Genomic DNA, 72,089 nt, shown 5'->3' on the forward strand with positions numbered 1-72,089 from the left:
GCTTTGCAGAGCTTCATGTCATTGAAATGTAACCAGTATCAACTTCCTTTGAGTTTCACAGCAGTAGGAGTGACCACCTCTACTAGGCTTGGTCTCTCAAAGCGAGGCTTAGTCCAAGTGCGCACAAAACTTTTTACAAGCACTTGGTTCCATGGGTACAAACTAGGTTGCTTTAGCAAGTCGATAGGAACAATTGTTTGGCTGTCTTCATCAATATTCTATGACCCTTGATTTTTTACCTGCAGAGAAATAAAAGAAACCATAGCAGTCATATGTGCTAAATAATTATGCATCTCATATACTAATGTCTTTGCTAAACTATGCTAAACTATGGGCATCACTTTATATTTGAGTGGGAGGAGCCAGGGGTACTTTCATGCGGTGTCAAGTCACAAACTCATGAGCAGTCAGGTGGTGACCTGAGCCAGGCTAATTTCTCAGGGCAAACAAAGCAAGGGGTCGGCAATGTAGCCATCCCTTCTTTAAGGTTATTTTGATTTTGGTGATAATTTCTTTAATAAGTCTATCTAGCCCCTCACAGATACCATTCGCCTGTGGATGATACACAGACGAAAACATGTGATCTATGCCTAATAGAAAAGTTATGTTTGAACAATTAATTTACAAAATATGGCCCATTATTAGACCTCAGGCCTTCACACACACCCCATCTAGGAAACACCTCACGTATGTCAAACTTTGCAGCACTTGCAGTATCCGGGAGCATACATGGACCTGCCTCAATCCATCTAGAAAAGGGACATCCTACCACTAACATCTATAGCCATTGCATACTTGCAACATATGCAGATAATCTATATTGAGATGCTGAAAAGGACCATTGGGTCTGAGTATTGCTCCTCTCACTGTTCACAGGGTATGCCCTGCTGTGAACTTCTGGCAAACCATGCAGTTCACAATAAACTGTGCAACGTGTTCCAATACATTTGGTGAAAACCAGTCTTCTTCAATCATAGCAGCAAGATTCTTTCTGGTTATATGTGCAAGATAGTGAAGCTGATTCAGCCCAACCTTCTATAATGCTAGAGGCAGGATTGGCTTTCCAATGCTATCCTGTCTCCATAGAGCTTCAGTGGGGGATAAAGAACATCCCTGTCTCTTCCATAAGTTCTGTTCTTCCTGTGGTACTCGACCTTGCAACTCAATTACCTGTACAATGGATAACATATTAAAACATTCCTTCATCAAAATGCAGCATTCTGACATTTGCTTAACATCTTCTACTTCAAAATTTGAAATATTTGGAAAATATGCTGCTCTTATGGCTTCTAGGTCTGCAGCTTCATTACCATGAGAAATGCTGTCTGCCCTTTTAGTATGGGCTGCTCATTTCAACACTGCGATAGTCAACAGGGTCTTTTGCGCCTTAATAAGCTTGTCCCCAAGAGGCACATGTTGCACTGGTGTGCCGCCTGTGCGAATGAAGACCCTCCTTTTACAACTTGACAACCCTGCGTGAAATGATGACATCACCTCCTCATCCTCATATCGCTGAAGTGCAGCGATAAACACCACTAATTCTGCAGCCTGTGCTGAGCAGTGTGAAGGCAATCATGCACTTGTCACTACTTCAAATCCACCATCACAGTTTAACTTCACTACTGCCGATACCGTATGTCTTTCTCCTGTTTTTTGATACATTTTTGAAGAGCCTTCAATTAATAGAATTTCCCCTCCTCCCAGAGCATTTTCTCTAACCTGAGGAATATTGTCCTAAAACTGAGTATATGTTGTGCAGTCATGTACATAGTCGTCCTTCCCTACTGGTTCGGCTATAAATGTCATGCCATTCACTATTCTACATCTAACAATGTTGATAGCTGAATTCGAAATAATCACTTTGTAGCCTGATGCTCTTTGTGTAGTCAATGTACTTTTGCATTTTTCCAAAATAGCAAATATGGAATGCTCGACAAATAACATCATTGAACACCCCATTGTAATGCTTGCAGCTTTTTCAATCGCGAAAGCAGCAGCTGCTAACGCTTGTTCGTAAGGGTAATCTCCTTTCATAACTGGGTCTACTTTTCCACTGTAGCAGGCTCATGGTTCATGTGCATGTCCTAATGTAATTTTCCTTGTGAGCACTGCTGTCATTACTTCATTTGAATGTGAGAATAAGTAAAATTCCTCATTGTAGTCTGGAATTCCTAACGCAAGTGCTGTACAGATCGTCCTTTTTAATTCTTTGAATCCTTCAGTCATCTCACCTGTCCATGTTATTTTTCTTGTACCTATCTGTGCTTCCTTAAGTCCCTTTAGAAGGGGTTGAATATGTGTATTGTAATACAAAACCCAGGCCCTGCAACAATTACATTGGCCTGAAAATTGTTCCCTCACTGTCTGAGGTGTTGAGGTTTTCATGATCGCTTCCGCTCTCTCAGGTGTCACCTTTCTCCCCTCTTGAGAGATTAATTGTCTTATGTACAGGACATCTTCCCGGAAATATTGTAGCTCCTCTTTGCCTACCTTGTATCCTTTTACTGTTAGACTGTCATTAATTGAACTGAATCCTTTCTGTATCTTTTCTCTGTCTCACTACACAATAATATGTCATCTACGCACTGAATCATTGTGCTCTCAAGTTGTACATTACCTAGGTTCATCTGAAGAATTATTAAAGATTGATGGGGACTCACAGTACCCATGAGGTAATCTTGTATGTTTCCAGTGCTTGTTTCAATACAAAAATGAAGTCAAATCTTGTGAATCTTCATGAAGGGTAATTGAAACGAAAGCGTTTTTTTAAAATCTATGACTCTAAAGTATTTGGCTTTAGATGGGATGTCACATAATATTGTAGCTGAATTCGGAACCAGCAGAAATGTTGCTTCAACAATATTGTTTAGAGGGCGTAGACCGTGGATTCATCTCCACAACCCCTGTTGCTTTCTTCACTGGGTACACAGCCGTTTTATATGGAGATTCTGATGATGCCAATATTCCCTGTTGTATTAAAGCAGAATGGTCTCAAATATGCCTTCATCTGCTTCTCTGGACATGGGATACTGTTTTGCGCAAGGCAAATTTGCTCCTGGTTTGAGTTTTATTTGAACTGCTCCTGTTCCACTTAATAGACCCACGTCATATGGGCTACTGGTCCATAAGATGCTTGGCACCTTTTATACATCTTCCTTAAAAGAAATGGTGGTTTCTTTTTCACCAATGCCATACTCTGTGGTATCTCTGTATTCTCAACTTTAATCCAATAAGTGAGACTTATGAAAAATACAAATTCATCATCTGAATAATAATCTCTGAACAATTGCTCATCTGTCAGGTCTGTTAGTCTGTATCCTCACCAATAACTATTACTGCTCTCCATCCTCTCCCATCATCATCTGTCCCATGAACAAGCACCCTTTCCTCTCTTACCAATGCTGCTTTTAGTTCTAAGGTGATAACCTGCCCTTCTTCATCATCCATAGGTATTTATGGTCTAAACAAACATGTGTCGGGTATTCTCAACAATTTACCTACCAGTCTAGGAAGCCATGTCAACAAAATATTTACTCCATACAAAAATACCTCTGGGTCTAAAGGAACCCATCATAATGCTTTTCGGACTGTAAATGCTAATATGAATTCTCTTACATTTATGTAGTGTATGCCTGGGATGGAACACACTATCCCTTTGTCAGCGAAAGATATCGTCATGTTTAGTTTTGTCATCAAGTCACGTCCTAATATGTTAACTGGTGTCTGCTGAGAATACAACAGTGGCAAAGACACAACACATCATGTTTTCCTATGGAAAGTGGTAATTCATCAGTAAAAGGAACCAAACTCGTAGCCCCAGAGAACCCTGTCCATTCATGGCAATCCCACACATTGGGTACTTTCCCTCTTGAACACAGGAATGAGTTTCTTTTGTGTCTACTAGGAATTCAAAGTCTTGCCTCCTATCATTACCCTGAACCTGTTTTCCTCTTGTGGGTCTGGTGTCACAGATAGTACTGAACACATCAAGTAGCTCTGCGGACTCTCCTATTGTGGGTATAAATTCATCCGTATACCTGTAAAAGGATTTCCTCCCACTGCGGTCACACTCCCTAGCCTAGGTGTGGGTACTTGTGGGTCTTCTGTATTTGCTTTCCACTGTGGCATGGGTGCTTGTTGCAACAGAGCATACTGTGTTTGTTGAGTCTGTACTTGTTGTGTTTGCATAGGCGCTTGCTTTGATTGCCCTTGTGGCGATTGTGTTTGCAGTGGGATCTGCTGCGTTTGCGGCACACGTGTATGATACTGCATGCGATTTTGGGCATAATACTCCTGCAGTTCTATATTGCACTGTGGAGAACAGCCCATCTCCCCTTTAAGAGCTTGCCAGTTCTGCTGCATGCCCCTTCTACTTTTATAAATATAATTGGTTATGTATAACTCACTTACTATCAAAGAGGTTTCTAAGCACAGACCCAGGATTCAAACCTGTGCTGCTCTACGTTATCTTGCTTCCATGACAAGCATGTTGACACTGAGTGATACTGCATGTGCAGGCTATATGTCCTGTCCTCACACAGCTGCAACATTGCTGCAGTTGCCCTCCATTAAATCCTCCTCCCCTTGAGGGTTTTGAAATCCACCTTGTCCTCTAAGTCCATTCCCTCTTCCTTGTCACCAGATATTATTCCCAACTTGATCTGTAGGGTACCCTGCATTGCTTGCCTGCACTGGCTGTAACTCTTGTGTGGTCTTCGCCTTCACCACTTGTCAATACTGCTCCTTCTATGGTGAATTTTGACAACTTTTTCTGAGCCAATTTTGCTTCCTCCTGATTTCTAATCTCAGCATTTTTGTTATTCTTCTCTTGTAATAATTGACAATGATGTACAATAGTGAACTGTATTTCTGGTCATTGCTTCACTTCTAGTCCTACCTGTTTCTTTATCTGCCATTAAACTGGCTTGGGCAGTCCCTGACATAGAATATAATAAAATAATGCTACTGTTTTATCTCATGGTTCTCTCGTCTCACGATGCCAACGTTCTTGAATTTCCTGAATAAAAGCAACCAGATTTTTAACCTCACCCATTTTCCTTGTTATGGTCGCACCCATATCTGATATATTAGGATAAGCGCCCTCCATATGTCTACTCACCAATTTTTGAATGGCGCTCCATCATGTGTCATGTTCTGAGCTGTCACAATTGCATATCCCGCTCATCTCCAAATGTCATCAGCTCTCTCCCATGGTATAGCTACTAGTCGGCCTTTGACATCACCCACTGCTAACGTCATTACCGTTGTCATTCTTTCTAACTCATAAATTCATTTTCCCGCACCTGCCGTCAAACTAGGTAACTTGCATTTAAAATTTTCTTTATCCATTTTTGGTCACAGTATATACTGTGGTCATCCTCTCCCTTCTCTAATAATGGAAATTGTGTGAATCCTGGTCCACAATCATATTCACCTACGCTCCTTGTCTTCCAGGTGGGGCTAGTTTCACCCATTCGTCTTCATCCTGCCAGTGACCTTAACCTACTTACATAAGATTGGAATATATCCCCTGCACTATGCCACTGGTCATTCAGAATATGGTGTAGGTTCTGGTGTTTTTTCTTTTGGGTGCTCTAAGTCTGACCACTTTACTCCTCTTCCTACTTCTATAACTGTAAAAGAAAACATGCACCTTCTCTCTGTGCTCTCTCATTTTCTTCCCTGTCTTCGTCTGACATCTGTTGTCGCTTTGTTCATCATCAAGATCTAATCTGCTTAAGGACAGCGTTCTATGCTTGGCCATCATTACATCCTCCAATCGATCTCCTGTTTCTGTCTGTGGGGATCCTACAATGCTCCTTCTGGTCTTGTAACAATCTTTCTCTCTCATTTGCCTATATAGATCCCCAATCCTTCTCCATATGCCTTCTGCCTCATTCTCATCAGCCCATGTCTGCATTATTGGTATCCCCTGCAGCTCCCTATGAGGTTGTTGTGACCCTCTCTCTTCTTCCAATCGTTGTTTTGCCTCAATTGGTATTATATATCGATTGACAATGTGGTCTACTTCATCATCCCTTTGTCCCCTACTCCTTCTCATTTCTTTTCTCCTTCTTCTCATCTCCCTTTTCACTTCTTCCTTCTCGCCTTCTTTGCAACCTGCGTTCTTTCAATTTCTGTTTTTCTATTTCTTCACGTTTCTTCTCCTCTATTCTCGATTTCTCTTTTATCTGTTCTTCATACCTTCTTTGTTCTTCCTTTCACTTCTTCTCTTTTTCCTTCTCCTCTTTATATACCATTTCTTGTTCCTCTTCTTCTTTTGCTGTTCCTCTCTTTCTTTGACTTTGCCAATACATTTTCTGTCTAATTTGAGTAATACCGGTCCTCCCATCCACTTGTCCTGTACTATTGTCACTGCACTAGCTCTGTCTTTCTCTCCTTTTTGTCTCTTAGCTTCTTCCTCTATCTCTATCTGCTTGTCCCTTCTTTCATCATGCTCTTTATGTTCATCACCTGTGGACATATATTTACGCGCTTTAATTTTTCTCTCTTCTATGTTATCATCATTACTATAAGCGGGGGGCGCGTATGTTGAATTAACATACCCCGCCACTGCCTTTAACTCCTTTAGGGGATAAACCTGTGCTTATCTTCAATTGTGCTGTCATTTTTAGGAGGAGAAAAGAGTAGCCAAAGGCGTTAGGTCCTCCTCCTTATGCTGATTAAGCATCCACTACTTCTCAGGTCTTCTCTCTCGCTCGGATACATCTTTCATAGTTAATGTAGGTAATATAGCACACTTAAATAATCCATCATCTACACCTGTCATACAGCGCGGACCTCCCAAAAGGACAATGGTATTTGGGGCTAATGCTGCCTTACCTACAGACTTGACCATTTTTCAGCCGGCTGAGCTTCCAGTTCCATATGGGGGTCCCCTTAAGATTTCACTACTGAATACAAGATCCTTAGATAGGCATGCCATAAACGTCAGAGTCATAATTGACTGGAATTTTGATATTATGTGTATAAATGAAACATGGCTGTGAGACTCTAGTGGGCCTAATATACATTTAGCCACTCCCCCGAGCTATATGTTTTCTGGTCAAAACAGAGATGTTGGCAAAGGCGTAGGAGTTGCTATTCTGTCCCATGACAATCTACATCTTTTTCAGTCACAAGTCAGCTGAAATGACTGCAAAATTATACTACTGAAAATCGCTCCCACCCCGAACAACTGTATGGACATCCTTCTACTGTACCGCCCCCCCAATGACATGCCACTGTTCACAGATGATCATCTGCAAATACTATTTTCTCTTAATAAACCCAATAATTCCACACTTTTAATGGGTGATTTTAAATTGATGGTTTGGTAATCCCCTAGATGTGGAAGCTATTAACCTTTCGCAATGACTCGCATTCACATGTTTTGAAATACATAGTAAGAACCAAACACATAATCTTGGTAACACTTTGGACTGGGTTGTTAGTAAAAATCTCTACTTAAGTCCTTTAGAAATTAGTCCTTGTATTTGGTCCGACCACTTCTCTATCTCTTTCCAGCTGACACATCCTCCTTATATTAGAAATAAGAAAAATATGCTGAGGACAGTCAGCAGTGGGAACTACAATAAAATTGTCCACACTGACCTACTTGATTGCCTCACTAATCTTATGAATTCTGCATCAGACATGGATTCTCCTGACTCCCTGGTACATGAATATGACAAAACTATAAATGAGCTTCTGGATCAAGTTTCCCCAATTAAATTCAAACGATGTAGAGAAAAAGACAACAATCACAAATGGTATACCCAGCCCTGACTCAACGGAAACAGGAAGAACGTAAGGCAGAAAGAGTGTGGGAAAAAGACCATAAACTATTGAATAAAGATAGATGGAAATCCCTAGAGAAACTATATCAGGCAGAAATACTGTTGGCTAAGGAAAAACTACTTTGATTGTCAGATATCTAGTGCAGAAAACAACTCTAGGAAGCTCTTTTAGATACTTTGCGATCTTGAACAGCCTGCTGCTTCAGCACTCCCTCTTACTCCATCTAACCCGAATTGTAAAGACATCCAGAGAGCATTTCTTGACAAAATGGATAAAGCCCTCACTAATATTACCATCAACAAGGGCTGCCTTTCCCAGGAGTCACATATTAAGACCCCACAGTCATCTTGCACCTTTAACTTAACCCACCCGGAAAGACCAATTTTTGCCCTATTCAAGAGGGTGAGTTGATGGGAATGTTAAACTATAAAGCCCTCCTCTTGTGTGAAACCCTTCCTACAAAAAACTGTCCTTGCCAATCGATAACTTTTTACCTCATTCTTAATGCGTCTCACAAACGCATCATTTAGAGAATGTAAGGTCGCTGATGCCCTGAAGAAAGTTGCAGTGACCCCCAAAATAAAAAAAAGAGGGTTAGACCCTAAGGACTACTCTAATCTAAGACGCATCTCGAATGTTCCTTTTTTATTGAAGGTAATTGACAAAGTGGCCACCGCGAAATTCCAGGCCCATCTGCAGGCTGCCAATATATTACAGCCTAAGCAATCTGGCTTCAGAGCACACCACGGCACGCAGAGCGCCCTGATCGACCTACAGACGGAAATGCTTCTCCTGTTAGACAAGAGCAAGGCGGGGCTGCAGATGTTGCTTGACCTCTCAGCTGCCTTCGATCTGGTGGACCACATTATGCTCATAAATAGGTTGAAGACTATTGGTCACTGCTCCAATGAAGCTGCCACCTGGATTAATCCTTTCCTGGACAACAAGATGTCCTAAATTGTGTGGGGTTCGGCTAGCCCACCAGCTGAAATTCTGAGATAGAGGGTTCCCCAGGGCGCTTGCCTCTCGCCATCCTTGTTCAACCTTTTCTGTCAACGCTTATGTGCTCTGTTAGATCATTTGGGAGCAAGCTTTACAAATTATGCTGACGATAATATATGAGCAAGATGCAGAGAGGGTTGCTGGAATATACAATGCCATTCAGAAATGGATGGCCAACAATGGTATGTGCCATAATGCAGCCAACACTGAGCTCTTGCTCTTTGGCTCGCCTCGAGCATGAGGGAAGTTTGGTAAGTGCTACTCTAGCTTCATTATACATAATCATGCTATCCCGACTGTTGCTAAAGTTAAAACAATAGTAGTAATCTTTGAAGCATCTATGAGCTCAGATGCCTATATTCAAAATGTAATTAATAAATCCCAATACCATCTTAGACTCTTGCGGTTGATAAAACCCTATGGGCCTCATTACAACTCCAGCAGTAGCCCTGCCGGTAAAACGGGAATGGGGATGACGGAAGCACCGGCAACATCAATAACGGTGCTGGTGCTTCCCGGAAAGTCTGTGGTGGGTGCCGTCCCGTCCACCAGATCAGACCTGGCTGGTGGGATGGCAGCCGCCTCCAGACTCAGAGTGTGCCGGTCCGGTAACAACTGTGCTGGTAGATTTACTGGCACCGTTATTACCAGACCGGCATGCTCGTGAAGAGGCCCAATGTCTTGGAAGCCAACTGCACTATCCTGGTGAGAGCACTGATCATGCCTAGGAAAGACTATTGCAGTGCTTTACATGTTGGCACCAGAAAAGGGGGTCCTGGGACGGCTGCAGGCACTTCAAAACAATGCTGTTCGTATTGTAAAAAATGTGCGCAGAAAAGAACCAATCTCAGCACACCAAAAAGCCTTCACTCGCTCCTAGTTGAAGCAAGGACCTGCTTCAAAGCATTTACCATTGTACATAAGTGTCATTACAGACAGGGTCCAGTTTACCTAAAAAATCACAAAAAAGTCCATACCTCAAAGAGATCTAATAGATCTAGTGAGGGCATTCGCATGATAGTCGCTAGAAGCTATTGAACTAGAGGTTTGGGAAGATCCTTCCTTGCTCTGGCTACCCAAGCATGGAACAACCTTCCTAGAGAGCTATGGCAGATCCTGACCTTCTCAGCCTCAGAAAACGTCAAAAACCATGTTATTTGAATAATCAGTTTGTTCCGTCCGCTTCTTCTAGTTCTCCCTTCCTTCTAACTCATGCGCCCTGATGCCTGCGGGCTCCGGCACATTACAAACTAATAAATAAATAAATAGTTCTAAAACAGCTAACCTTTTCTGTAACCTCTTCCCTGAGTATGCATCATGTAAATATGTTGTCATGTGTTGCAATACTGTTCTCTATAGTGAAACTTCTCAAGGCCAAGGCATGAACATTTTGTCAGCCAAGACTTTTACCCACTCAGCATGGTACATCCTAATCTTAGGTGTGTAGGAAGCACGATCAATCACCGCCCATTTCCCAAAACAATTCTTCAAAGTATTTTCAGGCCTACACAATAATATTATGTAACTTATTTATTTATGGTTCCTTTAATTCTTACTATCCTGTTTTTATTATTGACAATATAAGAATCTTATTTTATTCTGGTTTTTCAACTCCTGTCCTCTGATTAATTGATTGATTGGTGCCAATCGCTTGTCTTTTAGAATCTAATAACCAATCTAATGTATTACTATGATTTTTATAGTTTGAGGAAATGGTAGTACCCATATGTCACTTGCTGCTTACCTTGGGTTTTCATTTTAGCAATGTATTGCAAGACTTTCATGTTTCCCAAATGTATTTTCCACCTTGTACCTCATATGGCTGTATATTCACTGCACGTATGCTAGCTGTTTATTACTGTCAAGTGCTTGCATGTTCCCCAACAATGCCTGATCACTATATTTTGTACCTTCATAATCCCTATAGTCGATTGTTTCTGGCACACTGGACGTTGCTCACTTGGGGACTCCACTCCCAGGCAACCAGCCTACAGCCAGTAACAAAGGGATCACATTCATCCCAAAGGCCTGGCCAACTCTCCTGTCGGAAAACCTGTTCAGTAGCTTCCTTGAGCCAGACACCAGCCCCAGAGTAATCTGCCACTTCGGATGAATCTTTACTCCCCTTCCATGAGACCCTCCTCCACTACCCAGTGACAGTTGGCCTGCCCTCTGCATGTCACCAATCTAGCTCTTGCTGGGAACCTACATTCCACACCGAACAATTAGCGTGCCCTTTGGCCCCAACTTCCCTGCACTGTATAATTTCATCTCCCCACACCCTGCAATTAAAACATCCCCTCTGGGCTCAAACTCCCAGCTCCTTTGACCTGGGAATCACACAGAATACCTGAAAGTGTATGTCCCACTCTGTATCCCAGCTCCCCTGGAAATGACCCTGGCAACACATGCCCAAACAAGTACTTGCCTGGTGAGGAAGGCTGGCAAGGAGCGGAGCGACGCAACATATCCTGGCAATGGCCAAACAAACACTTACCTGGGTAAGAAGCTGGCCCTGCAGTGGGTGGAGAAACAGCCTGTAGAGAAAAGACTGGGGACGCACTCTTCTCTCATTGGTTGCAGGTGGTTTTGTGCTGATGGGGGGAGGACACATGTATCCTTTCTTTCCTCTGCATCCTTCTTCCCTGTCTGTCTGTCTCTCTCGCTCTGTGTGTGTGTGTGTGTGTATTTGTGTGTGTCTGTATGTGTGTGTCTGTGTGTGTGTGTCTCTTGGTGGGTATGTCTGTGCGTGTGTGTGTCTGTGTGTGTCTGTGTCTGTTTCTCTCTCTCTCTCTTTCTCTCTCTGTCTGTGTGTGTGTGTGTGTGTGTCTCTGTGTGTGTATAGGTGTGTGTCTCTCTTTTTCTCTTTCTCCTTCTCTCTTTCTCCCTCATGTTCCCCTGTGTGTGCTCTCTCACTGTGTGCCACCTTTCTCATTGGGCGCCTCTCTCTCTCTGACTTCCTTTCTCTTTTGTCCTCCTTCTCTCAGCCCTCTTACTCTATCAACCCCCTCCTCCCACTTCCTCTCCAACCCTTCCCTTAAGGTCCCTGCTCCCCTCTGCATCCAAGGGTACTCCCTGGGCCCACAGGTTCCATGTCAGTGGGTGTGTCTAGCTTGTGTGCCTGTCATCTATGCCCTGCCTTGTGCCTGCATCCAAGTGTAGGCCATCGCCTGTGTCTAGTGTGTCCAATTTGCCCTGCTGGCAATGAGTTTACTCCTCTTCCTTTAATAAATCTGTTCCTGGTTTCTACAACAACTTTGGTGCCTTCATTGTGTTCCAACACTTCAGTGCAGCCTGCCTGTTATTGCCAGAGGGGGGACCCAATCTGTCTGCGTACACAACGCACCCCCACTGGGCCTGTTGTCTCCTTGGTCCAGAACTGTGGCCCTGTCTGGGGTCTCCCTCATGGCCTCTCCCATTTTGGCCTGCATCCCACTTCCACAGTTTTCTGGTGCCTGTGACTCAGATCCAGAACCAGGTCTAGGTTCCTGATCACCCGAATAGCACCTTAATGTCTGCAACTTCTCTTAGTAAACTCACCCTCTTCTGCAGCCTTCACTCCTCTGTCCATTTTCCCTCTGTCCATTTTCCCTCTGTCCATTTTTCCTCTATTTGAATCTATAGACCAGTCCCAGAGAAGAGGAGTTCCTGCCCTGAATGCTGCCTGCTGTACCTGTGCATGGCTGCTGGATCCAATAATAAGGTTAAGAACTGAAGTATCAGTCACTCACACTGACATTGCCAGCTTGTAGCTTGAGGAGAGGGCTCTTAGTCTCTGAGGGGGATGGTAACATTGAGGGTAGGTCAGTGTACCCATCCAGTCAACCCAGGTCCCACTCCCACAGTGGCAAGGCGCTGGCACATTGCCACTGTCAGAGGAGGATCTGCACACCCACACATCATCACACAATTGTACTGGCTAATTGTAGGGTGTACATTTCCAGAAAATCTACCCAACTAGTCATAGCATCCAGTTCTCAACACCTAGTTCCTCAGGTGAGGGGAGTCACCTGCCCCATAACAAACTCACATTCTAGGCCCATACTGGAGGGCGAACAAGGGTAGCTGTGGCTCATTGCTCACCTTAGGGACCGGTCCACCTAGAGTCTCATTTTAGAGAGCACCACCTGTCGCTTAATTCAGTTTACTAGTGTGCCTGAATCTGGGTACAAAGAGTGGTAAGGTGGCATATGAATAGTAAGTCCTTATGTAGATACCTTTGTGGAGTGTGCCCTGATATCCTTCAGTGTCGTTGTCTGGAGCCCTCACCCAGGGGTGAGGTGGCATCTTTATGGTAAGTCCACCTGTATATACCTCTCTGGAGTATACACTTGGCACCCTTCACTTTGCTTGTCTCGTTGGCTGGAGCCCTCACCTAGGGGTGAGGTGGCATCTTTATGGTAAGTCCACCCGTAGATACCTCGCTGGAGTATACACTTGGCACCCTTCATTTGGCTTGTCTGGGTGGCTGTAGCCCTCACCACACCAATGCACCTAATTCAGTTTACTAGTACCCGAGCCACCTAGTATGTACCAAACTCAGAGACTCAATATGAGTTAATAAGGTTAGTAGAGAGCCCAACCTCACCCACATACCCATTTGTATTGTGTCCATATCCTGGTTGTGAGAGCCATGTATTTCTTTAGGACCACGAGAGTGGGCATCTAGAGATCGTCTTTGCCTGGAACTCTTTTGTGCGGAGTGCCAGACCTGCCTGCCTGAATCCGAGTAGTTTTGCAGGGACGCCTGGGAATTGTACTTAACACTCCTTTTGGAAGTGGACCAGTAGCTTGGCATTACCGTGCCACCTGTCCTGCAACAGTTTATCATCCAACCCCTTCCCTAGTTGAGCACTGTGAGTGTGCTTCTGTGAATGCCTGTGAGCGATTGTGAGTTGCACTAGAGTAACCTTGGATGACAGACTTGGATAGTAGGGACTCAGTGGTGCTGACCTACCCCCTGGAGTGATTAAGTATTTATCAATAAATCTTAGTTTATGTACGACATCTTTTTGCCTGCCAGAATGTAAATTCTGCAAGACAGGAAGTGAGCCTTTCCCTTGGTTCCCTTGTGGCACTCATAGCTACAGTGCATGGCCCAGACATTGTCAGATGGATACCAGTGTGGTATAAACAGACCAAGTATCAAAACCTACTGGTGTGGCCCCTAAAAGGCTCATTTGATGAGGCTCACCCAGCTGCGCTGAGTGAGGTTCTTAACAAGGAGAAAGGGAAGTCGGCAGTGAGGCAGTGGAAGTTCTACACATCGTGGTCGCTGCAGAGTGTCAACAAGTGACCCTAGAGAGGAAGCTAGAACAGTCTAATCTAGAGAAAAAAATGTTTTTATCTTTAAAATGAGAAATGACTGCAGTTATGGGTGTGACCCCTGCCTGTTCCCAGTGTTATCCCCAGTGACCCTTTCTGCCCCAGAGGATGTCATCGATTTTTCTGTGCTAGCTCCCCACCCAGCTATTTTGCTCCCTTCCCAGTTCCTGCCCCTTGGGTGTAAGCCCCTGCTGAATCAACCCCTGCATTGTCACCCTATATGGGCCAGAATGGGGCTTCTAGAGTATGGCACGAATTTAGCTGGGAAGGAAGAAGAGGAATCATTCACCAATCCCAGATGCCCCATCTGAACCCCCAGTACTGGGGCTATCAAAACACCAGGTACATGCCTCAGCATGTCCCAAGCCAGTATCCACCCCCAGCCCGGTGCCGGTACCAGTTAGGTCACTGCGTGCATCAGAACCAGTGCACCTAAAGTAAGGAATGGGGCCACTGGTCGTACAACTGTCCTCAGCGGATTCAGCATCGGCAGAACAAGGTCACAGCTCCGTCTGCATAGAGCAAATCGCAGACTCCTGCACCATGCCTGCCTGATCCCTTTAACCTTCCTGCTCAACCTAGACCCCCAGACCACAATGCCGGCTCTGGCCCAGAACCCCAGCCTGGACAACCCCAGGCAGGATCCCAGACCAATACCGCTCATTTCCAAGCCAGCAGTAAAAACAGTCAGGTTGCCTCTTCTGGCACAGCCTTGCAACCCTAGCCCCACCAGCCAGGCCAGAGTCCCTCCCAGTTCCCTCAAGCTTGACGTGAACTGGACCCACTTGATATACCCCTGGCACTGCAACTCCTCGCCCTAACCATCCCCTTCCCATCAAGTAGCCCCTATGTGACAGTACAGGTAGGTAACACATGTGTCAGGTGCTGCTTGACACAGGAGACACCTTCAGCACAGGGAGGCTGGGGGATTTCCCAGATGCTGAAGTGTCTGCCGGGACTGTCACAGCTGTAGGAATAGAGGACATCCCATCTAAGGTGCCTGTATCATTGTGGTGCACTGTGTCCACTGGCCCACTACAACACTCCACTTGACCCTGTTGCTGCTGCTCTAACTTTTTTGTATGCACTGTGTTGCAAGTTCAGTGTCTCTGGTCCATTCTATCAAATTCTACAGTACAAGATCCGGTAGCAGAACTGACAACATTGCTACACAAAACTGCAGGCTACTCTAGGGACGAAATAGAACGCAAAACATAGGGTAAAGGGAAAGGAAGATGAGGAGCTACAAGCTGGCAAAAGTGTGCGCACAGACGGGACTAAGTTGGCCAGATGCGTTTCCCCTTGCCATCATGTACATGAGAGGTATGCCCAGCCGCTTTGCTGGACTCTCTCAATTTGAGAGCATGATGACAAGAACAATGCCTCTGCCCACTGCAGCTTCTGTGAGCAGATTACTTTTGGCACTGACTGATGATTCAGTTCTGGCATATTTCAAACACCGTACTTGAATAATTTTGGGCATTTTCTGCTTTCATATTTTTATATTTTGATTTGTTTTGTATTTGAATAATTTTGAATTTTTATATTTTCAGATTTTTTCTCTTTTCAGAATTTTGTTTTTGAATTTTGAATTTTTGTTTTAGAATTTTCAATTTTAATATTTTATATTTTGATTTTTTATATTAATTTAAACATTGTTATATTTTATATATTTTTTTCACTTTAATTTTAATTTTGGATTTTGTTTCAAGCTTTCACTCTTTTGAAAGCAAATATTTTTCCATTTGTCTTTTTTTTGCATTTGAGAGATCTGGAGTATTTTATGTTGGGAGTTTGTCCTGCAATTGAGGAGTAACAGATCAGCTTTTGAAGGTCATCTAGTATCTCAATGTAACCATCAAACGGCTACAGTGTACCAAGCTCATTCTGTTATATGTGTATTTTATTTTACATTTTACAGCCTTGTCTTTCATCTGTCATTTTTGTCATCATCCTGTCTTTATGTACCAGCTTTTAGTTATTTCCAGCTTGTGTTCTTGTGAAATCTCTGCTTCCCCCCGTGGACCTAGTGAACTTTTCATCTGCTTCCCAAAGGACTTGAGGACAGAGAGACGGACTCATCTGCACACACTCTGCTCCAACTGGGTGTTCTTGCTCCCTGTGGGTCTCCAAAGCCAATCTCTAATGCCTGCCATCAGCCAATTAATAACACTTGCTCTGCTCCTCCCTCCTGCATTAACGGACTACCAAGAGAATTCTTTTCTCCAGATCTGTCATTTGGTGGCCCACAAACTCAATCAAATCAACTGCTGGGTCTGTGCCCATGTGCCTCCCCATCAGGGTGCAGGATTCCCACGCCAAGGCGTGCCTGCCAGCATCTCTGAACTAGTCCTCCGCCATCCCGAGAAGCCCAATGCACACTTGGAAAAAAGCAGCTATAATTTCCGGTACAAGGAAACCTTCCCTGTGTGCTTCAACTGGAAACAAGAATCAGGGGCAGAAAATGTGGGCACCACCACCAGATGCCAGTCCACGGTGTTCAGGTCATACAAGCGCCCCTGGATATGCATCAAACTGCATGTCCTCTCCTTGTGAGACTGCCTTCTACCTTACATTGCCTGCCAGGTATGGAAGATATCCTTACATGAGTGCCAGCCAACAGACACCAGGTTGGCACCTCAAGAACCTTTCTAGATCTGGTCACCCAAGGAAGCCATCATGGTAAGATCTGAAATGCTTGTGACATACAACAAGCCCATGTCCTAACGTACACCTACACTCCTCTGGTGGACACAGAGCTGTATGGCACAACTTTACTACCCCAGATGGGTGCCATGATAGTAGGTTGGGCTAAACATCGGTTGCAAGAAAGTGGTGGCAAATGAAACTGCTGTCTCACTGTGAGCATCGGCCTCTGAGCAGAGGGAGTTGAGAAAACTGGTTCTAAAAAAGAATATTGGCTTCCCATGGCAGAGTGAATATACTTAATGGATTAGAGCAGAGTGTATGTTTTGCAGACTCCTCTGATTAAATCTTTCACCATGCCGCTCACACCACTTCCTTAGGCCACCCCCCAGGATACAGCCAAAGACTTTCTGAATGGAATAAAAGACTGGTTCAGCTCCTTCTGGGGAACACTGCTTTCATATATCTTGTATGCTGTTGGGGGGTGCTTGCACTAACTGTCATCTGCAAACTTCTCTGGTGCTTCATATCAAACTGTTGCCAAACCCCTGGACACCCTACTTGACCATGGGGCATATCCCACTCACATCCTGGAATCCAGACTCGAACCAAGAACTTTCCGTATTGAGGAGTCATGCTGGTCACCAGCCCAGTTGATGTGACCCCTTTCGGGACCAGACAGGGTGTGCAAATGGCAGTATCCATATGTCACTGGCTGTTTCTGTGGGTTTTCCTTTTACCAATGATTTGCGTGACTTTCATGTTTGCCAAATATATTCCCAAATATATTTTCCACCTTGCACTGTATATGACTGTATATTCACTGGATGTATGCTAGCTGTTTATTTTTGTCAAGTGCTTGCATGTTGCCCAACATTGCCTGATCACTATATTTTGTACCTTCATAAACCATATAGTTGCTTTTTCTGATACACTGGACATTGTTCACTTGGGGACTCCACTCACAGGCAACCGGCCAACAGCCAGTAACAAAGGGATCACATTCCTCCCAAAGGCCTGGCCAACTCCCCTGTTGGAAAACCTGTTCAGCAGCCTCCTTCAGCCAGAAACCAGCCCCAGTGTAATCTGCCACTTCGGGCTGAATCTTTACTCCCCTTCCATGAAACCCTCCTCCACTACCCAGTGACAGTTGGCTTACCCTCTGTATGTCACCAATCTAGCTCCTGCTGGGAACCAACATTCCCCACCCAACAATTAGCGTGCCCTTTGGCCCCAACTTCCCTGCACTGTATAATGTCATCTCCCCATACCCTATAATTAAAACATCCCTTCTGGGCTCAAAAATCCAACTCCCCTGACCTGGGAATCACACAGCATGCCTGAAAGTGTGTGTCCCACTCTGCACCTCATCTCACCTGAAAACAACCCTGGCAACACTTGCCCAAACAAACACTTGCCTGGGTGAGGAAGGCTGGACTGCAGGGGGCGGAGTGACAAAACCTATCCTGCCACTGCCCAAACAAACAGTTGCCTGAGCAAGAGGCTGGCCCTAAAGTGTGTGGAGCAACAGCCTGTAGAGAAAGGACTGGGGGATCTCGCTTCTCTCTTTGGTTGCTGGCGTTGCTGTGCTGATGGGAGGAGGGAAGCAGAGCCCAGAAGCCTCTTCAACAGGTATCCTTGTCTCCCCTCTGCATCCTTCATTCCTGTCTGTCTGTCTCTCTCTCTCTCTCTGTCTGTGTGTGTGTGTGTGTGTGTGTCTGTATATATGTGTGTGTGTCTGTCTCTCTCTTTGTGCATGTGTTTGTGGGTCTGTCTACATGTGTGTGTGTTTATGTGTGTCTGTGTGTGTGTGTGTCTGTGTGTGTGTGTATGTGTCTGTGTGTGTCTCCGTGTGTACCTCTTTCTCCTTCTCTCTTTCTCCCTCGTGTGCCCCTGTGTGTGCTCTCTCACTGGGTGTCACCTTTCTGATTGGGCGCCCCTTTCGCTAACTAGCTTTTTCTTTTATCCTCCTTCTCTTAGCCCTTTGTCTCTACCAAACCCCCTCCCACTTCCTCACCGACCCTTCCCTGCTCCACTGTGCACCCAAGGGTAGTGTCTAAGCCCACAGGTTCCATGCCAGTAGGTGTGCCTAGCTAGTGTGCTGTCATCAATGGCCCGCCTTATCCCAGTGTAGGCCATTGCCTGTGTCTAGTGTGTCTGATTTGTCATGCTGGCGATGAGTTTACTCCTTTTCCTGTAATAAATCTGCGTTTCCACTCTTCCGGTGCAGCCTGCCTGTTATTGCCAGAGGGTGAGATTCAGTCTGTCTGCGTACACAACACACCTGCACCGGGTCTGTTGACTGCCTGGTCCAAAACTGTGGATCTGTCTGCGGTCTCCTTCATGGCCTCTCCCATTTTGGCTTGCCTCCCACTTGCACAAGTTTCAGCCTACAATTTATATTATCACAACTAATACAAAACACATCAACTTTTACACTAATATTTTCACAACCCAAAACAAAAATGAGCACACTACTTTCTACTATTGTCTTCCTTACTTTCTCTAGCAAGAGTATCTCATCTCTGTTTTACTCCATTTTGGAGTGTGTCGCTCACCCTTCTTTGGATCTTAGGTGCTGTAATCCCTTAAATAATACTCAGTTCTGGAATTTGATGGGGTCCTTTCTATTCTCCTTGAGATTAGGAATTGAGGTATCTTTCCTTTAGTCAAATCCTGTTACGCTCCCCACTATATACACATGTAATATAATACCTGCCCTTTTATTTGCCACTGTCGATGCTTCTACTTACATCCGTTTGTTCAACTTGAGCCTTTTGTTATAGCTACTTACATCCATTTCTTCAGCTTGAGCCCTTCGGTATCGACTCTTCCCCAATTGACCACTTCGCCTTCTGTCTGCAGGGCGTCTGCGGGGACCAGACAGGAATATCTTCAAAGGGGCGCATGCCAACTGTCTCTGGTTACATGTGTATTTTTGTCTCACTTTCCACAGGAAACTCTGTGGTCTTACGGCTGTTGGTAGAAGGCGTCAAGAATCTGAGGGTCTGGATCTTGAACCATACGCACCACTACCAAAATGTGCAGTAGCACCTGGAGCGTATCAAGTGCTGGACGGGATTATCATAACTAATTATGGGCCCAAATAACCAGGCAGACTCAAAGAATATGGCAAAGTACTACTTTATTATCAATTAAATAAAGCAGGAGAATCTGACAAGCATAACAAATTGCAGCTTACTCTCAAATACATTTCTATTACACAAAGGGCCTCATTACACGGAAGGCAGTAACCATGGCGCAATTAGCGCCATGGTTGCCGCCGGTAATTTACCGATCCCGCCATGGTGAATGGCGAAATTACCGCCCCATTCCAAGGTTGGCAGGGCTGTAATTCCCCATTCACCATTGGCCCTTCCCCATTCCCATTTGAGCCCCAATAGGGCTCAATGGGAATGGGGAAGGCGGCAATTACGGTACCGCAAATTGTGGTGCCGTAATTGCCTCCAAGGTCCCTTTGCGGGTCCCATCCTTACTGGCTGGTAAAACCAGCCGTTAAGGTAGGGACCAGCAAAGGGACCTTGTAGTAGGGTGGTAAGGGATTACCGGCACTGGTTCCCATAGCGGTGCCGGTAATCCCTTACCGCCATCCGTGTAATGAGGCTCATAGGCTTTATACCTCAATATGCGTCAGCTATGATGTCATGCTACATGGCAAATAGTAAAAACCTATTGGGCGGAGGGATTGGTTAGGAGTACTTATATACCTATAGCTTATTTAGGTGTTAGTAACATCATTGGCTGCCCTTTTCCTGGTAGGGATGCTGAAAACAACCTCTAACTACGTATAATGTAGATAATAGCAGAAAACAGCAACGGATTGGATTCTGCAATAAGGTATGGTCCATCATCGCATAGGCCATCCTGATGGGTTGGCATCCTCTTCCAACCTTGGACATTCAGCTCGTTAGCAGAACGTAAGGAAAACGAAACCCAGACGCGGGGAAGAACGTCAGACAACTGCCCACTTGGCCAATTAGCCTTACCATCTCTCATCATTTGGCCCTAAACCAAGGCCTCTTCTTTGTAGTTCACTTTGCTGACTGTTCTCTTCTCCAGAACTTTTAAGGGAGTGAGGGTACATTGCTATCTTTGTCTGGAGCATTACAAATAGGCCTTGTTTTCTGGTCTTGCAACACGTGTGAGGAGACCATGAATTGTCCATTCTGCCCTTTTGTTTAGTGCTATTTGATTCAATTATAGTGGGTGCTATTTCTCTCCTTGGCATCTGGAGACTTGGAAGCTCCATCTTGCATATGCTTTCTTCATTTTTAATTGTACAATACTTGGCACTTGCAAATGTTTACTCCTTTGATTAATCTAAGAGAAATGTCTTATGTATATGGCGTATCCTTTTCGGCTCCTTTTGTACTTTGCAATTGCTTCTCACTGTGGCATCCTTGATCCATAGCCAAACAAATATTACTTGCTCTTGCAAGAATTTGTATTCCAGTGCCTGTCAGCTTTGCTGCGTTGGTCTCTCTCCTTGGGGTTTTCAACTTACTATTCCACAAAACTGACATCCATCTTCTCAACATGGATCTTTTAACCATGTTATAGTTTCCATGTAGAAAGCTTCTATATTTCTCATCTACCTTGCATTTCGGTGTATATACATTTTCTGCATCTCTCCTTAATTATCTTCTCAGTTTATATGATTTCTCTGCACTCATATGTTCATTTACATTGTTACTTCAGTTACATCTTCATTCTTTGAGTATTCGTATGTTGTTCTAGTATGTCATTGTGTCTTCTTTTCAGGACGTTACTTTACCCCCATCAGAGTGAACTGAATAACCTCAGCCCTTTAAGATGAATAGCAATTACCCTGGAGATGTTATGTTATGTTATTTTGCATTTATATAGCGCCTTATATACCATTGGTATGGTCTGAAGGCGATGGTAGGTTGATCGCCCTTGGGAACCGAAGTTCGGGTCAGTAGAGAGAGAAGAGAGAGTCCAAAAGTGCGTGTGCGCACCAGGTATGTGTGCAGCTGGTGCGGAATTCAAGTGGTAGCTGCTTCTTAGCGGTAGGTGTGGTGGTTGAGAGATCAGGAGTATGTGTTCGCTCTGGCCGGCTTTATCCAGGACGAGTGTGGCTGCGTTAGGCCTGAGGAGAACGCCTGGCTGGGGGGTGTGAAACCAGCAATGTTTACTTAGAGTGCTGTGGAGTGAGCGGGAGATGTAGATATGAGAACAGATATACCGAATGGTGTCATAGTATCTCTGTGTTCTAGTTGAGTGGTGGTGTAAGGGAGAGAGTAAGCATGGGGTGTGTTATGATGTATGCTCTTTCAAATGTTCCCTGGATTCCAAAGCATATTATGTATGTCACGCAATTCTGTGCGGGCAGGTCCGTCCTATGCATTTTTGTTCATTTCAGGCGTTCAAGATTGTCCTACACATTCATGTCTGCTCGACATATTCATATACTCTGGTTCACCTTGCGTGCTCAAGACTATCCTTCATTCTCCAGTGTGCCTCGCGCATGCTCTCATGTGTTCCATACGTGTGCACTCCTGTTCTTCTTGCGCATGCACTCTAGTCCACCCAGCGCATGTACTCCTGTCTGCCTACGCCTCCCGTCGGCATCCGTTTGGTACGCTCATTTGATCTACACACTCATCTGGTCTACACACTCATCCGGACTACACACTGATACGCTCAACATACTATTCATCAGTTCCACGTACTCATCCATTCAGCATACTGCTCCGTTCAGCATACTCATCCGCTCTACAAATCCATCCGCTCCATGCGTTCGTCCGCTCCCCACACTCATCAGCTCCGTACACTCATCCGCTCCACAGACTCATTAGCACCACATACATTCTTACGCTCCATATACACTGATTCGCTCCACATACACTCATTCGTTCCACATACTCGTCTGTTCCACATACACTCGTCCGTTTCACACATTCGTCCGCTCCACACATTCATCCGATCCACACATTCGTCCAGACTACACACTTGTCCAGTCTACACACTCGTTCAGTCTAGACACTCGTTCAGTCCACAACACTCACCCGGTCCACCCACACATCGGCACAACATACTACTCGTCGGCTTGACAATACTACTCGTCTGCTCTGCGTGTCCATCCGTTCCAGACACCCATCCGCACTATGTATTTGTCCGCTCCACACATTCATCTGTTCCACACACTCATCCGCGCCACACATTCATCCGCTTCACACACTCGTCCGCTCCACATATTCATCCGCACTAAACATTCATCCGCTCCCCACACACCACCCGCTCCACATACTCACCCACACCACACATTCACCTTTTCGCACAATCATCCGCTCCATCCGCTCATCCGCGCCACACCTACGTCCGCTCCACATATTCATCCGTTCCAGAACACTCATCCGCTCTCCACACTCATCCGCTCTCCCCACTCATCCGCTCTCCCCACTCATCCGCTCTCCACACTCATCCGCTCTCCACATTCATCCGCTCTCCACATTCATCTGCTCTCGACACTCATCCGCTCTCGGCACTTATCCGCTCTCCACACTCATGAGCTCTCCACACTCATCCGCTCTCCACACTCATCCGCTCTCCACCCTCATCGCCTCTCCACACTAATCCATTTTCCACACTCATCTGCTCTCCACACTCAACTGCATCCTACGCTTCTGCGCTCTCCACATTCAGTCGCTCTCCACCCTAAACCGCTCACCATGCTCCTCCGCTCTCCACGCTCGTCTGTTCTCCATGCTCTTCCGCCCTCTATGCTCATCCGCTCTTCATGTTCATCCGCTCTCCATGCTCATCCGCTCTCCACACTCATCCGCTCTCCACACTCATCCGCTCTCCACACATGGAAGGGGATGCAGATTTTATTCATACATCAACAATCAAAACGACTCAGGTAGTTATCAAAAAGGATAACTGTTTTATTATCAATTATCTAAAACAGGGAGTACAACGAACATCAACGAATTCAGTCGATCCTCTTACTCAACTAGTTTCATAAAAAACTGAGCTTATATATCAACAACTTGTCATCATTGACGTTAACCTACGTTACTACCAACGTCATCCTATGTGGCAAACTACAAAAACCTACGAGTAACTGTGATAGGCACTCAGTGAACATCTAAGTATACGATCTATACTATCCTAAAAAGTATGAATATGTGATTGGTTACTTATCATCAAGTGAGGCAACTAAGCCCTCCCTCTAAAATGACCTCTTATGAACGTCCCTAAATATTCAACGTCCCATTGGCTACACAAACTATAGGACCCTTAATTACGCGGTCCCCTACAATTGGTTGGCACCTTCGTCAGTACTTTTCCACCCAGGTCTAGCACCATGCAGGTTGGCCTTTCAGGTGCTGGCGAGCTCGTCTTAACCATAGCTTCCCACCAATTAGCATATCAATCCATCATCACCTCAGTGGTCTGCTGACAATTAGGCTTTGAAGCTCGGCCTTGAGTTTGTTCTGTACTGTGGAGATTTCAGGGGAGTGAAGGCACACTTGGCCCTCATGCGTAGATGTGAACATCTTGCTCGTCCAACTTCATCCTTCCACGTGACTGAAGACCATGATTTCAGGCATTCACTGTCTTTAAAATACAGTTTTTTAATAGACCTATGATGTCTTCCTCGTTTGTTCATGTCTTTTGAACAGGAGTTTTGTTCTTTCCCACGATTTGTATCCAATGTTAGTTAACTCCAGCCTAATAAGACCTTGGCTTCTTTACTTGGATTCATGGCTCATCCAACCTCACCTTTTCGAGATTGACTTTGTTATTTCAATTTTTGTTAGCTGCGACACCCTAGAAATGAGGCCTTCTTTCTAGAGTCCAGCACTGCTACAATATGTAGTGGAAACATCCATCCTTCACTTGTTCATACACATATATTTACGTTGGCGCATGTCGCAATTTATTCACTACAAAGCTAGCCTCAGGATTACTTTGTCTGCTTGCGTTTCTCTGTTTCTGCACACGTGTAAATTGACTTGACATATTCATCCATTTTGTAGCATAAGCTTATTCACCTTGGTCCCAAGATGCCACTTATCTTTGGTACTTTCTTGATGCCTTATAGAATATCTGCATCCTCTAGTCTCTGCATCTTTTCCATGCACGTCAGCTCAGCTTTGTGTGACGTCATCATTCGTCTTTGCCATTCATTTGCTCCGCTTCTTCCGGGATTTCATTCAAATGGCCATAATATTTTCTTGTATGCAGGTATGGTTTTCTCAATGGGAACCTTGCCTCCAGGATTCTCCTAGGTATCGGTATTCCCACTGGTACTGCACAGTTTTCGCATTCAGATTCCCAACATATAGGCAATATGGGTGAGGTGGTTGAGCTGGGGGTGCTTGGCTCCTCCTCTACACCCCCCCTCTGGGCGATTTATCAACCACTCTCTCATCATCCTTCACATCCAGACATCTTGGTCTGAAGAAGAGCTTCCTTGGGACCAATATCTTTATGACTCCGTTCAGGCATCCTGCTGATTTCACATGCTCATCTTTGTTCCATATCATGAGCCTGCACAGTCCACTTGGACTTGAATAGATCCATCTTCCCACATACCTCTTATGATTCTTTGGATACAGGAATTTCGTCCCCTCAGGTGCATGGACACTGGCCTTCACAAAGCCTCTAATTTCTTCATCTGTCAAGTCTTTGGCCTTCCATCCTGGTTCAACATCGATCATAATTTTTATCCATTTGGCTTTTTTGGCTGTTTTCTTGCATTGGGAGATTATTATCTTACTCACACAGAATCCAAGTAATATCATTAGCATCAGAGCTCCAAGGAACTTAAACATGTCTGCCATCCATTGTGGAACCCAAGAGAAGAGTGATCCAAACCAGCTGTCATCAGTAATATCTTCTACTTCGATGATCATATGGTCGTGGAGCTTTGTCAGCATACATATGGCCTCCGCCAAGGTCGCATTTTCGTCATCATGAGAAGGTATGAATGTGCAACATGATTCTCTGACTTTTGCACAAACAACTCCATCCATTGCTGTGATCATGTCCAAGACATATCTGTTCTGGAGAGTCATCAGCCGTGCAGCTCTCCTCTTTTCTCTAATTGCATTGAATCCCTTTATGGTTGTATTGATTGTCTGTAGAAATTCCCATCTTGTAATCTGCAGCCATTTGGTATTTGCTCCAACCTGGACACTCGGCTTGAAGATCAACGAAAACATTGAAGCTGCCTGGCTAAGTAGTCTGTGCTCATAGGGAATAGCATGAAAAGCTTCTATATATTTTGCAGAGAAATAGTTCTCTCTCTCATTTCTTCTTATCACAAATGCTGGAACATGCACATTCACTAATGAGCATCGACCTCTCCAATCCTTGGGTAGCCTCATATATGCTCTGGATCCACAAGCCCAATAGTGATCCATGATTACTGCTGTTCCAAGTATCATTCCTGGTACATCAAAGATTCGACCGCAGTTCTTATTCTTTTCAACGTTTCTTGTGCTATTATTTCTGAAGCACAGCTTTGCACTCTCGAAAGGCACTATCTGCAAGGGTCCTCCCCTGTCTTCGACCAAGGTCAGTAATTTAGCAAGTCTTGGCCACAGTGGTTTGCAGCCATCCATTCTGTACTATGTCAATGGCTGGTTTATAACAACCAATGGCCACCCAGGCTCTGCACATCACCACTCCTTCTTCCCATCCATTTGGTGATAGTACTGATCCCCAGATCTGCTTTGGCCTCTGTTCTTCCATCTATGAATTTCTTCTGCAGATTTTCCTGGACTCTCCAGTCTTTTGTTCACTTCCCATCTGATTCCAGCTCCTTTTACTCCAGGCTTCTCGTACCTGATCACATGATTCTTGGTGTGCTTTCTGTTTCTTGTTTTAGAGTCTTGCACGTAATCATCTTCATCTGGATCTGTCCATTCAGTTGCCCATTTGAGATAGGCATCTCGGCCCATAAACTGGCCTCTTGTTCGGCAAAGTGCTATGTGGGAAAGACAATAAGCTATCTGGTCATCTATTTCAATAGCTATGAAGATCTTAGACTTCCCCATACTATAAGGCAGGAGTGCACACACAAAGCATTCCTCCTTCAAGGTACTTCTTCCTACTTCCCTCATATGTTGATACCATATATTGTTTCCCAAATGTTCTGTACTATTCCTGTAATCATTTAGCTCAAAGCCATCCTCCCTGGTATCTCTCTTAGGTCTCCTTTTTCTCTTGTGACCTTCTACCATCATTTCATGAAGTATATCAACATAGTTTCTTCTAACTGGACCAATCACAGGAACACTCATCAGTGGACTAGGTGTATTCGCATGCATTAACTGAGTATGTTCACTTTTCAACACACATGTGTTTTGTCCCCCTTGTAAAGCCTGTCTCTGGCGTCCAAAAATGATCTCTAAGACACTTTTCTCATGTGACTGACTGTCAGTAACATTTACCTCAGACATAGATTCTTCATCATTCTTTGGAACAGGGATAACTACATAGGGTCTTGTTTGCCTAGTAGTTGCCACGTTTATACCTTCCTTCTGCTTAGGAAGGTTCCCATGAGTCTTTGCTCCATGTACATCTATATAATAGGATGTGCGCACAGTGAGTGAAAGCAGTATTATTATAAACAGAATGCAAGCATAAATAACACAGGTATGAGAACGTTCAGCATCAATTTTTTATACAATGTGGACGTCTCTCTGGATCTGGCATGATGATATTGCTATTAATGCAACCCATTTTTATTGTCTAGGGAAGGAAAAAATAAAACTTTAATATGACAACATTATGCACTGTTTCAGGAAACTTCTGATCTCACCCAAGAAACTTCTTTGATTAGCTGACTGCTTATTGGATGATGAACATGAATTCCCAGTGGATCCCACGAATCAGCCTTTCACCAGACGACATAATGATTTTCTTTCAGCATGAGACAAGAGTTCTTTTTAGCCAGTACTCCCTCGATCTGTCCCTCGAAGGAAAGCCTCACACCGATTTCAGAGTTCTCTCGGAATGAGTATTTACTTCTACTATAATGTCTCTCAAAATCTCATTCAATGCTGCATTATTTATCGGGACCCTTAGGAAGTGCGGACATCTGTGTGTCTATTAACAAGCTGTGGGCATTCTTTAATCAAGTAGTACAAAACTAGACTGACCAGGCTGTGCGCGTTATCAGCTGGTAGGGGCATTTTCACTTTCTCCACTGTATTCCGGAAGCTGCAGAACTTGCTCGATAATCGCAGTGAGCAAATCTCCTTATGATCGGACCATTCTTAGAATCTTGCAGGAAAACGTGAACGCCAGTATTTCTCCCCAAAATTGCAGGATATGTGCGCAACACAAAAAGAAAAACTTCAAATATGGTCCGTGAAACGTTGTCATTGGGTACCACCATGGGCAAATCCAAACAAGAACTCAGTAAGAAATGAATCAGGGTACTGTACGCTCTTCCAATTGTCAAAAACAAAATCAAGATCTGGCATGTTTTTCTTCTTACCAAGGCTGAAGCATGCCTCAGTCCAATGTCACAAACTCCTGTGGCTCAACAACAAATATCTTCCCTTGACTGTTTCCCGAATTACTGAAAAGAGTGTTCAAAATAAGTTGCAGTCCAACAAACTCTTTATCTTTACTCAACAGCTTTTGCGTCCTTCTTCCTTGTCATAGACCTAGTCTGCATGTGCTGAGGTTCTTCCCGATGCTTGCATCCGAAGGGTGCAGGGGTGAAGGGGTTTCTGTAGCATAGATCTTTACATCTCCCAGAAAAGGCCAAGCACGTCTGCCCTGCACTTTGACTGCAGATGGCGTGACGTCCTCTATGATAAAAGAACCATTGAAGCGGGCTTGTCCCACTTTTTCCTCGTAAAGTTGCAGATTAGCACATTAGGACTGCATCTCCGGAAAACACTTTAGGAATACATAGTGCTTGAAATCCACATGTTGAAGCATCTCCTTCTGTGTTCTGTACTGCCCCCCACCCTTTTCATCGTAGCTGATCTGAAATGACAGGGATACTTGAAGTCATACAAGTAAGCTAGTCACGTAACTCCATTCCTAACAGTTCTGACGTTGACTGGGCATCATTTCTAACTCTGGATGGAGCTGTGAGGGGTGTCCTCATTCGCCTCTCTGTCACTATTTCATGGGGAGTAAGATGGTGGTCTGAACCTGGTTGGTTCCTCAATGCATATAATGCCAGTGGTAGGCAATGCAACCACCCTTTCTTTAAGGTAAGCTTCAACTTGGCTATTCTTTCTTTAAGCAAGCCATTGAGCCTCTCACGGATCCCATTTGCTTGTGGATGATAAGCCGAAGAAAGCTTGTGCTTTATACCACACAACAAGCTAATCTGTTCAAAGATTTGATTCACAAAATGAGGACCATTATCTGATCTTAATAGTTTACATATTCCCCCATCTAGGGAATACTTCTCGCACTAATAATTTTGCTGCACAGGTGGAGTCTGGGTGTGTACATGGACCAGCTTCAATCCATCGTGAAAAGGGACAGACTAACACAATCATGTATCTATATCCATTACATAATTGCAGCATATCGAAATAGTCAATATGAAAATGCTGAAAGGGGCCATAAGGTCTCGGGATAACTCCTCTAACTGTGTGCAGTGTGCGCCCAGCAGTGAATTTTTGACAAACGATGCAATTCATTACATAGAGTGCAACATGTTCTAACACATTTGGTATAAACCACTCCTCTGCAGTAGTTGCAGCAAGGTTTTGTCTAGTTGTAAGCGCAGGGTAGTGTAGCTGTTCCAGCACCACCCTTAATAAGGCTACAGGGATTACTGGTTTACCAGTGCTGTCTTGTTGCCTTAATGCTTCATAGGGGTTTAAAGAGCACCATCTTCGCGTCCATAGATCCTTCTCATCTTGAGGTGCTTCCCCCTGGACCTCTATTAATTGTGTCTTCGAAACGTTACTATAAGATTCAGACACACTCATCATTACCACTATTTCTTCATTTACATTAGGCGTATCAAATGACATGATCATTTCTGAACATGCAGCTCCTTTGGCTTCATCATCTGCTGCTTGATTTCCATGTGCTATAAAGTCTGTCTTTTTAGTGTGAGCTGCGCATATAATGACTGCGATGGCTACTGGGAGTTGTAGTGCCTTAATAAGCCTGTCCAATAAAGCGGCATGCTGCACTGGAGTGCCATCCACTCAGAGGTAGCCCCTCCTTTTCCAACGTGCTAATCCTGCAAGTACTGTCGACGTCACATAGGCGGAGTTACTGTACACCGTTACTTCCTGCTCTGCATGATTCTCGAGCGCGACTAGCAGCACCACTAACTCTACATCCTGTGCTGAATAGTGAGACGGTAGTTGTGCACTTAGCAATATTTGAAACTCCCCATTGGCTGTGTGTTTTACCACAGCGGCACCTGTATATTTCTGTCCATCATTTTGATCGATCCTTGATTAACCGTCAATAAAAACAATCCCCCCCCGCCAAAGCATTTTCTTTTATCCTAGGAGTTTCATCATAGAGCTCTTCATAGTTCGAACAGTCATGTGCATGTTCACCCTCTGCCAGTGGTTCAGCTACAAACATGGCAGGATTCCCTAGTTTGCATCAAACTATTTTGATTGCCGGATTTGATATGATTAGCTCATAGGCAAAATCCATTTGAGAAGTCAACGTCCCTTTTGGTTTCTCCAAGATGGCAAATAATGCATGCTCAACAAACAACGTCATAGAGCATCCCCTCACCATACCTGCAGCCTTTTCAATGCCAAAAGCGGCAGCTGCCAAAGATTGTTTGCACAGAAAATGACCCCTCATTACTGGGTCTAAAATCCCACTGTAATATGCAAGGGGCTTGTACCCCAATGTGGTTCTCTGTGTGAGGACTGCTATCATAACGGTACTATCCGTATGCGCGAATAAAAATAATTCCTCAGCATAATTAGGAATCCCTAAAACTGGAGCTGTACAAATTTCCTTTCTCAATTCATCAATCCCTTCTTCCATCTCCTCAGTCCAAACAGTTTTTCTCTTGTGTTGTCTGTGCTTTCTTTAGCGCTTGTAATAAAGACCTTATATATGCGCTGTAGTCAAAGACCCAGGCTCTGACATAGCTACATAGTCCCAGAAATCTTTGCATGTGCTTTATCGTGTGTGGCTTTGTGGTTTTCAAGATAGCCTCAGTTCTTTCAGGAGTAACCTTGTTTCCTTCATGCGAAATCAACTGACCTATATACAACAATTCTTGCTGACAATACGGTAACTTCTCCTTATCAACTTTATATCCTTTATTAGCAGGCGTTATCATCAACTGAATAGAATCTATCTGTGAAGTTCTGTATTGCAACACAACACTTTCCAGATTAATATTGCTCAAATCCATCTTGAGAACTCTATTGAAAATTGATGGAGACTCACAATACCCTTGAGGTAATCTCGTGCTTTTTAACTTCTTCTTTCTGACCGTAAATGACGTCAGATCTTGCGAGTCTTTGTGTAAGGGGATTGAGAAACACGCATTTTTCAAATCAATAACAATAAAATATCAACAGGTGTGTTACATAAGATTGTAGCAGGATTAGGAACTAGAGGGAACTCGGCCTCTACAATCTGGTTAATTGGGTGAAGGTTTTGAATTAGCCTCCATGACACCCCCTTAGATTTCTTGATAGGGTACACTGACATATTACATGGTGACTCTGACGTCACCAAGATGCCTTGATCCATCATGGCAGAAATTGTTTTAAAATGCCTTCATCTGCCTCTCGAGACATAGAATACTGTTGTGTTTGAGGTAAAATTGCTCCTGGCTCCAATTTAATCTTTACTTCTCCAACACCCTTCAATAGGCCTACGTCATAAGGGCCTGTAGTCCATAATGAGAATGACACTTTTGCCATGTCTTCATCAAAATATTCTGGATGCTTTTTTGCTATCATCATTGTTTGAGGAACCTCTCCTTTGATGGCTCGTACCCAATAAGTAATGCCCTTTTCAAACACTATTTCAGCATCAGATGGGTGATCTCCAAGCAGATCTTCATCAGTGACGTCAGTTAATCTGTATCCCTCCCCAATGGCGATTACTGTGCACCATCATCTTCCTTCATAATCATTTCCATCAAGCAAAGCCATTTCTCCTCGCACTATGGCTGCTTGTAGTTCTGAAGGAAAGATTTGCCCTTCCTCTTCATCCATAGGTATCTTTGGTCTGAATAGAAACTCATCAGGTATCCTCACAGTTCTGCCTACTAGGTCTGGTAGCCAAGTCATCAAAACGCGTACCCATAATGAAAAACTTCAGGTTCCAACGGAAATGCTCGTAATGGTCACTTGTCCTGCAAATGCCATAAGAAATTCACTCACATTTAAATAATGCATTCCTGTTGAACACACTATACCTTCATCAGTAAACGAGATTGTCATATTCAACTTGGTCATCAAATCTCGCCCTAATATATTGATAGATGTCTGCCTTGAATACAGCAATGGCACCAACATGTCACATTCTCCCCTAGAGACTGGTAATTCTTCAGTAAAAGGAACTCTTCTTGTAGCTCCTGTGAAACCTTGAGTATTCGTGGCATTGTCAGACATTTAACATTTTCCTTCTTTTATACACAAGCGTGTTGCACTTGTGTCTACTAAAAATGAAAAATGTTTGCCTCCTATACTGACATCTACCCTTTGTTCCTCCTGAGGATTTGCATCATGTTATGTTATGTTATGTTATTTTGCACTTATATAGCGCCTTATATACCATTGGTATGGTCTGAAGGCGCTGGTAGGTTGAACGCCCTTGGGAACCGCAGTTCAAATCAGTAGAGAGAGTAGAGAGAGTCAAAAAGGTGCGTGTGAGCACCAGGTATGTGTACAGCTCGTGCAGTATCGGTGTAATAGCTGCTTTCTAGCGGTAGGTGTGGTGGTTGAGAGGTCAGGGGTATGTGTTCGTTCTGGCAGGATTTATCCAGATCGGATGTGGCTGCGTTAGGCCTGAGGAGAACGCCTCGCTGGGGGGTGCGTAACCAGCAGTGATTACTTAGAGTGATGTGGGGTGAGCGGCAAATGTTGATATGAGAACAGTTATACCGAATGGTGTCATAGTATCTCTGTGTTCTATTTGAGTGATGGTGTAAGGAGAGAGTAAGCGTGTTGGTGAGATATGATGGGTTACATGGGGTACACTTCTATATTCAACTTTCCACGGGAGGCTCTTGGGCGTACTTCTTAATTCACAGAGAGGCTACAGGGCACACTTCTAAATTCAGCGGGTTGTTGGGCACATTTCTAGAATCACAGAGAGGCTATTGGACACACATCTAAATTCAACTTTCTAAATGTACTTCTAAATTAAACTTTCCACAGACAGGCTATTGGGCACACTTTTAAATGCAATTCTATATTCAACTTATCACAGAGTGGGTACACTTCTAAATTCAACTTTTCACAGAGAGGCTGTTGGGTACACTTCTAAATGCTGCTTCTAAATGCACTTTCAATGCAACTTTCTAAATGTACTTCTAAATGCAACTTTCTACATAGAGGCTATTGGGCACACTTCTAAATGCAACTTCTAAATGCAATTCTAAGTTCAACTTTCACAGAGAGGCTGTTGGGTACACTTCTAATTCCCTTTTCACAGAGAGGCAATTGGGTATACTTCTAAATTTACTATTGACAGTTCTATCTAAGTGTGGGCATGCTAATATTCATAATTCCATCTAAGAGTGGACATGCTAACTCTCACAATTCCATCTAGGAGTGGACAAGCTAACTTTCGCAGTTCCATCCAAGTGTGGGCATGCGAATATTCACAGTTCAATCTAAGAGTGGACATGCTAACTTTCACAATTCCATCTAAGAGTGGACATGCTAACTTTCAAAGTTTTAACTAAGTGTGGGCATGATAATATTCACCATTCCATCTAAGAGTGGACATGCTATCTTTCAAAGTTTTAACTAAGTGTGGGCATGATAATATTCATAATTCCATCCAAGAGCGGACATGCTAACCCTCACAGTTCTAACCAAGTGTGGGCATGTGAATATTCACAACTCCATCCAAGAGTGGACATGCTAACCTTCACAGTTCTAACCAAGTGTGGGCATGCGAACACTCACAACTCCATCTAAGAGTGGACATGCTATCTTTCAAAGTTTTAACTAAGTGTGGGCATGATAATATTCACAATTCCATCTAAGAGTGGACATGCTAATATTCACAATTCCATCCAAGAGTGGACATGCTATCTTTCACAATTCCATCCAAGAGTGGGCATGATAATATCCACAATTCCATCCAAGAGTGGACACGCTATCCTTCACAACTCCATCCAAGAGTGGACACGCTAACCCTCACAACTCCATCCAAGAGTGGACATGCCAACCTTCACAATTCCATCTAAGAGTGGACATGCTAACCTTCACAGTTCTAACCAAGTGTGGGCATGCTAATATTCACAATTCCATCCAAGAGCGGACATGCTATCTTTCACAATTCCATCCAAGAGTGGGCATGCTATCTTTCACAATTCCATCTAAGAGTGGACACGCTATCTTTCACAACTCCATCTAAGAGTGGGCACGACAATATTCACAATTCCATCTACGAGTGGGCATGATAATACTCACAATTCCATCCAAGAGTGGACATGCTATCTTTCACAATTCCATCTAAGAGTGGACATGCTATCTTTCACAATTCCATCTAAGAGTGGACATGCTATCTTTCACAATTCCATCCAAGAGTGGACATGCTATCTTTCACAATTCCATCTAAGAGTGGACATGCAAACATTATGGCAGTCTATGTTATTTGGATGTAAGATAGAGTGGCATGGGCTTTCAGGAGTGGAGTGATTGCTCTACTCCCCACCCACACCACACTCACGGTTTTTGGTGGTGTCTGTTAGTTGCTGGCTTCATTGGCTTCCCCTGCGGACACCTGCAGACACATCTTGGAGCCGCCTCTGTTGGAGCCGCCCTTGGCCTTGGGGCCCTTAGCCGCTGGGGGCTGCCGGGCAGAGGGCTGCCCTGGGAGGACCTGTGATGAAGGGCTCACGGCCCAATCAGAGCGGGGGTGGGCGGGTTGGGGGGCGGGAAACAGGAAGAGGGTGCGGGGTGGGAGAGGGACGCTCCAAGGGCCTGGGGGCCTAGTAGGCTCCATAAACGGAGGCATGCCCGGAGGGCTTCCTTACCTCGCGACGGCCGTCTGCACAGATAGTATTGGATAGATGGATAGTATTGAACACATCAAGTCTCCCAGTGAGCTGTCCTGTTTGGATACAGCCTCATTCCTGTACCTGTAAAAGGATTCCCTCCCTCTACAGTGACACCCCCTAACCTAAGAGTCATTAACTGCCCTGTGCTTGTGCTGTGCTGTATCGGCATAGGTGAATGCTGCGACTGCTCTTGCAGCGGATTCACTGCTGCTTGCTGCGTTTGCAAACCCTGCTGCATTCTCGGCGCTTGTGCCTGTTGCACTGTTTGAGTCTGAGCAAACCCATCCCCACTCTGCTCTGAATACGCAGGCAGGTTTGAAGTCCCCCCTCTTGAAAATTTACCATTCTGCACAAACCCTTGACCTCTACACACACAAGCTAAATGCCCTGTCACTCCACATGCCCAACATATAGGAGGCAGAAATCTCCTATTCTGCCCATCCTGCATATCTTGTTTGTCATTCTGCATATTTTGAAACCTACCTTGATTGCTCTGAAAGTTTCCCTGATTGTTTTGCCAATTCCCTTGATTAAATCGAAAATGTCTACCTCGAAATCCTCCTCTTCCTCATGGAGCAAATCCATTATAGCCCTGATCAAACTGCCTTTGATTATTCATCTGCAACATGTTTTTTACCTGCTGTGAATTCGATCCATCTCCACTAGTTATCATCGCACCTTCAATAGCGTACTTAGATAACTTCTTTTGCACTAACTTTGCCTCTTCGCCTTTACTGATATCATATTTTTTACGATTCTTTTCTTTCAAGAGTCTGCAATAATGTGCGATGGTCAGCTGAATTTTGGACCACTGTTTTGCCTCCATACCCACTAACTTCTTGAGCTACTTCTGTACCGGGTCTGGCAGCCCTTGGCATAATATATGATAGAACACAGCTATAGATTTCCCCCAAGCCTCGCGTGTCTCAAAGGCCCATTGCTCTTGGACATTCTGAATGTAAACAAGCGGGTCTTCCCCTTCTTGCATCTTTTTTGTCATTATAGCTCCCATATCGGACGTGTCTGGATACAGTACTCTAAGTGATTTCCAGACTGCCGCTCTATTGTTATTGAACGGTGCTCCGTCATGAGCAGTGTTAACCGTAGTAACACCAGCATACCCTGCTATGGACCAAACGTCATCAGCTCTCTCTCCAAGGATGGCAATAAGGAGACCGTTAATGTCCCCTTTAGCGAATGTATTTCCTCCTGTCATCTTTTCTAATTCATGTATCCGTTTCCCAGCACCAGAAGTTAAACTCGGAGGTTTACATCTTAAATTATCCTTGTCCATCTGGGGCCAAGGTATTTACTGTGGTCTAGCTCCCCCTTTCTCTAGCAAGGGAAACTGTGAAACCCCAAACTTATTCTCATCTCCCATCATCTGTCTATTCAAGGTAGGGACAATATTTCTGCACCGCCTTCTTCCTGGCAGTGATCTTAATCTGCTCACATAAGGTGGTGACTCCCTCCTCTCACCATGGGGTTGCCCTTTAGGTTGGTCTAACTGCTCAATGATTTTGACACCTGAGTTATAGGTACGTCTAAATCTGACCATCTCACTTCCTTATCCATTGTAATAAATCCTCAGGACCACACACGTCACCTCTTTCTTCTCCAGGGAAGGTGTCTCTGCCTTCGTCTGACATTTCCTGTGCCCAACTCGTATAACTTCTCTTCTCTTCATCTCTGTGTAGAGTCAGTCTATCTAAAGACAACTCCTTGGGGGGCCTCATGCTACACAAGGCACCCTCTGTATCATACAACTGTGTACTCTCGAGCCAATCATTTTTTCCCTTCCCTTTTAATTCTTTCTGGGCTCTCATGTCATGATAAACTTTATCAATCGCTTCCTCAATGCTTCTAGAGTCAAACTCGTCCTCTAGATTTACTCTAGATGGGCCTGGTAATGACTCGTATTCCGTGAAGAACTCCTGTATGCCCTCCTATGCTACGTCTGGATCGGGATTCCTCACCTCCTTCTCCAGGCAATCAAGATTGCATAGTGTTTGCCTTCTTTTTTGTTCTATGTCCTTATCAAGCTCTCTACGCTTTCTTGCATCCTCCCTCACCCTGTATTCCTCTTTTTTCTTCCTATCCCTTTTTTCGTTTGCCCTTTGTATTGCCTCATCCTTTCGTCTTTGTATTCTCTTATCCCTTAATTTCTGTTCCTCCTCTTCTGTTCTTTTTCTTTCTAACCTTTCCTGATCATTGATTGCCCTTTGTCTGTTATCTCATTTTCTTTGTTCCTCTACTCTTTCCTGCTTCTTCAATTGTTCATCTTGATATAACTGTTCCCGTCTTTGTCTAACTTTCCTTTTCGCCTCTTCTTCTTTCGATCGTTCCTACCTTTCTCTATCCTTTTTATCTTGCCAATCTTGATCTTCTCTTGGTCTTACATTCTCGATGCCTTTAGCATCGAGTTTGAGCAAACTCTGTCCACCCATCCATTTGTTCTGTAGAAGTGCTAACTCATCAGCGTTATCTCTTTCTCCCTTCCATCTCTTTATTTTTCTTCCTGTATCTAAAGATGTGCTTGCTCGATCACTCCTCTCCTTGTTGCATCTCTCCTTGTCTCTGGGGACCTTAGAGATTACATCTTTCTCAGTATTTTTCTCGGAGCCCTCGTCACTGCTTTGCGCAGGCAACTCATATGCCGGGTTGCTATACCCTGTTGCTGCCTTAAGCTCCCTCAATGGGTGAAACCTATCATCTTTCTTGCTTTCACCGTCTATTTCAGGTGTGGCGGGGGGAGCAGAAGGCTCCTCACCCCCTCTTTGCATATATTAAGGATCCAATCTATAGGAGGCAGCTCTTCTCTTTCCTCCTGGTACATTTTCCAAAGCTCTAAGCTCGCTAGCTGCTTGTCTAGCTTTTTCCTGTATATGCTGCATTCAAATATGTCGTCATATGCTGCAGGACTACCTTCTAGTTTGACCCTCCATCCGGTTACGGCATAAACATTTTGTCTGCGGTCCCATTCAGCACTATACTGTCTAGGCTTAGGTGCATGTTTCGGCAATTACTTGCAGAGGTGCACAAGTGGAGTAACATCCTCCATTTCTGTCTCGTTACTTTTGACCATCAATACCCGTTTGATTTTGTCACAGATTTGGAAAAAATATGTTTCAGAAAAACAATATAATATGAGCGTGCACCAATTGTCGCAGGCTCCAGTCCCTTTAAATCACATTTTTTACTTTAATCTTGCTGAAAAACAGCATCAACTTGAATTTGGACAAACAATTACATTTTCCAACCACGTATTTCTCCTTTTTTCATCAATCACTTTTGACTATTACGTCATCACCAACACATAAATACATAAAACAAAACAGACATACTCGACTGGTCACATATATCTCTTCTCTCTTATGATCATTTCTCTAAGACTCCTCTTGCCCTCTAAATCAATACTCCTATGGAGTTTAAATCAACCTCTTAAGTTACGTTTTTAAGCAAACTCGTCTTCCACGTCATCCGCTATGGGATTTTAGGTTCAGATTTCTTCTGTTACGTTCTTTAAAACGCAGGCACAGGGAGTATTCTATTATCGTGGCATTCTCCTCATGATACATCTTAATTGCTTGGCCCCTCCAAAAGTCAATTTCTACTCAATATTTAACACTCTCATTCTCGAGTTACGCTTACCCCACCTCACTCCGTTACACGTCTTTTCCTTATCACTTCTTGTCACTCATTGCCCATACAGTGTTTTGCCACCTTGCTCAGTTTTTACTCACCATTTGCATGTTTGTATTCCGACTCTCCGGATTGTACGCCTCTTTTATTGCCTCTTCAACTTCCCATTCATTCAGCTTCTCGTAGACCGTGGGAGGGGATTCTGTCTAAAACCGGAGCGACCCGTCACACCCTACTTGCAAGATTTTAGCAATTTAAACTAAACCACTATCTACGGGGAGCTGCACATCCTGTTAGCCGAATGGCAGAGGTTGTGCGATATTGCCGGGACTCCAAAGTTTACTTATGTCGATGGATTTTTTAAACCATCCTCTACGCTACCAAGTGAATTGAATAACCTCAGCCCTTTAAGATGAGTAACAATTACCCCGGAGATGAATGGGGATGCAGATTTTATTCATACATCAATAATCAAAACGACTCAGGTAGTTGGCAAAAAGGATAACTGTTTTATTATCAATTATCTAAAACAGGGAGGACAACAAACATCAACAAATTCGCTCGATCCTCTTACTCAACTAGTTTCATAAGAAACTGAGTTTATATATTAAAAACTCGTCATCATTGACGTTAACCTACGTTACTACCAACTCTCTGCCATCTTGCGTAGGTGTGAGCATCTTGCTCATCCAAATTCATCCTTCCAAGTGACTGAAGACATGATTTTCAAGCTTTCACTGTCTTTAAAATACTATTTTTTTATAGACCTATGACGTCTTCCTTGTTTGTTCATGTCTTTTGAACAGGAGTTTTGTTCTTTCCCACGATTTGTATCCAATGTTAGTTAACTCCAGCCTGATAAAGACATTGGCTTCTTGACTTGGCTTCATGGCTCATCCAACCTCGCTTTTCGAGATTAATTTTGTTATTTCAATTTTTGTTAGCAGCGACACACTTTAAATGAGGCCTTCTTTCCAGAGTCCAGCACTGCTACAATACGTAGTGGAAACATCCATCCTTCACTTGTTCATTACTGGGCCTGCAGTAGCGGCCTAGTAGTTATTGTTGATTTGCTAAACCCGTAGGAAGAACACTTTTTGGGGGCTTATTACGTTGCTCCCGTTAACGAATCCTCACCAAACGTTGCAAAGAAAGTATATGGCCCACTCTGAATGTCTTTGCTAAGTTTGGTGAGGTTTCGTCAAGAGGGGGCAAAGTTGTAAGGGGGATCCCATTTTTTTTTATAGACATAATGGGAAAAAACCTTTCTTATGCCTACAGCCCAAACCGCTGGACGGATTTTCACCAAATTTGCGGCAGGAGCAGCGGCTTGGTCCCGAAAGCATGCTTTTGTTAATTTGGTGTAAATCCATCCAGTAGTTTCTTTTAAATTACCAAAATGTAAGTCAACAAAATGAGTGATATCTGTGTCGTGTCTGCAGATCCATTTCCCTGTTTGGTCCGCAGACAGTGTTAGGCAGAAACCTGTGCAGTTCCCTTGGGGAACACTGCAAAAGATTTAAGACTACAGGTAGAGCAGTAAACCCCTTTGGTAGCAGTCTGTACCACCCAGATTTACCTGGTAGCTGTGGCTGAGCAGTCAGACTTCTCTCAAGAAGAGTTAGGCAGTATGCAAAGTATACACAATATGTACCAAAACACAATAGCACAAGCAAACACTGACCAGAGCTTGGTTTCAAAAGAATATTGTTATTTATTTAAAAACACACATAAGTAAAAACACTCTAGCAACGAATATGGTAAAAACACTTCAACACAGTTATAATGAAAGTAAATTCAATCCTTTCTCCTATCTAGACAACTCTAGGTTAACACCACTTAATTAAAACAGAGGTGAGTGCTTAACGTTAGATGACACTCTAGTAGTTTCCAAGAAAGGGAGAGAAAAAGCAGAAATAGGTTAAACACACCACTCTAAGGTCCAGAACACTTGCAATAGGCTTAAAGAAGCACAAAGTCACAGGTGAGCAAAAGTCACTAGGCAGGGCCCACTCTTAGAGTAGCCGGAGCGAAAAGGTGCCCAAGATCACACTGTTAGTTAGAGATTCAAGTCTTGCAAAGAGTCAAAAAGAGTTTTAGAGTGGCTCAGAAAGTTTAGCCAAAGTGTCCCAGGCACTCCCAGGTTCGAAAGCCGGGGACTAAATCTACCCCGTACAGTCGGTGGCAAGGGAAGCCAGGCGGAACACAGTACCTTAAGCGGAAAGGATCCTCCAGCGGTGGCAGTTGTTCCAGGCAGTGGCAGCAGGGCTCGACGTCGGTCAGGGGAGAAGAAGTTCTCGCTGAAGAGCAGAAGAGGAGGGTCGTTGCACTGCCCGGGAAGAACCCAGCCGCGGAGTCCTCCGGTTAAAGGGTTGGTACCGACTTTCGCGGTAGGGGGGGTAAAGTGTGGTATTCCGGTTGCCGGGGTGCTTGGCACAGGCAAGGCGGCCACGAGATACCTCAAAGAACGGAAAGAAGGCGAAAACTGGTTGTCCCCACCAGTTAAGGGAAGGAGCCACTCCGTTAAGAGTTCTCCTCGGTCGTCGGGAAAAAGTGGTGAGACGGTTCAGCAGGGCTCCACCGGGTGGTGTCGTCGAAGCAGGTCGGCTCAGCTCTTCCCTCGTCGGATTCTTGGTCCTGTGGCGACTTCTGAAGTCCCAGTCCCCAAAGCCCTGCTTTTATGCAGCAAGCCCCCATTCACCCAGCCTAGCTGTCACTCAAACATGCTAAGTGGTGAGCCGGGCGGCTCACCACTTGGGCCAATCAGGACGGAGTGCGACTTGAGTTACCAAGGTAACTCAGTCCAGGGTGCCTAAATCCCCCTCCACCCCTCCTAAGTACCCCAGACAGAGTGGCACCACTTTGGAGGGCTTCTGTGGAGAAGCCCGCCAAAAGTGGAACAAAGGGCTCCACTTTGGGTCAGAGTTACAGAGGCGAACACCAACGCCATTTTAGAATCAAGTTTTGGCAAAAAGTCCCAACCGGAGTTATAAAAAGAAATATATAAACCGGCGGGATGTTTAAGGCTACCGTAAATAAATAATTAAATGTGTTAGCCTAAAACAATGGGAAATCCCATAGGGAAATATTCGCGGTCGAATATAAAAAGTAGTTTCCACTGCCACCAGCCAAAACTCGATCAGGGGGGACGGAGACGTGCCCCCTCGACTAACAGACCCTGGGGCAATCGAATTGCCCCAGCCAGTACGTCCACAATATGATGGTTTGTACTGGTTCTGTTCAGGATTCAAGACTAGCAAAGTCTTTGGTGACTTTACATGCCCTGGGAGACAGTAGTCAGTCCCAGGGTATGGAGTCTATGTTGGGGAGTCCCTAGGACACCCCTGGGTCACGGCACAGAGGGTGCTGTGTGACCCACATCACAAAAATACCTGAGGCCCTATGGAGTAAAAGACCCCATAGCCCATTCAACACAAGGTTTAACCAAGAAAACACACTTCAACATGTCCAAGAGTGAGGGTAAAAGAGTCTCACTCTTGGCAGGAGAAAAAAATTAAACCCCAGAAATCCAGCAAAGCTGCTGGGGGACTCACTAGGTAGGGAAATTCAGCCTAAACAGAGAATTCTCCCTAACACTCGCCCCCCCCAGACTAAGGGACAGGAGGATTTAATCCACTCCTGGATGAACCTCATACCTCTAGTCGATGATATACATCCTAGAGAGTCCATCAGCATTTTGATGGTGACACCCTGACCTATGTTCAATGGAGAACTCAAAGGTTTTCTTTTGTAAGCTAAAGGACCTACAGACCCTTTGAGGAACATCAGTCTTTTTGTTATAGGGGATCTGGTTGACCAGTCCCTCAGAAGTTGGTACAACTTCTGAACCTATGTTAGGCTTTTTCAAGGGGTCCTTATAAAGGATTCCCTTAGATCTAGAGGGGCCTCCAAGGTTCCTCACCACCTCTCTTGTGGGAGCAGGTTGGGTCTTAGGCCTCTTGGTTGGAGGGGTTGGGGTTAGGCAATGTACCTGCTTCCCCTTCCTCTTAGATCTACCCTTACCTATTTTAGGAGTTTCCCCCCTAATATTAGGATTTGAGTTGGGGTCTTCAGTAGAAGGTCCAACAGTCTGAAGGTTTTTGGCCTTAGACTTTTCTTTTCTGGTTTTCCACCAGCACTGAGAATTACCAGTTCTCTCAGGTCCAGATAGGGGCCTAGTTGGTCTATCCCCCTCTTCCTCAGAAGCAGGGGGAGTCAGAGACTCTGAGACTAGGGGAACAATGATGGAGCTTGGTTGGGGCGCCCATGTTCCTAGCATACTATCCTGAAATGTGCCTGGGTTAGAGGTCAACTTACTAACACCAGGACTTGTAGTGGGGTTCTCAGTAGAGGGTCCCACAGGCTTAGAAGGGTCCTTCAAGGTAGCCTTTCTAGCCAATTTGGTTAAGTTCTGCTTCTCCATACTGGGAGGCCTGGGGGTATGTGACACTACTCCTAGAGTTCTTAGGTCATTCCCCAACAGGACCTTCCCAGGTACCTCAGTCTGAACACTGACAGGGATCCTCACTGTCATGTTGTTACACTGAATGAGGGCTGGTAGAATAGGAACCATTTGGACAGGGCCTCCAGACATTTTAGTGGGACCTTTGGGTGCTTTGGCCACATCCTCAGGTTGAAAGAAGCTTTCATCCACTACTGTTCTGCTGGCCCCAGTGTCTCTCCTGGCAGGAGTATCCTGGCCATTGACAAGAACACTGTCCACATAATATACCTTAGAGTTAACAGGTAGGGAGTTATACACAACCCTATTCTGGGGACTAACCAGACCCATAGGCTCTAAGTTTACAGTTGCTTGAAGACCCAAGGGTTCTTCAGCAAAGAGTTCAAAGTGGGCACTAGCCATCTGTACTTCATCCTCAGGAGTGAAGGCTAAGGAGACTGTGCTGATCCCTGCAGGTTTACCCTTGCACTTGGGATCTCCTTTGATATGGTCAGTACCCTGACAGACATAGCATTGTCCAAATGCTCTCTGGAAGGGTGGCTTGTTCTGACCTCCTTCTGGCTTGTGGCCAGAAGGTACAGTAGCCTGACTAGGTTTCCCATGTGGCTTACCCTGGTTATTTTGTGGTTTGGGGCCCTCTTTGGGATAGGAATTATTAGAATTCTCTTTGGAGTCTTTTTTTGGCTGTTTCTCCCCATCCTTCTTCTGAGTTACCCCAGAATCCTTGTGAGTGGCCCTGTTGGCAACCCACAAGTCAGCAGCCTTAGCTAGCTTCCTAGGATCCAATTCCTGTGAATCAGCCAAGTGCTGTCTGAGCTCAGGAGAGCAGGCATCATAAATAGTCTCCAACATAAACAGATTCTTCATACCTTCATAAGTGTTCACCTTGTAACCCTTAATCCATCCCTCTAAGTTTTTCAAACATTCACTCACCCAGGTAGCCCAAGGGGTACCATCATGCTTTTTGAGGCTCCTAAACCTCTTAAGATACTGGGAAGGGGTCTTCCCAAACCTAGCTATCAAAGCTAGTTTCACACATTCATAGTCCTTCCTATCCTCCTCCCCCATCTCCATTACCACATCAGTTGCAACAGGGGGAAGCCTAGAGAACAACCAGGTGAGTAAGTCATTTCCTGTGATGTTCTGGAGCCCATGATTATATTCAAACAGAGACAACCAATCCAACACATCCAACTTAGGCTCATACATACCAACCAATTCTTTAGGCATCCGGGGTCTTTTAGGACTGGAACTTCTAGAGGAGCCAGAGAGAGAAACATTCTCAACAGATAATTTCTTCATTTCTAAGTCATACTTGAGCTCCATTTCCCTTAGCCTTAGTTCTTTGTCAGTTTGAGCATTAAGTTTCTTATACTCCAATTCTAGCTTCATTTTCTCCAGTTCAAAGTACTGAGGACTAAATGTGGGACCTGGTAAAGGTCCAGTAGGCACAGCAGGTAGAGCAGGCAGAGGCCTAGGGGGGACAGTTACAACAGCCTCACCCTCCTCTTCTGACTCTTCCTCAGAATCATCAACATTTTGCTCCATGTTAACTTCAACACTGTCATCTACAGTTGCTGGAGTGGTGGGTTCCTCTGAACCATCACCCAGACTTTGGTTAGCTAACAATCTTTCAATCAGCTCCATTTTCTTGCCCTTAGTCAGGAGATCCTTATGTTTACAGAGCACTCTTAAACAATCAGCAGTTTTGGCTGCAAGGGACTCTTGACTATAGCTTTCTATAACTGACATGTTAGAGGTTTTACTTTTTCAGTGCTAAGCTTTGTGGTTAGTTGCACTAAGGTATCTAAAGCACAATAAAGTGTATACTCAATACAAATCCCACCGCTGTACACCAGTGTTAGGCAGAAACCTGTGCAGTTCCCTTGGGGAACACTGCAAAAGATTTAAGACTACAGGTAGAGCAGTAAACCCCTTTGGTAGCAGTCTGTACCACCCAGATTTACCTGGTAGCTGTGGCTGAGCAGTCAGACTTCTCTCAAGAAGAGTTAGGCAGTATGCAAAGTATACACAATATGTACCAAAACACAATAGCACAAGCAAACACTGACCAGAGCTTGGTTTCAAAAGAATATTGTTATTTATTTAAAAACACACATAAGTAAAAACACTCTAGCAACGAATATGGTAAAAACACTTCAACACAGTTATAATGAAAGTAAATTCAATCCTTTCTCCTATCTAGACAACTCTAGGTTAACACCACTTAATTAAAACAGAGGTGAGTGCTTAACGTTAGATGACACTCTAGTAGTTTCCAAGAAAGGGAGAGAAAAAGCAGAAATAGGTTAAACACACCACTCTAAGGTCCAGAACACTTGCAATAGGCTTAAAGAAGCACAAAGTCACAGGTGAGCAAAAGTCACTAGGCAGGGCCCACTCTTAGAGTAGCCGGAGCGAAAAGGTGCCCAAGATCACACTGTTAGTTAGAGATTCAAGTCTTGCAAAGAGTCAAAAAGAGTTTTAGAGTGGCTCAGAAAGTTTAGCCAAAGTGTCCCAGGCACTCCCAGGTTCGAAAGCCGGGGACTAAATCTACCCCGTACAGTCGGTGGCAAGGGAAGCCAGGCGGAACACAGTACCTTAAGCGGAAAGGATCCTCCAGCGGTGGCAGTTGTTCCAGGCAGTGGCAGCAGGGCTCGACGTCGGTCAGGGGAGAAGAAGTTCTCGCTGAAGAGCAGAAGAGGAGGGTCGTTGCACTGCCCGGGAAGAACCCAGCCGCGGAGTCCTCCGGTTAAAGGGTTGGTACCGACTTTCGCGGTAGGGGGGGTAAAGTGTGGTATTCCGGTTGCCGGGGTGCTTGGCACAGGCAAGGCGGCCACGAGATACCTCAAAGAACGGAAAGAAGGCGAAAACTGGTTGTCCCCACCAGTTAAGGGAAGGAGCCACTCCGTTAAGAGTTCTCCTCGGTCGTCGGGAAAAAGTGGTGAGACGGTTCAGCAGGGCTCCACCGGGTGGTGTCGTCGAAGCAGGTCGGCTCAGCTCTTCCCTCGTCGGATTCTTGGTCCTGTGGCGACTTCTGAAGTCCCAGTCCCCAAAGCCCTGCTTTTATGCAGCAAGCCCCCATTCACCCAGCCTAGCTGTCACTCAAACATGCTAAGTGGTGAGCCGGGCGGCTCACCACTTGGGCCAATCAGGACGGAGTGCGACTTGAGTTACCAAGGTAACTCAGTCCAGGGTGCCTAAATCCCCCTCCACCCCTCCTAAGTACCCCAGACAGAGTGGCACCACTTTGGAGGGCTTCTGTGGAGAAGCCCGCCAAAAGTGGAACAAAGGGCTCCACTTTGGGTCAGAGTTACAGAGGCGAACACCAACGCCATTTTAGAATCAAGTTTTGGCAAAAAGTCCCAACCGGAGTTATAAAAAGAAATATATAAACCGGCGGGATGTTTAAGGCTACCGTAAATAAATAATTAAATGTGTTAGCCTAAAACAATGGGAAATCCCATAGGGAAATATTCGCGGTCGAATATAAAAAGTAGTTTCCACTGCCACCAGCCAAAACTCGATCAGGGGGGACGGAGACGTGCCCCCTCGACTAACAGACCCTGGGGCAATCGAATTGCCCCAGCCAGTACGTCCACAATATGATGGTTTGTACTGGTTCTGTTCAGGATTCAAGACTAGCAAAGTCTTTGGTGACTTTACATGCCCTGGGAGACAGTAGTCAGTCCCAGGGTATGGAGTCTATGTTGGGGAGTCCCTAGGACACCCCTGGGTCACGGCACAGAGGGTGCTGTGTGACCCACATCACAAAAATACCTGAGGCCCTATGGAGTAAAAGACCCCATAGCCCATTCAACACAAGGTTTAACCAAGAAAACACACTTCAACATGTCCAAGAGTGAGGGTAAAAGAGTCTCACTCTTGGCAGGAGAAAAAAATTAAACCCCAGAAATCCAGCAAAGCTGCTGGGGGACTCACTAGGTAGGGAAATTCAGCCTAAACAGAGAATTCTCCCTAACAGACAGTACTTCCCTGTTTCCCTGTTCGGTCCGCAGACAGGTCTTAGAGGGCAGCGTGGTGTCCACGGACATCGGATGCGCCCACTGATTGGATGGTGAAAAGCATGAAGTGCGTCAGATTTTTGAAAACGCCCGCCTTTTTAGATTTGAGGACAGCGGCCGGTGTCCGTGGACATCGCAGTTAAAACATATAAAAAAACACAACATTGCACTTGTCAAACTTATCAAATAATCTCTGGGGAGGTGAAGGATGATGAGGATGGGATGGGGTATGGCTGCAAGAAGCAAAAAAACTGGTGTGTTTCGCCGCAAAAGTCAGCGAACAGTCCGGATGTTTGTAAATAGTCCTATGAAGTTCGTGGACACCTTGTTATGCTCACCTGGTCTCTGCGGGGATGTTGGGGGCACGGTTGGAGCCCTCCCTGGATTCGGCTCCCCGGGATCGGTTCTCACCTCCAGCTGCTGCCAAGTATACTGTTCTGGATGCTGGTACTGCCCCTGCGAGAACACGAGAGGCAATGAGAAGGGTGTTGTGGGATGTATTTACCCATGCATCCGAGCCATACCTCAAAACTGTGCAGTACTGACATGGAAAACATCATGATGGCCAGAGCTTCCCAGAAAATGCACAGGGAAATGCATGAAGAATAGGCTGCCACTCATTTTTGCCGATGTTATGGGCACAGAAGGACACTGCCTAAAACCACCATTGGACTACCCACACAGTAGTCTGAAACCATTGGGAATGGCAATGCTGATTGCCAAAAGCAAACCCATAACTGTGGGGAATTCATTTTCTTAAATCCCAAAAAGGGGTGCAGTACCAGTACTCACCACTATCCAAAAGCCGGCGTTTTAAAACAACCAGATTTTGTAGAAAACTGAATAAATAAACCCAAAACATGCCAAAGAAAGATTTACTGAGAGGTGGATCCAATGTAAAGTTATATTCTGAAGTGACTTGAAGGTTTATAACAAGACTGGCTGAGCTGGGGATTTCAACAGTTTAAGTAAATTTGGACTGAAAGACATTAAAAATCTCAAGGTTTAAGAGAAATGAGTGACCTACTTTTGAGTGTCACATAGGTTGCAATTGTTTAAATGTCATAGTTTTAAACTTAGAATCAGCCTTCTAGCTGCATATGGGAAAATGTTTAGTTTTATTTGAATGCAGAAACTGGGGAACAGAAATGACATGTAGCTAAAAAACTGGCTTCAAGAGATTCCAATTTGCCTGGCAACTACCCCCATCAGGAGTGAAACTTGAGTCACAGCTGTGTTCCCAGGCCTAGCTGCCCGTTTGCTGGCTACACTAAGGATATGCCATCTCTCTGATAATTGAATTAAGGGGAGCCCCACAGAACACAGGAGCTCTGAACAATGCAACCCCCTTCGCCCAGGCAGATGGTTTATTACAGAGTTCGTAAAACAGCTTCCTCTTGGCAGAAGCTGGGAGGGGCAGGGTCTCTGAGCTTGGCAGAAACTGGAAAGACTGGTTTCTGTACCATGTGACATGAAAAGACACACCTCTATAGCCAGAATATGGTTTTAGAAAAAGATGAATAACTCATAGAGCGGACTTGTGAAAATTATTTAAATGACACCATAATTTTTGTGATTTTTCTGCCCACATTTTAAGAGGTTTTTAGAACCGGTGGCATGTTCAGGGGGGTTTTAGCGGAAAAGAGGATATTACTCAAAATGTGTGCATGTGAAAAATCTGACACTTCATCAACTAATGTCCATACTCCTTGCGCACATGTGTGTAAATTTGGGTCAATGTCCGGAATTGCAAAATCAGTTAAAAAGTGAAATATGTGCCATTTCTGAATGCAAGCCCCCAGGAAGAGCAAAGTTTGGACAGGGTATATCTCCTGTGATATGTGATGTGTGCATGTAATTTTAAACCAATGTTTACCTGTGCAAATATGTCTTTTGTTATCAAATATAGAATGTGTGCAATTTGACTGGGGAGTGTCCTCTCTGCAGGCTGTAAAATGACATCACTCTGACACAACTTAGCTCCCCCAATCAAATGAGAAATGGAAGTTTGACCAATTAGAAGCTGAGAGAGAGGTAGGGTCAGTGATGCTAGAACACACCCACATTCTAAACACATAAAAGCAGACAGACAGGACAGATAGGGACATTCATTTCCATCTGCAGCGGGACGCTCTGCCGGAAAAATCCATACTTTACCTCCATCAACCTCCAGAGAAAGCTGTGCAGAAAGATCCAGACTTTAAATCCCTCAATCTTCAGAATCCAGAGAGAGAGCAGACCCAGATCACTGTGAAGTGCAGAGACCATAGTCCCGTCTAAAACCTGACCAGATCCATGGCGAGGCCCATTTCACTCAAGAATATAGTGTGAGTACCTAGAAAACTGTGCAGAACCAATCTCCTAGTTAAAATAATATAATTCAATCTAGCTTAATCTAAGTAGAACTGCCTCCTAACTGTCACCTGTCATTTGTAAAGCTGTCACCTGTGATTTGCTAGTTGCAAGCTGCACTTGTCTTTTTAACTTTAAAATTTCAAATCTGAAAAACGACCTTTATTTAATCGCTCATATCTCCGCGACCGTTTGTGCTAGAGACTTGCAGTAACTTTCATCTGAAAGCTGAGATCCTAGGCTTTCTTAGGACCCCAAAACGATAGTGATAGTCCTTGTAGTTCCTCTGTAATCTCGCTCGGCGCATTCGTGAATTTTACCGCGATTTGCAATTTCTTCACGTGTAAAAAGCTGCTGCTGCTTGCCTTTCATTTGCCAGAAATTCGTTTAACCTGCTAATTATCCATGAATCATTGATAGTGTGAGCCTGGACTAATATTAACTAGATACCACTCACCCTAAACCTCTAGAGGGAATTAAAAGCATTTTAGCATATTTTTTTCTTCATTTCCAGCACATTTAAAAGCATTTTGCCTGTGTTTTCAACTTCTGTAGTCTAAGTTGCTGGGTGAACTGAATTACATTTGAATTGCATTTCTGAGAACTGTGTGCTTCCTTCCATTTCCTTGCATTGCATAAAAGGGGGGGTGAATTGCCAGAGAAAAGTGATTACATTGTTTTGTTGAAATCATATTGAGTATTTTCTATACTGCATTTCATTCATTCAACCTTGCATTTCCTTGAACCCTATAAAACATTCTCTTCCACATTATTCTTCTGTTCCTATTTACCAGTGTGCTATCTTATCCATTTCATGTCAACTCCTTAGTGATTATAAAGAAGTGTGCTAGTGCCAGATTCTCCGTTGTTAATCTTTATCATATCAGATTAAGTGTGATATTCAATTATTAATTTATTATAAAGTGTGATAGATATATATTGCTTTACTTCTCAAATAAACCTTTTAATTTGCAAAACAGAACTACTTCTTGGCTCAGTGGGGTCAGGGGGATTCTGAGAGAGGGGTGTTATATAGGGGTAGTCATCCAGAACGCATGAACTGGACATAAAGATATATCAATAAGGGTTTTCATTCAGTATTCTAGACTAGGCGTTGACTTGGCTGTAGTGCTGAATTGAATCCTCTTACAAATTGGGGGCTCGTGCCGGACGTTTGGGTTAGATCTACCATTTGTGCAGATTAATACAGCGTGCCAGCTGACCAGATACACATATCCGGTCGGATCACCACGCTGTGTTACGCTGTAAAGCATTCCTCAAAAGGGACACTCCAAGAAAAGTTCTGTTCTGCAAAAATAAAATACAAACTTCTGTAAGTCAGGACAGAGACCAATCTCTAGAATGACGACCTTAGTAGACATGAAAATAGCCAGAGAGCACTTCTTACATAAGTTATTTGTGAGAGGTGAATGGGCTGAGCAGGGCCAGGAGGCCTGGTTGCAGGCCATCACGCGACAGGCCACTGAAACAGGGTCAGACTTATGGAGAGATCAGGGTCCATTACATGTGGCTCTGAGTGAACTATATATGGCTCCTAAGGCCAAAGATGAACACGACAAGATTGTTAGGATAGCGGCATATTTATATTTATATATGGGAGCCATACAGAATAAATGTGCTGAAGGCCATGATCTGGCAAAAAGGCAACAGATGGCGTTAGAGAAGGCCCAATCTGATCTGGACTCTTCTGAGCAAAGGCTGCACAGAAGCCAGGAGTCAGAAAATGAGACCAGACAGTACATCACTAAAATAAAGGAGGATATGGATGTGCTGCAAAAGGAAAAGTCAGAACAGGATACCAGATTTCGGGCCTTGCAGAAGGAACACCAAGAAGGTTTGGACTCCCTACTGCAAAGCCAGAAAAAGCTGGAGCAACAACTGGACTTCAACAGAGTACGTGCTGAGCAGGTAGTCACCCTGCAAGGCCACCTAGATAGGGAAAAGGCAGAAAGCAATAAACTGATTCTGAAAGACCTGGATACCCAGGCAGAGTTTGATGAAGAGCGCCGGAAAGCTGGTGCCCTTCAAAGACAGAGGGACGACCTGGCAGCACAGATGCAGGCTCTCAGTCAGGAAAGAGACACTTTAGGCCAGGAAGTCTGCCACTTAAAAAAGGAAATTGAAGAAAATCACCTGGCCCTCCAGGGGCTGGGTGACCTCCAAAAAGAAAACCAGAACTTGGTAGAGCACACCAGATGGGTGGAAGATGCTCTGGCAAGAAAGGAGCAGGCCGGTAGGGATGGGACTCAGGAGGTAAACCTCCTGCAGCAAAGACTGGCCCAGTTCTCCAGGACCAACCAGGAAGCACAGAGGGAAAATGAGGCCCTCTGTCAACACAATGATAGGCTCCAACAACAGGTAGCGATGCAGGAGAAACTGATAGAGTCGAGTAAGGCCTTAACAGAGGAACTGAAAGCACAAATGCAGGCTCTTGCATTGCAACAGGGAGCAGGGGCGGATAGAGATGAGGTCCGCTGGGAAAGAGAGATTCCTGACCATAACCGCAGGAGCCCTAACACCAGGGGCCTTCATCTCCCCCAGTCCCTGGACTCTACCACCCCCATGTCCCCTGGCGCACATGAGCACAGGGCCACAGGGATGGCAGATTACTATCCAGCTAAGAGTATGGGGCTCATAGGCCAGTACCACTCAGGAATGGAGGGGTGGGCATCCGGGTATGGGCACCCAAGTACAGTACAGTTCAATGGGGAACCCCAGGAGAGTAGGCCCATTAAGGGCATCCTGAAAACCTCTGCCCAGTTAGGTCAGTGGAGGGGGTACCCATCAAATCCTGGCAGCAAGGAGGAATCTGAAGACTCCTCTGAACTGCGCAGGACACAGGAGACCAGGTCCCCACATTCTGCCAGCCATTCCCAGGCTCGCAGAATCCGGGAAAACCTGGAAGAACAGACGGGAACCTCTGGGAGCAGTGCCTCTGAGTCCGAGGATGAGTGGACAAGGGTTACCCGAACCAAAAAGGCCAATAAGGCAAAAAGGGCCTTGCTTAAGGACCCCTTAAAGCAGATTAAGGCGATCAGGAGCGTCATCACGCCTTACCTTAAGAACGCTAAGTATTCTGTTTGGGAGCACTTAGAGTTGTTTGAACAAATGATGGAGACTTTCCATTTGAAGGACAGCCAAAGCTGTATTCAATATGTAAAGTGGACCTTCTCCCCGGAATACTCCAGTTTCTTTGCGGGGCTGGAGGACCAAAATCATTTAAGATGGTCCACCTATAAGGCGGCCATCTTGAAACATTTTTCTGTTCACAGAAATCCTCAAGAGGCTCGCAAGGCAGCCTACAATTTGCAATGTGGGGAGGATCAGGCCCCACAAGAATTTGTGCAGGAGTTAAAGCGTGCTTTTGCACAGACCACAAGAAGGGTGCGCACGGATAGCAGAGAATTTATTAATACGTTTTTCCATGCCTTGCCCAAATATATCATGACCCAGCTCGTGAGGGATTTTCACGAGAAAAGATCTTTAGACTGGGTCATTGAACAGGCTACCCGGATCTATGAGGTGCAGAAACCGATAGATAGCAAAAGTAATGCCCAGAAAAACCCCAAAGCCAACAGCAGCCCTGCTGCTGCCAAGGTGGCAGAGGTAAAGGTCACCCCCGTTTTAGAGTTGGAGATGGGGGGGCCTAAAAACCTACCTGCACCTAATAATGCTAGGCCCAGAAGGTCCTCGGGCCAGTCACAGACAGGGAGCCAGGGAGGCAGCCCCACAAATGGGGTCCCTCGCTCTCCTGATTATGTAAGTCCCCGTTACAAGGGAAATCGACCCATCCTGGGTTATGTGTGGACTCCTCCAGCCCAAGGGGGGGGATCCAGCCAAGCACCTAACCCAGGGAACTTCCCTCCCAACTTCCCACAGGAGGGCAGAAATTCTCCAAATCCTGGGCAGAACTTTTTCCCCAGGTATCCACCCAATTTCCAACCCCAAAATCATCCATCCTTCTTTCCCCAATTCCCTGAGCCCAGACAACCTAATCCGGGAGAGGGGAGGCCAAGGGTGGAGGGGTACCCAAATCTTCCCAACCCGGGGTATTACCAGAGGAGGGACAGCTACCCTTCCCGGGATCAGCCCAGGGGAGAAAACAGGGCCCCGTATCAGCCTGAGCGGGTTTCCCAGTTAGAGCGCCAGGTTCAAAACATGGCGCAGGATCTGGGTCACATACTGAGGGCTCAGCAGAACCCTCAGATGGGCGTGCCGGCGCAGAACGCACCCAACTCTGGACCTGGTGCTCCAGAACAATGACGGGGGCAGCACCCCGATAACTCACCGGTTCCCAGGGAGGAGGCACAAAGGGAAGGGGGGTGTAAAGCCTTGGAGGAAGCTTCCTTCCTCACTTGTAAACCGCCCCTGGAAACCCAGGAACCGGAAACAAAATCTCTTGCCCCTGAAAGTCTGCCTCCTAAGGAGCAGAGGGGGGGTAGGAGAAACAAAAGACCCAAACAGACTCAGTTTGAGGAGGAGGTACAGGTCTTCCAATTTGAGGGAGAGGGATCCTCAGAGGATCCTGGGAAAAGGATCTTCTCCTTCAGAGAGGGGGGAACTCCTCCCAAAGAAAAATGGGTCCCTAGGGATGCAAATCCAGACTGGGGAGATGTGGAGACTGAGCTACCGCCGCCCACTATCTCATCCCAGAACCAACAGCAAGAAAATCCCCTGGTGACTGCCTCCAAAAAGGGGGGGGCGGCCCGGAACCGGAGCCAGGGGAACCCACAATGGCTCTGATCTCCAGTTGCCAAATTTTTCTTTCAGATTCCCAAGGCTCTCCAAGGAATTCTGCCCAAATCTCTTCGCTAGCGATGTCCAAAACCAGAAAGTTAGCCCACCAGTTGTCCAAAAATGTGCATTATCTGTGCCCCCTTGAGGAGAAGGAGGGAAGATACTATGCCCCGGTACAAGTACAGGGGCAGGGTACAATTTTGGCACTGGTGGACACGGGATCTCAAGCTACCCTTCTGTCCAGAAGGGCCTTTGATGAACTGAATGCAGGAAGGGGAGAGAATTACCAAATTCCTCTCACCTCTCTTCCTGGACAACTGCAGAACTTTGACGGGAAGGAAATTCCCGTCGAGGGGACGGCAGATTTGGACATTAAAATTGGGCGACACAAGTTGAAACACCCAGTCATAGTTGTGACTCCAGAGGGCACCCCTTGTTTACTAGGGAATGACCTCCTGAGAAGGTTGTCATCCCTAATAGATTGCGTAAACAAGGTCCTCTGGACCCAGACTAGCCGACCAATAAAATTAAAACGGAGTGTCAACCATGTTAGTTTAAACGGCACCTGCCACATGGTTGAACAAAAATCTGACCAAGTAGAATTTCACTTCCAGAATAGCCAAATTCCAGACGTGACAGTAATAGCAGTAGGACAACAGACTGGTGATGGAGGGTCCTCTCTATTTCTGAAAATCAACCTGCCTTCCAGTCTAAAGTGGTACTCCACGCTGGAAGGAAACACTCTGAGATTCTATACTAATCCACAATCAGAAACTCCCACTCCAATAGTCCAGAAAGATCTGAAATCAGCTCAGAGCCTGGCTGATATTCAGCAAATCGGAGAGCAGTTGTTCATCCCTGTTCAGTTAAATGATGGGAAGGACTCTGTTCTCGCTCGAGTGTGTGTGAACAACGGTAAGAGCTTCATCAGCGAAGCCATGTTCCGCCAACTCCCAAAAGATCCAGCCATTCCCACATTCAAACTGATAGACAAATGGGAAATGGACCTGGAAGCGCCTAATTCCAAACATCTCCTGCCAAGCAGGTGTATGCTCAAAATCTCCATTGGCAACAAGAGCATAGTCCACAATTGTTGGGTCGTGCGAGACGTCCCTGCCGCCTTTTACTTAGGCAGTGACATTCTCAATCGCTTTGCCATTAGTTTGGACCTAATAAACTTCAAAGCTTGGTCCCGATTAGCGGATAATCCCATGGGCTTTGATGATCCAGAAAAAGCATTTAGGTCAGCTCAATTGCTACCTTATGCAGTTGGAATTCAGATCAAAGAGGAAGTCACCATCCCACAAAGGACCCGACAATTCTCCCTGGAAGTGAAAGTTAAAAGAGGACAACATTTGAAAAACCCTGATGCTTACATACATCTAAACGCTTCTCTCCAACAGCAAGGGTTGGGGGTAAACCCAACTCCATTAGTCAACATAGAACATGACACCATTCTAATAGAGGTGGATAACAGCGACTTAAAGAGTATTACTCTAGCCGCAGGCACCATTATTGGAATGGCGGTTGATGACCGACATTTTTCCATCGACTTAGTAAATGAACTGTTAGGACCAATCCCCAAGGACTGCTTTGACAGTGACAGTGATGACAATACAACACCAGACAGGATTTTTACCCGGCATGGGGGGAACTTCCTGGTGTACACTTCTTGCCCTTATGGTAAGGAAGATGTGACTTGTGACTTCAGGAGGGATGAGGTGATTTTCCAGGTCCATGAGGGCTGCCTTTCCCACCTGAAGCCTCCAGTCCAAATCAGCACTCTGACCAGGGACTTCTCCACCCAGCTGGAGGAGGCCGCTGAGATAGCCAAACCAGAAGTCTTTCCAGGCTTCAGGCAGATGGTGGAAGAGAGAGTCAACCTAGCTGATGCCTGTGTGACTCTGGAACAAAAGCAAAAGTTGAAACAAGTTTTCTTGGATTTCCAAGATCTCTTTGCGGTAGACTCATATGACTGTGGTTGCACCGACATCCACACCACAACAATCCCCACGGACCCTGGCATGACTCCTGTGTTTGTGAAGCAATATCGCTTGCCTCTCGCATCAATGGAGTCCCTTACGGAAATAATTAAGAACCTTGAGTCCCGGGGAATAATCCGTCCAGTCCACAGCACCTTCAATAATCCGGTGCTGGGAATATTGAAGCCAAGCAGCCAGTGGAGACTCTGTGCCGACCTCAGGGAGCTCAACAAACGGGTCCATACTTCCCGATGGCCTCTGCCCTACATTGACCAAGGGCTGGCCCAGATCCAGGGGTCACAGGTATTCACTGCAATAGACCTGACCAATGGATACTGGACCGTGCCGGTCAGTAGGGAGGACCAATACAAGCTGGCTTTTACCTTTGGGGGCCAGCAGTATACAAGGACCCGGACTCCCTTTGGATACCTTAACTCCGGTAATGAGTTCAATATTTTCCTACATAAGGCCATGCCCGACCTGGGTGCGAGGGGTAACCTGGCTTATGTAGATGATGTCCTCATCAAAAGTTCATCTGTGGAGGAACACATAGCGGAGATCCGTTATGTTCTGACGCAGTTGAGGGCCGCCGGAGCAAAACTTTCCTTTCAGAAAGCACAGTGGTGTAGAACCCGTGTTAATTTCTTGGGGCATGAGATTACTCCTCAGGGCCTCTGTCCCCAGGAAAAGAAAGTGGAAGCACTTCAGAAACTGAAAGACCCCACAACTCTGCGAGAACTAAGGAGCCTCCTTGGACTGACTAATTACAGCAGAAAGTTCATTGAGGGCTACGCAGAGATTACCAGACCCCTGATTCATCTCCTGAAGGGGGGGGGTCAAGTGGGAATGGGGTCCAGAACAATCCGAGGCAGTAAGACAACTCAAAAGAAGCCTCTCACAAGCGCCTTGCCTAGATTACCCTGTCAGAAACAAGGAGTTCTTCCTGGAGACGGGGTTCTCTAATACGTGCTTGACGGCAGTATTATACCAAAAGCATGACAAGGTCAATAAAGTAATCTCCTATGCGAGCAAAACTTTATCCTCTGTGGAGGAAAAATTCAACGATTGTGAGAAGGCACTCCTGGCAACGGTGTGGGCATTGAAGAATTACCGCCCGTTTATCCAGGGGGAACACATCATAGTGGAGACTCCACACCAGCCTCTGCAATATCTCCAAAGTGACAGAATCCGGGCCGGAAATGTGAGTAATTCCCGAATTACTTCCTGGATTCTGTCAATGCAAGGCTTTCCTGTGGAGGTCAGATATGGCCAAAACAAGAAGAGTCCCCTCGCGCAAGGTCTGGCTGACTTGCATGATTGTGCCAGAGAAAACTGCTGTCTCGAGGACGAAAGTCTAAAAATCAAGGACAACATGGAGGCATACCTTAATTCCCCACACAAAGTCTTTGAAGAAGACAAGTGTGAGGGAATGCCCACTGTCTATGTGGATGGATGCTCTTACCATGTTGACAACAACGGGGAGAAAGAACTGGTGGCCGGTGTAGGGAATGCATGGGTGAATGAGTCCCCAGAACCCTCCGCTGGATACAAAATTGGTCCCCGAAGTAGTCAGGTGGCAGAATTGATGGCTGTGCATCAGGCCATCCTCACTGCTGTCCAGCATCAACTCCACGAACTGGTCATAATCACAGATTCGGATTATGTACGGAACGGGTTCGTGGAGCACCTGGTTAATTGGAAAACCAGAGGCATGTTATGTGCTAACAACAAACCCTTGAAACATGGGAAGTTGATCCAAAACATTGATGATCTGGTCACCTCGAATGAGATGACCATCTATTGGAAAAAGATCAAGGGTCATTCCAAAGTAGAGGGACCAGACAAAACTGGAAACGACTTAGCTGATCAGCTGGCCAAAACCGGGGCCATCCAAGGGGATCTAATTGAGATTGAGTCCCTGTTGGGGGAAATCCAGGTCACTGCTATCACTAGGTCCCAGACAAATGCTCACAACGACCTTTCAATTGCACAATGGAGTAAGGAGACCCCTGATGCTGATTTGATCACAGCTCAGAAGGGGGATCCAGTTATTGGTAAATTTTACCAACACCTTGAGGACCCTGAGAGCTTTCCCCTGACGGATACCGATTACATTGGGAAAGAGGACCTAAGAGTGTTGATGAAATGTCCAAAAATGTTCCGAATCCAAGACGGTTTGCTGGTAAGGAAATCCAAAGCTGGCCACGATCAGTGGGTGGTTCCTACCTCATTCCGAAGCCTGATGTTAAGTCACGCCCATGATGCGGCCACCGCCGGTCATAGGGGGTTTCACACAACATTGGAAATCTTAAGAGAGGTTGCATACTGGCCACACATGGGGCAGGACCTCGACCAATACTTGAAGGGGTGTCTTGTGTGTTCACAATTTCAGCCATCATCCCTCACGCACCGTGCGCCTCTCCAAAAGAGGGGGATGACACTGCCATGGTCAGATTTACAAATCGACTTTGTAGGCCCCGTGATTCGGTCTGCTAGGGGGAATAAGTACATGTTGACTGTGACATGCTTGTTTACCAAGTGGGTGGAATGTCTCCCAGCCCCAAATTGCAAGGCAGAAACCGCAGCTGCCTTGATGATTAACCACATCTTTTCCCGTTTTGGTCTACCTCAAAGGATTGAGTCAGACAGGGGTAGCCACTTCACCAGTGAAGTAATGACAAAGATGTGGGAGATACTGGGGGTCAAAAGGAAGTTGCATATTGCTTATAGACCAGCTTCTTCTGGGGCAGTAGAGAGATATAACCGAACCATTGTGAGCATATTAAAGAAGTTTGTGGCAGATTCTGGGCCAAGTTGGGATATCCGATTACCTCTGGTCCTAATGGCTATCAGATCTACCCCTTCATCTGCAACCAAAATGTCACCATTTGAGTTGATGACTGGACGCATTTACTCTACAGGACCCAAGAGCAGACACTGATAAATGCCTCCACTACTCATGAGTATGTGGAGAATTTAAGGAAACACCTCCAACATGCTTTTGCTTACGCTCAGCGGAATCTAGAAAGATCAGCTGATAGCATGAAGACCCACTATGACCTGAAGACTTCCAGGAAGGAATATCAGGTGGGGGACCGGGTCTATCTATACAACTTCCAAAGAAACCAGGCAAAACAGCGGAAATTTTTGCCTACATGGAAGGGACCCTTTGAGATCATCGACAAGATCTCCCCTGTGGCCTACAAAATCCACATCCCCAAAGGTCCTTTGGCAGAGGGGGAAGACAAGTGGGTCCACATGAATCAGTTGAAATGTTGCCATCCCAGGCACACTCTGCAACAACTGGAGGAATCCTCTGGAATCCTAGCGGGTACTGTCTCAGACTAATTCAGTTCCAACCATAAAACATACCACATCTAGTCTCTAAAATATTGTGATTTGCATGAAACTGTATCTTAGTTATACTGTTTTTTTTTTCAAAATAAGAATGTAATGTTTTGTTATGATGAAATGCATATGCTGCCCCACTATCTCAACAGTGGTGGAAAAATGTCTATGAATAGGTATTGCCGCTCTTCCTTTGTCGTCCTAGGAGAAAGAAAACCTTGAGACGGGCCAAGGAGGACGATCCGGAGACCGCGAGCAGAGACGCAATGGGCCCGGGGTACCACCCAATCTTCCCATCAGGATCGGCGAGGAGAACCGATCGATCAGTACCGGATGGAGGAAAAGATGCTGAACTGTGCCATCTATTGGAAGAAGATGAGGAAACATCCCAGGTCTTGCGAGTCCCATTCGTGAAATAGAATGGCCATCGCAAGAGGGGGGCTTGTGGGATGTATTTACCCATGCATCCGAGCCATACCTCAAAACTGTGCAGTACTGACATGGAAAACATCATGATGGCCAGAGCTTCCCAGAAAATGCACAGGGAAATGCATGAAGAATAGGCTGCCACTCATTTTTGCCGATGTTATGGGCACAGAAGGACACTGCCTAAAACCACCATTGGACTACCCACACAGTAGTCTGAAACCATTGGGAATGGCAATGCTGATTGCCAAAAGCAAACCCATAACTGTGGGGAATTCATTTTCTTAAATCCCAAAAAGGGGTGCAGTACCAGTACTCACCACTATCCAAAAGCCGGCGTTTTAAAACCACCAGATTTTGTAGAAAACTGAATAAATAAACCCAAAACATGCCAAAGAAAGATTTACTGAGAGGTGGATCCAATGTAAAGTTATATTCTGAAGTGACTTGGTTTATAACAAGACTGGCTGAGCTGGGGATTTCAACAGTTTAAGTAAATTTGGACTGAAAGACATTAAAAATCTCAAGGTTTAAGAGAAATGAGTGACCTACTTTTGAGTGTCACATAGGTTGCAATTGTTTAAATGTCATAGTTTTAAACTTAGAATCAGCCTTCTAGCTGCATATGTGAAAATGTTTAGTTTTATTTGAATGCAGAAACTGGGGAACAGAAATGACATGTAGCTAAAAAACTGGCTTCAAGAGATTCCAATTTGCCTGGCAACTACCCCCATCAGGAGTGAAACTTGAGTCACAGCTGTGTTCCCAGGCCTAGCTGCCCGTTTGCTGGCTACACTAAGGATATGCCATCTCTCTGATAATTGAATTAAGGGGAGCCCCACAGAACACAGGAGCTCTGAACAATGCAACCCCCTTCGCCCAGGCAGATGGTTTATTACAGAGGTCGTAAAACAGCTTCCTCTTGGCAGAAGCTGGGAGGGGCAGGGTCTCTGAGCTTGGCAGAAACTGGAAAGACTGGTTTCTGTACCATGTGACATGAAAAGACACACCTCTATAGCCAGAATATGGTTTTAGAAAAAGATGAATAACTCATAGAGCGGACTTGTGAAAATTATTTAAATGACACCATAATTCTTGTGATTTTTCTGCCCACATTTTAAGAGATTTTTAGAACCGGTGGCATGTTCAGGGGGGTTTTAGCGGAAAAGAGGATATTACTCAAAATGTGTGCATGTGAAAAATCTGACACTTCATCAACTAATGTCCATACTCCTTGCGCACATGTGTGTAAATTTGGGTCAATGTCCGGAATTGCAAAATCAGTTAAAAAGTGAAATATGTGCCATTTCTGAATGCAAGCCCCCAGGAAGAGCAAAGTTTGGACAGGGTATATCTCCTGTGATATGTGATGTGTGCATGTAATTTTAAACCAATGTTTACCTGTGCAAATATGTCTTTTGTTATCAAATATAGAATGTGTGCAATTTGACTGGGGAGTGTCCTCTCTGCAGGCTGTAAAATGACATCACTCTGACACAACTTAGCTCCCCCAATCAAATGAGAAATGGAAGTTTGACCAATTAGAAGCTGAGAGAGAGGTAGGGTCAGTGATGCTAGAACACACCCACATTCTAAACACATAAAAGCAGACAGACAGGACAGATAGGGACATTCATTTCCATCTGCAGCGGGACGCTCTGCCGGAAAAATCCATACTTTACCTCCATCAACCTCCAGAGAAAGCTGTGCAGAAAGATCCAGACTTTAAATCCCTCAATCTTCAGAATCCAGAGAGAGAGCAGACCCAGATCACTGTGAAGTGCAGAGACCATAGTCCCGTCTAAAACCTGACCAGATCCATGGCGAGGCCCATTTCACTCAAGAATATAGTGTGAGTACCTAGAAAACTGTGCAGAACCAATCTCCTAGTTAAAATAATATAATTCAATCTAGCTTAATCTAAGTAGAACTGCCTCCTAACTGTCACCTGTCATTTGTAAAGCTGTCACCTGTGATTTGCTAGTTGCAAGCTGCACTTGTCTTTTTAACTTTAAAATTTCAAATCTGAAAAACGACCTTTATTTAATCGCTCATATCTCCGCGACCGTTTGTGCTAGAGACTTGCAGTAACTTTCATCTGAAAGCTGAGATCCTAGGCTTTCTTAGGACCCCAAAACGATAGTGATAGTCCTTGTAGTTCCTCTGTAATCTCGCTCGGTGCATTCGCGAATTTTACCGCGATTTGCAATTTCTTCACGTGTAAAAAGCTGCTGCTGCTTGCCTTTCATTTGCCAGAAATTCGTTTAACCTGCTAATTATCCCTGAATCATTGCTAGTGTGAGCCTGGACTAATATTAACTAGATACCACTCACCCTAAACCTCTAGAGGGAATTAAAAGCATTTTAGCATATTTTTTTCTTCATTTCCAGCACATTTAAAAGCATTTTGCCTGTGTTTTCAACTTCTGTAGTCTAAGTTGCTGGGTGAACTGAATTACATTTGAATTGCATTTCTGAGAACTGTGTGCTTCCTTCCATTTCCTTGCATTGCATAAAAGGGGGGGTGAATTGCCAGAGAAAAGTGATTACATTGTTTTGTTGAAATCATATTGAGTATTTTCTATACTGCATTTCATTCATTCAACCTTGCATTTCCTTGAACCCTATAAAACATTCTCTTCCACATTATTCTTCTGTTCCTATTTACCAGTGTGCTATCTTATCCATTTCATGTCAACTCCTTAGTGATTATAAAGAAGTGTGCTAGTGCCAGATTCTCCGTTGTTAATCTTTATCATATCAGATTAAGTGTGATATTCAATTATTAATTTATTATAAAGTGTGATAGATATATATTGCTTTACTTCTCAAATAAACCTTTTAATTTGCAAAACAGTGGGGTCAGGGGGATTCTGAGAGAGGGGTGTTATATAGGGGTAGTCATCCAGAACGCATGAACTGGACATAAAGATATATCAATAAGGGTTTTCATTCAGTATTCTAGACTAGGCGTTGACTTGGCTGTAGTGCTGAATTGAATCCTTTTACAGTGTGGAGGTATCGTGACTCCCCTTGGACCTTTTGTGCTAAAATGAAGTAAGTAAGCGTTTACCCATATAGGCTCACCTGAAATATAGTTAGGGCGAGCTCTCTGTCCTGCTTCTCATCAGCAGGGGCGCTTCAAGATGACCCAGTTGCTTCACTGGTCCATAGATGTGGTGGCTCAGGCTGACTGTGACCGAACCACTTTGAAGGTAGGGGTCATTGTGAGAATTATTGTTCATATAAGTATTAATGTCTTGTCACATGATTTAAGTTCGTACTCTTAATAATGTCTCTTTCTCCCTTATAGGTGATGGCAGCCCAGCGGAGCCGTTGCGCCGGTGGAGGACTTCGAAATTTTCCCAAGAGGATGAATAGTTGGAATCCAAAGGTAAGCGCTAGATGTGATGGCGCGCGACCTTAGCAAATGTCTCAGTTAGGTTCCTAACCTTATTTGTTCTTTCCTCCTGCAGGTATAGTCTGGTGGCGCTTGGAGAAGAGTTGCAGTGCGTGGACCTGACGGCGGCTGAAGGATGCCTGCGACCATGATGAAGCTGGCCGTGTAGAACTTCTGAGTTGGTATCCGAGCTGAAGGTCAGGTAAGGCGTGCAGTCAGTCGTTGTATTCCACAAGCCAGGTAAGTGCGCTCTGGTCGATCGTGGATGGAGTCACTAAGAGCACGTAAGAGACGCTTCAGCGATGATTCAGCTGGTTCTGATGGAGAAACGGGTAAGTTGCGCCTCCGTGATGGTTTGGCTGGCTATGCAGGTAAGATGCTGCTCCGCGATGGTTTCACTGGACGACAGGTAAGAAGCTTCTCTGAGATGGTTTCGCTGGATGACAAGTAAGATGCTTCTCCGAGATGGTTGCACTGTAAAACAGGTAAGATGCTTCTCGGGCAGCGGTGAGCGCTACGCTGCTTAGGCAGAATAACGCAAAGCCTAGGCCTGCGGGTGGGGCAGACTTAAATAGCCTGGTCCCGGCCACGCCTCCTTGCTCTGCTAGATGGTTCCACCTTGCCACTCCCAAATGATGCTGCACGTGCAGCATCATTGATTCCTAAGGCCACGCCTGGCCCAGATTCACTTGGTTGACAGATATGAGATGGAATGACACGTGCCCAAGAGAAAAAGTGTGCAGAGGACACTTTCTTATGAGCCTGGCACCAAAGGCGCCAGGACTCGTCCAATCGGACCCTTTAGGGGGTGAACTGGGGTTCCTGTCCAGTGGCTATCATGACACACCTCTGCATTACAGCGTTGGTGAAAAGCAGTTCTTGGATGGCTTATAACTTTGGTGCCACTAAATTAAATTGCATGAGATTTTACACTTATATTCTTGACCTAATTCCGAATGAGTCTGCAAAGCTTGGCGGGATTCTGTCAAGAGGGGGCAAAATTAGAGGGGGGTCCCCAAATAATATAAAGGCTTAGAAAAGAGGTGCCATTTGATGAATCTACACTTAAGTTGGGGAACTGATAATAGTTCTAGGTATAAAGGCGTTTGCGAAGTTTGGTGAGATTTTTTAAAGAGGGGGAAAAATTGGAGAGGGGGTCCCAAAATATTGTAAAGGCTTATAAATATGGTGCAATTTGACGAATCTACACAAATGTTTGCAAAAAGATTTTAGATCTACATATAAATGTAGATGTCTGAATGGATTTTGTCAAGTGGGGGCTAGGTTATATGACTATTGTATGTGCATACATTTGACACTTTTGAAAAAATAAAACATGGGTGGATTTCCAGCAAACTTGTGCAAGGAGCACTGGCAAGGATCTGAAAGCATGGTTTTGCAAACGTGCCTAGGGTGCTAATGGCCTTCATCACTCATTACAGGGGCTGTAATGGGCGGATAATGGTCTGGAGACCTCGTTATCCAACCTCGCTGATAACTTGGGCTGCTGGGCCGGTATCCACCGTTTCAGTCCCTGGAAAGGGGGATGAACGCCACAATATTCCCATTAGCATAACACAAAACGCAAATGAAAATGTTGGAAAATCTTATTGAGTCTATGTACTTTAGTGAGAAATGTAAGTAGATGGAGTCTATAAGTTTTTTTTTAGTTCTATTTTAACTGTGAACGGTGGTTCCTAAAGGAACATTTCTTTTGTTGTTTTTGGATGTATTTTATCTTTTGGCAGGAGAACTTAGAACAAAAGGGAGGGAAATGAGGGAAGAGGCACCAAACACTAAAATGGATGGACAGGTGGACAGGGGAAAATGTTGTGCGTGTGTTATTTCTAAGGTTGGGGGCAGTGTTTCTCATGCTCCTTGATTACAGCTTCAAAAAATGGATCAAGAGCCTCTTTTGTTGCTTGCAAGGTAGCTGGTGGGATTATGCGTCTCACAGAAGTAGCCTGTGTGGTTACAGTATTGGTTGAGGAAGATGAGATGGAGGAAGACAGCCTCCTACTTGCTAAGAAAGGAACAACCTTTCTGAGAGCATTGCGGTCATTGGATTTGGTGTGGCAGCACATGGATGTGGTGCCGTAGGATTACTGTCCGGGGAGTCCGCGACTGAATACAAAGTTGCACTCAGTGCATTTGACTTTGGTAGCTTTAGCCTTTGGCACATTCCCAAAAGTGGTAAAGAACTGCCACACCGCTGATTCTCTCTGTGTCTCTCTGTTCTCTCTAAGTAGTTCATGATAGGTCTCCCGATCACCCCTGACATCTTGTTGCCAACGATATAAACACAACCCCTTGTAGGGACTTTTCATCAAAATTAATTTCACATGTGATGTCATCAGGGATGTCATCAATGACATTTGTGATGTCATCTTTGATGTCCTGGGTGTTAGTTTTAGCAGTGCACGGTGGTGGCGCGAGTTATGGTTGCTTAGCTTACCATAACTGGCGAATTTCTGGGGTTTTTCGGTTTTACTTGTAACCATAACGTCTCTTTAACAAAGTTTTTTCATTGAATATACATATATATACTTTGGCGCTTTCTGCAACTTAGTCACTACAAAGCTAGCCTCAGGATTACTTTGTCTGCTTGCATTTCTCTCCATCTGTACACATGTAAACTGACTTGATATCTTCATCGATTTTGTAGCATAAACTTCTTCACCTTGGTCCCAAGATGCCTCTTATCTTTGATATTTTCTTGATGCCTTATAGAATTTCTGCATTCTCTAGTCTCTGCATCTTTTGCATGCACGTCAGCTCAGCTCTGTGTGATGTCACCATTCGTCTTTGTCATTCATTTGCTCCGCTTCTTCCGGGATTTCATTCAAATGGCCATCATATTTTCTTGTATGCAGGTATGGTTTCCTCAATGGGAACCTTGCCTCCAGGATTCTCCTAGGTATCGGTATTCCCATTGGTACTGCGCGGTTTTCGCATTCGGACTCCCAACATACAGGCAATATGGATGAGGTGGTTGAGGTGGGGGTACTTGGCTCCTCCTCTACAAGACTTTGCTTATAGTTCTTCTACGTGATGGTGTCTGCAGACTTCCTTCTACCACTTCAGTGCGAGGGCATATTCAATACGGTTTTCTGAGTGCATAAGTTCTTTCATATCTTCGATGGGGTATTGGGACGATACCTATGTCATGCACAGTGCTTTCTTACCGCTCTTCCAATATGACGGAGATGAAAGGGCGGTCTCCATGAGTGACGTGTACATTTCCTTCTCTGCACTGGTTTAGTAGTAGTGTGGGGCTGGTAGGTGCTTTAGTCACCACTCATCCCAGTTCTCGTGCAGAGCAGAAGTTATTTTGTCACAATATTCTTAACAATGTCTAACTCACACTGGGGGCCCTCTGCCCAAGTGTTGATCTAAGGAATGAAAGAAATTGAGCTAACATATATTATCCATGGACTTCAAACAGCTATCAATGGTCTCCACGCTAATCCGGTGAAAAAAGCAGCCACTTGTGCTGTGTCAATGCCTCTATTGCATCCTCCATGACCCCTGTCCGCATTTCTAGACACAGCGGTCAAGGACAGAACTGAAGTATGCACTGGCATCCAAATGTGGCTTGGACAAAGTGTCCCGGAAGAGGCTTCCAGTGCTGACCACAATACTCCAGATGTGGCCTCACGAATTGGGCAGAATTCTTGAAGTTTATCCTCCTGAACTGGACAAATAATGAAAGTGAGGCTGACAGAACTATATGTGGTACTCTAGATGTGGCTTTCAAGGTTGAAAAAACTACTTCAAAATTGTCCTGAAAAATTAAATTAAAACACTCAAGAGAAGGGCTTCACAAATGGACACAGGGCTTCATATGTGGCTGCAGAAATTGACACAATAATCCAGATGAGGCCGCTCGAACCAGATAGTGTTCCAAATGTAGCCTCCAGCATCTGATACAATACTCCAGATGAGGCAGTTAGTACTGGATAAGCTGATCCAAGTATAGCCTCTACTACCAGACACAATAATGCAGAGCTGAACAGCGGAAACAAATGCAATAGTCCAGATTAAGTCATCAGAATGTGACAAGATACTACAGAAGGGGCGCTTCAGTGATTACACATGGGACTCACACTTCCAAGAAAAGCTGAACGTGGCATGAAAGAGTTGAAATATATGCTCAAGATTCCCAAGAACAAATGGTTGTGCCCACTGAGAACGAGAAAAGACATTCCATGTAAACTAATAAGGTACGTACATGAATTACTTATCCTTGTCTGCCACGGATTTACTGAACACTTGAAATGCTGAACTTACCCAACATGGCCTTTCAAGATTTTGCCAGGGAAGGCACATGGCCTCATTATGAGTTTGGCTGTGCGGGAAATATTTTGCAGTAATTCCGTGACCACCAATTATTTTGCGGTTACAGAATTACCACCAATTTTACTGCACCACTGAATTCTGAGTTGGACCTTGAAGTTTAGGAGGAAACTCTAGTATGGTGCTGGAGAGAAATCCTCCACTTCAATACCAAAAAGTGGCAGATTTACCATTAGTAACCATCGAAATGTGGCCAAATCCCCAATGGAGTCCTACGATTGGGGATTAATACCACCAAACTGCCACTCATGATCCAGCAGTAAACCCTCTGGAACGAGTGCCAGAAATCTTGCCAGTATTTCCATGCAAATATTGTGATAATGCCACCACACTTGAAATAAGGCCCAACTTTTGAAACAACTCGGTAGTTTGGTGTGCATTTTTAAAGAGTTGACATTCTCAGATGCTAAAATTGAACCACACAATCATTTTGTTAGTGGTAGGTGATGTCACAAATGTGACAGGGATCATAATCCAGGCCAAGATGGAAATATGACACAAGCTATTCTTTATTTTGTGACTACAGTTCATTAGCCAAAACAACAAACAGCGATGTAATTTATAGACGAAAGGAAAATAAAGGAATCTATTCATGCCCTGGGGTCCCTCCGGTCGACCTGCATACTGGCATAAGTTTGGGTGTGTAGGGTTTGCTGCACCATTCATTCCCTTTTTCTTCAGTGAATCTCACTGAGCTCTAGAATTCAGGCTTAAAGGGTTTCCTACAACCTTCTTCTATGGTCTTCTTGGGGTCCCTTCTTAGCTCTGCATTCCGAGTTTAAATGGTTTCCTCACCCTTCTACTCTTGGGGTCTCTTTCATTCTCAGTCTTGGGGTCCAGGGGTTTCTTCGCCCTTCTCTTCTGGACCTATCTGCGTCTCTTCCCCTCAGGTTTTAGTCTCAATGTGGGGTTCTTACACCCTTCTTTTCTGGTCTTCTTGAAGTGTCTTCTTAGCTCAGTTCAACTTCGCTACAGAGGTATTTGGAGTTGCCTCTTTCCGATTATTACAATCTTTAAGCGGCCTCTCTGTCACCTTCCTGCCTTAGAAATCCGATTCTTACCCCCTTCACCACTTTCCTTCTCCTGCGCTGGTCCTTCGCCTCCTTGCCGCCATAGCACATTCTTATTCCTCCTGGTGAATTAGCCCTGACCTCTTTTGATTGGAGTCTCATCCAAAGCCCCTGCCTTGGGCCAAATGTGCTGTCTCATATTTCTCTGACCTGCTCAGAGACAATTTCACAAGCTTCTTGTCCTTCCTCTTGATATTCTGTTCCAACATTCTGCTTTTTTATTTTCCCAACATACTCCAAATGATTTACCTTCCCCTCTTATCTGCAACCTGCTCCAAACTCCTTCCTCTCTCTCCTTTCTCCTCCAAACCCTTTCTCTCTCCAACTTCACAAAAACCCCATTCTCTGTCTCCCACGCCCTCCACAATCCTTCCTCTCATTCCCAAGTCCTCCAAACTCTTTCTTTCTCCAACAACCTGCCAACGCAATCTCTTTAACCTACCTCAAACTCCTTCCTCTCTCTCCCACCTCCTCCAAACTCCCTCACCCTCCAAACTTCTCCAGACTTACTTCCTTTCTCTCCCTCATCCTACAAACTCCTATCTCCTCCCCTCCAATAAACCCCTTCTCTCTCCAACCTCATGTTGTCTTCTCCAATCTTGTCCAGGTTCCTGCCACCAGCTCCCACACTAAACATCCATCTGAAACTCTGGGCTTAAATAGACCAGTGCCCCTTTCCTGGGGTTGGGCTTTCTACGAGGGTCTGCACTTGTGGATGCGAATGAATGTAGGGCTCTGATTGACTGCCTCTAATCAGATCTCTTGGGTTTGTCTTGGAACTTGTATACCAGGTTAGCCAAACATTTTAGATGTATCTTCCCCCTCCTGAACTGTTCGGATCACCTCATGATGTCCCGCCTGGCGTGAATGGACTATAGAGCATCTGGCTGGGATCCGCCAGTGTTGTGCCTGAAGGTAAGCAGAGTAAAAACATTCATTTTTCAATGTGGCGCAGTTTCACTGCAGGTGCTCTCTGTACACACTCTTCAGGGAAATGAATGCAGCATTGGTGTTTGCAGCAGATGCAGTGCACGAGTACTATTGGAGATTGTGGTGTGCCCCTGATGTCTGTGTAGTAGGCTCATAGATCGAGTTTAGCAGAAAATGGTAATGGGCCTCTAATATGTCCCGGATGTCTGAGCATGCTTGTGGAGGGAGTGCTGGAGGACTATTCAATGTTTAATTGTCTGTCTGAGTGGGTGTTTGCTGCCGGTGGCAAAGAGATTTATTTATTTTGCTATATCTATCCCCTTGCTTGCAGTGTTCAATTCTTTTAAAGGGGCAGTCTTCATAATATCCCATGTTGCAGGAATACGCAAAGGGCTTCACTTCAGGAGTTGGGAGTGGCTACCAGTGTTTCTGTTTATCAGGGTTGGGGGATATCACTCTTAAGGGGACAGTGTTCTTCACTGTTCTTCACTGGTCTCAACTCACAGCCCTCTGCCCTGGAGTGGGGACTAAGTGTAGGTGGCCAGTGGATCTTCCCTATATTCCCTCTGGGCCCATCACCCGGCCCCCTTGGTCACCCCAATGGATGTCCTAAATGACAGGCAGGAACCTTTGTCACAATGAGTAGAAGTGGCTTGGTCGTGTTGTTGCCATTGGTCCATTCAGAGCATGTTTGCGTGACTGAGCATTTCCCGGGCTCTGTTGATGTCTGGAGCTTTGTCTTTCTTGCCCTATGGAAGGTTGCTGTTAAACAATGATAGCCCCCTCGACCCCAGCTGTGCAACCAAATGCTTTGTACTGTAGTCAAGAGTGGAATCAACCAAAGTTCTGCTTTGCCGTGATTTCAACCTAACCAGTTCCTGGTCATCAATTCATAAACTTCTGTAAAGATGGACAATAATAGAAATTAAATGAGGACAGCAGAAAATGCAAATATAAATAGCTTACACATCACCAACAAAAAAAACATTTTACGTAGGTAGATCCTTTCAAGAAAAAGAAAACAACATGGACAATATCTCATTGTAACACAATCAAAATAGACACATTTATCAGACGTGTATCGAAAAAATACAACTCAGGCAATTTCATATAGATTTACATACAACCAAACACACACACAAGCCCATAGAAACAAAAACACACAGTTATGTGAAGGCAATTTAGTTGTGTCTCTTTTTTTCATCGAGCATACTTGTTCATTATTATTTGGTTGACTGGTGAGATGTTTCGCTATGTATGTAACAGTACGTTTTTGACCATACCTTCCTCAGGACCCATGTTTGTTTCGGCAGCTGTCGATCCTTCTCATACTTGATGTTATATGTTATGTTTTATTATAACTCCTTACAGAGCTCTAATTTCACTATAGTGTTGCATCTTTGAGCTAAATTGCTACCACCGAGTTTGAATAGTTAAACAAAATGTGTGTATCTATAATTTGAAAGAGTATATATTTTCGTTTGTGTGCTATTGGTAAATGTAATAGAACACTCAAGAAAAGTTCACGAGTCACCAAAACTTTTCAAATAATAGAGAAGAGAGGCACAATGTGGCAGTCAGCCCCCATTCCAAGGGCTGGAATGGGGGGGGGGGGTAACAGCCGAGCCACCAGGTTAATGGCCCGAGCAAAGCACACAGCTTACAGATGAACAAAGGAAATACTTTTCCAAGATGGCTGCCATGGAAAGGGAAGCAGGGCTTCATATGGAGAGCCTCTTCCCTTTCCATGGCGGCCTGCAGGAATGGATAGGAAGGAGTGGTGGCAGCAAGGATTGCCGTTGCAGAAATAAGGTAAGTGGGGGGTGGGAAGGGATGGGGGGAAAAACGGGACGTAGGGTGGGGGAAGATGACATGACAGCGGGGGAGCTGGCCATCAGGTGGGATGGAAAATGGGCATTCACTGGCAGTTCAAGGCCACGTTCCTAGCCACCTGATTGGCTGGCTCCCCCCCCATCCCCCTGCCAGGGTGCTAATGGTCATTAGTCTATGAGAGCATGTACAGGTGTTAGAGTGGTTGTCACTGTTTAGCAAACTGGCATCAGAAGGATCATCTCTTAGTAAGGAAAATAAATGCTTGAATCACTTCAGGTGTGGAAGGAAGAGCGGGAGAGGACATTTCAAAGGCATGAAGTCACTACAGAGGAATAGACAGCGCGAATTGGTGGGACTGTCTTGTAAATATGGAAAAATGTCTTACAGGGGATAAAACATGCTATAAGTCGACCAAATTCTCAGTGTCGATAGCTACACTGTCTTCTGGTCCTGCCTGACCTCACTGCCTCATTTGACAGGTTCAGCCACAAAACCCTGCTTGACTCTCTCTCCACGCT

The sequence above is a fragment of the Ambystoma mexicanum genome, chromosome 8, assembly GCF_040938575.1.
Source record: "Ambystoma mexicanum isolate Mex_15411 chromosome 8, UKY_AmexF1_1, whole genome shotgun sequence".
NCBI lineage: Eukaryota > Metazoa > Chordata > Amphibia > Caudata > Ambystomatidae > Ambystoma > Ambystoma mexicanum.